The 72,089-nt window shown below is 40.2% G+C and overlaps 3 protein-coding genes across 3 annotated transcripts; 1 reads left to right on the top strand and 2 right to left on the bottom strand.

Moving 5' to 3' along the window:
* Positions 1–333: 333 nt before the first annotated feature.
* Positions 334–1,266, bottom strand: LOC119807641 (olfactory receptor 1082-like). Its single transcript, XM_038319725.1, has one exon. The coding sequence runs from the start codon at positions 1,264–1,266 to the stop codon at positions 334–336; it is 933 nt and encodes a 310-aa protein (XP_038175653.1).
* A 31,927-nt stretch (positions 1,267–33,193) lies between these two features.
* On the top strand, positions 33,194–34,171 carry LOC119807287 (olfactory receptor 7C2). Its single transcript, XM_038319343.1, has one exon. The coding sequence runs from the start codon at positions 33,194–33,196 to the stop codon at positions 34,169–34,171; it is 978 nt and encodes a 325-aa protein (XP_038175271.1).
* A 10,482-nt stretch (positions 34,172–44,653) lies between these two features.
* Positions 44,654–65,543, bottom strand: Slc1a6 (solute carrier family 1 member 6). The gene is made up of 9 exons (XM_038319864.1): positions 65,339–65,543; positions 63,549–63,686; positions 60,905–61,109; positions 59,509–59,551; positions 56,604–56,947; positions 51,599–51,832; positions 49,863–50,057; positions 46,413–46,547; positions 44,654–44,849 (listed from the first exon to the last, which is right to left on the bottom strand). The coding sequence occupies exons 1-9, from the start codon at positions 65,541–65,543 to the stop codon at positions 44,654–44,656; spliced, it is 1,695 nt and encodes a 564-aa protein (XP_038175792.1).
* Positions 65,544–72,089: the final 6,546 nt, after the last annotated feature.

Genomic DNA, 72,089 nt, shown 5'->3' with positions numbered 1-72,089 from the left:
ATATTTATAATATCTATTTTAGTTTTCGTATGCATTGTGTAGGGGTATTGTGACTATTAGTGTTACTATGTAGAAGGAAGAGGATGTTGCATCCCTTGGGGCTGGAGTTACAGGCAATCACGAACTTACAACAGTGGTTTTGAGAAATAAATTCTGATCCTCTCAAAGAGCAGCAAGGGCTCTTCACCTTTGAACAATCTCTCCAGACCATCCAGGAAATGTTCAGATGCACCTTCTCAATTCATGAACTGAAGACAGAGACCCAGTCTCTGGCTCTGCAACTCCACTCTCTTGCAACCCGGAGAATCCTTCATCTCAGTGCAATGGGACAATTTATTTTCCTCCTAAGAGTCTTGCCAGAGCTCTCTTCACATCTTTATTCCTTAGACTATAAATGAAGGGGTTCAGCATGGGGGTGACCACAGTATACATCACTGAGGCTCTTGCAGCAGAGTGTGAGCTATGGGTCACAGCAGAACTAAGGTACACTCCTAGGCCTGTGCTATAAAATAAGGAGACAATGGAGAGGTGAGATGCACAGGTGGAAAAAGCCTTGTACTTCTTCTGAACTGAGGAGAAAGCACATATGCAGGAGACTATCCTGAAGTAAGAGTAAAGGATTGCACCGAGGGAAGTGGCTGCCAATAGGACAGGTGCAAGATGAATCATCAGGTGGCTTGGAAAGTTGTTTGAGCAGGTGAGTTGGGCCAGCTGGTTAAGCTCACAGAAGAAATGGGGGATTTCTACATCTGTGCAGAAGGACAACTGTAGCACCATTAAACTCTGTAGCAAGGCATGCAGGACGCTAACAACCCAGGACAGCAGAACCAGCAGCATGCAGACCTGGGGGTTCATTATGACTGTGTAATGTAGGGGGAGACAGATGGCCACATATCGGTCATAGGCCATCACAGCCAGCAGCAAGTTGTCCAGTTCTCCAAAAATCAAATAGAAACACATCTGAGTGATGCAGTTTTCATAGGTGATGGCCTTGCTCTGTGTCTGGATGTTCAGCAGCATCTTTGGGACTGTGGTGGAGGTGAAGCAGATGTCCACAAAGGACAGGTTAGAGAGGAGGAAGTACATGGGTGTGTGCAGGTGAGACTGTGAGATGACGGCCATGATGATGAGCAGGTTCCCAAGCACTGTGACCAGGTACATGGACAAGAACAGTGCAAAAATGAGGAATTGAAGGTCTGGGTTTTCTGAAAATCCAAGAAGAAGAAATTTTGAAATTCTTCTTGTGCCGTTGTTCCCTGATTCCATGAGTCACATGTATCTGTGAGAAAAGATAAGGGAGCACATTACTGACATATATAATATGCTGCAATTTATATTTTGAACATAACATCTGAATTGAGTCTTTCTAATGGGTCCTCGTATGGAGTCCCTGATGCTAATTTTAAGTGATATTCCTTTTGCTATCAGGGAATTCCATCAAAGTTCATATATTCTTATAATTTTAGTGATGAATTATTATTATAAGCACATAGTATCTCCTGATTATGTTCAGGCAATGATCATGGATATTTTATAGAGACTGGTAACAATAAATCTTCATGTATATAAATCAAAAGACTATAAGAAAACAAAGAAATAATATCCACTGCCTTTTGGAGTGATGGTTTGATGTATTTTCCTATGTACAGAATTCACCAAATTTTACACTTTTAATAGATGTGACCATGTGCATAGATAATAATAAATAAAACTGTTTTAAAGCAATTATAACATGACAAAGAGTGGAGATGCAATAAAGAAAATTAAAGCAGGTGTAACTGAAAAGGAAGATAAGAAAGAACTGCCATTTTATGTCCCTGTTTGTTCATATGCATGTGTGTGTCTGCAGGAAGGTTTATGAATTTTTGGAGAACTGCACTCAGGACTTCTTGCATATGAAGAAGGTGACCTTTTGACCAGATCATTCTGTGCAGAGGGATGTATTGTGCCTTATAGGATGCATAGCAGCAACCCAGCTTCTAGTGAGGCTCCCCTGTATGACAGCTAACTGTTCCAGACACTGATCAAGGGTCACAGGAAATGAAATTGCTTTATAATGTGAACCACAGTTTGAACTAATAGCAAAAAAAATGTTATTTCAGCATTGGTATAATTATAAATTCTTGAAAAAGAATATAAAACTCCATCACAGTTGTTCCACAGAGCTCATTATACAATAAGATGTGAAACAGCAATCTACACTATGAACACTCACTTCCAGATGGCTATGGCTGTCATTTAGTGAGAAGATAGGCAGAGAAGGGGGAAAAGAACATTGGCATTTATATGTATACATATATTTGTACATTGTGACAGGCTTAGCATCCTACTGGGGAATTTTATAAGCAATGTTTGAGAAACTATTTACACATAACATGAAGAGACACACATTTTAAGAAGTACATAGCCATGAAGCTGAAAGGGACAGTGTATATTATTTTTGCCTTAATAGAGTCAGATTATGGAGGATGTTTTCATTTTAATTTTATCCAGTTTTATTTAGTATCATCAGTACTCTTTTCTTATCCAAAATGTTGTGGCTCAGTGTGACATTTCTACACATTCAGGTAGAGGATATCACCACAAACCCTCCTCTGCTGTATTTTCTCACACGCCCTCTCTCTGCCTGTTTTGAACCCCATGTCCACAGTCACAAATGCAAGTATTGCCTGCTTTCTTTAGTGTGGTAGGGCAGGGAAGCATAAAAAGTCAGAGGAAGGGTGGTGGGGGGTGCCAGGCAGTGTTTCTATTGCGTTGTCATTGATTTGGGATTTTAATTTATCCCTAGTAACTACTCATGAGCATGGGATACAGAGGGTAATTCCACACAGGTGCACCGCGTGCAATCATCACAACCAAGAACTTGGTGTTGCCCTTCCATCCAACACTCATCACCCCTTGTGCTGAACGGGATCCCATTCCTGTCTTCTAGTTTTCTGTTTAAGAGCTTTGGGATGAAACACAGATACAGCGTGTTTGAAGTGATGTTTTCTTTGTTTCCTACGAAATAAAAATTAGATATGAACGTGTATGTAACAAGTTGCAAACTGGGATCATCTGGCATACTTCAGACCATGCGGCCTCCTGCACCCATGAAGCATTATTTGGTAGCTGCTTGAATCTCAATTACTCCTCTCCTCCTTTCATTCCTGGACCCCGAAGAATTCTTCTACCTTATGGAACATTCAGTTTTAATTGTTGATTAGTGTGTTTCAATTTGAACCAAATATATAAAATTGATAATATCACAAGGGTAAATAATCTAAGATAAATCTTCTCTAAACTTAAGAGTACCAAATAAGATTTTAAAAAAGAAATACTTCAAAATGCATGATTTAAGACTCATCACAACTTAATGAGTCCCATAGAGCTGTGTGTTCGAGGATGCTCAATTCAAATACATGAATGTTACTTAAATGAGGAGGAGAATGAGTGCCCTGTAAGTAAGGCATGGGTGATGCTGCCCACCTTTGGGAATGCATCTCATTGCAGAAATGCCAGTGGCAAAATAGAGAATAATAAAAATGAAGAAACACACTGAAAGCATGTACAGAAATTATCTGATGGCAAGACAGGACATATAAATAAATGGCTTATTGCAGAATTTTTTCTGAAGAAACAGAGGCAAGCTAGATATGGGTATGAGTGATTAAAGGTTTATGCACACAAAACAAATTTCACACATTACTACAATCACATGCCTGCAACTAAGAGAGGAAAAAAGAGGAAAGCATGCAATTTGAGAGAAAAGAAAGTGAGAGAACTCTAATACAGTGAAAGAGAATATTTGACATCAGAAAAATAAATGTCACCACATTAATATACAAGAGAAGGGCATTTTCAGTAGAGAAAGAAAACAACCAACAACCTCATAGAGACATTCAGTTTCTAGAAGATTGGAATAACTGCAGTCTCTTTCTCTCTCTCTGTCTCTCTGTCTCTGTCTCTCTGTCTCTCTGTCTCTCTGTCTCTCTGTCTCTCTCTCTCTCTCTCTCTCTCTCTCTCTCTCTCTCTGTGTGTGTGTGTGTGTGTGTGTGTGTGTGTGTGTGTGTGTGTGTGTGAATACAGAATGAGAGGTGATATTTGGAAAAGCATTTCCCAACAACTTGTCTTGAAAGATTTTTTAAGAAGACCTTTCTCTAATCTTCCTCATCATCATAAAAACAGTACAGTAAGTCCCATCTAATAACAAAATGCCTTTATTTCTCTGTATCACAGTCCTGTATTCACCGCCTACCTTCTTGTTCTTGCTGCTGCTGTTGACATCGTCGTCATCATTGTTGTTTTGACTTTTTGAACAGAGTTGTAGCCCTGGCTGTCCTGGAAATCTTTCTGTAGACCAGGCTGGCCTTGAACTCATAGAGATCCACCAGCCTCTGCCTCCTGAGTTCCTGGATTAAAGACATGCACAACTACCAGCCAACCTTCTACTATTACCTTTAAGTGTGTAGATTCCTGGCTAGTTCTTACACTGGAATAAATTTCTTCCTCTGACACAGTTTCCTATTTACTTTGAGAAGTTGTTTCTGCTATTTCTTATAAGCAGGGAAATCAAATTTAATTAATTTAATATTCATGTCTCAATATGACATTCTGAACAAAAAGTGATACTAACCTGAACACTCTGAGAAAGGTCCCTGTATAGCACTTCAGGTTTCTTTCTGAATGGAGGATACTGAAGATAAAAAACAGACCACACAGCACAAAGAACTGAACACATGTAAGATCTCAGAAACAATGATCACACCCTCTCCACACCTGCCCAAGACTGCACACTCTGAGGGCCATCAAGGAAGGAGGTTAAAGCTTTCTACATCTGCACATTGGGCACATTTCCCTCTTCTTACATCACCCGACTTTAACCACCTGATGGCCCTCTGGGACACAGGCCAGGAAAGACAAGAATTTTATTCTGCTGATTCACAGTAGACCAGTGATATTGTTTATCACTTCTCCATGATCTTAATTGCTCTCCAGAGGTCTGACCTCCTGATATCCTGAAATCTAACACAGATGACCTCTCTTCAGTCAAGCTCAGTAATCTTTAAATTATTGGTCAATGGATGGCATAGAAAACTTAAACTTCAGAGAACTGCCAACACTACTGGTGTCAAATTTTGTGTTTCTGGTTGTTGCTTCTGCATATACATAAGTGCATTTTGTGTATACAGGGCCTTTAGGGGCCGGAGGAGGTGACTGGATTCTGTGGAACTGGAGATTGAGATGGTTGCAAGCTACCATGTGTATTCCAGGAACAAACTCTGGGTTGTCTGCACGGCAGCACATGCTGCTAACCACTGCTCCATCTCTCCAGCCCCTCCTTTAGCTTGTATTGGGTTCATTCTGACAATTTACATCAAGTATCACACACATTCTGACATGCATAAATCAATCCTAACTCCCTTGTATTCTCATTACTCCTGCTCTCCATCCTCCCTAGAAGTTGCCGCCCTTCATCTTGTATTGATATTTTTTTCAGACCCACTTATACTAAACTGTATCATATTTTGGATCATGAGTTTGGATCTAGCTTTTGAAGGCTGGGAGCATCCTCAGTGTTTACAAAACTAAAGGGAATGACTGTCCCTCAACAGGACTCTAGTAGTAGTCAATAGTTCATCTGGGAGGAGCAGGGCACCATGATTTCCCTAATTCAGACACTGTAATGTCATGGCTGTAGTGACTTTGTCATGCTCAGAAATTAACACCATAGCACTCGGGAGGCAGAGGCAGGCGGATCTCTGTGAGTTCGAGGCCAGCCTGGTCTACAAGAGCTAGTTCCAGGACAGGCTCTAAAAAAGCTGCAGAGAAACCCTGTCTCGAAAAACAAAAAGAAAAAAGAAATTAACACCATGCACATGTGCTATTTGTGTGGCCCATATAAGACCTCTCATAAATACACTTAATCATGAATGGGGGGGGGCACATCAAGGTACAGTTTAGGACAAAGCTCTCAACTGTCTCTGACTTTGGGAATTTGAGTGACCAGCAATGCATATGTAATTAGGTAAAATATCTACTTTTCTAATTAAAGTTAAGTATTATCATTTTTCTATGGGAAAAAAACATACATATTTAGAAGGAAGTGTGTGTCCGTGGTAATTTATCTAAAATATAGTACTAATATTACTTCCTAAGATCTAAGGACTTGTCAGACTTGCTCTTTTGACAGTTTCCTGTATTAGGTATGAATTCCCTCCTGTGGAATAGGCCTAAAATCCAATCAGAAAGCTCTTGATTAAAACAGTGAGAATTGTGACTTGATTGCAATAATCCTGCAATCATATTCTTGTTCAATTTAAAGTCAGATCCACAAGAGGAAAAACATCACTGACAATGGTAAAGTGCCCAGGGGTCGAGGACCTCTAAGTAGATAAATCATGGAGCCTAGTGGGGGCTTCAGGGGCCAGAAGAGGTGATCTACTACTATTATTCTCTTAAATGGATATTTTCTTAAACCAGCTCCTTGTGACTTATCCTAACACCCATAGAGTAGTGCATCTCTAAATTCCTATCTTCTTTATAAATCTTAAATCACAATAGATGATGATTAACACAGAAAACCACAACTCGTAACGTCCAAAGATACAAGAGGAAATTCTCAGCCATAACTGGGATATTTATATCACAGTCCACCCTCTCAAGATTCAGGTCTTACTGAAGAAAGATCCTAAGAGCAAAGGCAATGGACGAGTAGAAGAGAACAAGATTTCTGGATACAGCTCTGCAGCTGTTCGTATGAACTCCTAGTATTCCTCACAGCATTCATAGTCAAGGCAGATACAATCTTAGTGTAGGGGAAAAGGGACAAGGAAAGAAGGATAACCAGCCAATCCCTGAGTCATAGTCAAGGCAGATACAATCTTAGCGTAAGGGAAAAGGGACAAGGAAAGAAGGATAACCAGCCAATCCCTGAGAACCCCGACTCTGAAAGCAGAGCCAGTGAAAGAAACACACCCTGGATCTGATAGCTGATTCTTGGGAAGAAGCACCTTTAGTGCTGAACACAGAACCAAAGAAATACACCCTGACTCTGATGTCAGTGCCAAAAACATTCTCTTTCTAGAGGGTGCCTGAACTGCCCTTGCCCCACTATCACACTGATGATTATCTCGAATATCACCATAGAGTCTTCGGCCGACAAGGGATGGAGATAGAGACAAAGTCCATCATCAGAGCAAGGGACTGAGCCCCCAAGGTCCAGTTGAAGAGCAGAAGGAGGGAGAAGATGAGCAAGGAAGTCTGGACCACGAGGGGTTGGTCCACCCACTGAGACAGTGTGCCTGTTCTAATGGAAGCTCACCAAATCCAGCTGGACCAGGACTGAATGAGCATGCAATTAAACTGGACTCTCTGAATGTGGCTGACAATGAGGGCTGACTAAGAAGCCATTGATAAAGGCACTGAGACTTGTTTCTACTGCCAAGTACTGGGTTTTTGGGACCCTAGTCAATTTGGATGCAAAGCTTCCTAGGCCTGGATTGGCGGGGGTGGGGGGGGTGGGCGGGGTTGGACTTCCCACAGGGCAGGATTCCCTGCCCTCTCTTAAGGAGGGAAGGGGAGGAAGGAGGGTGAGTGGGGGAGCAGAAGGGGAATGGGAGGAGAGGAGGAAGTATAAATTTTTGAATGGAAAAAGAAATAAAAAAAACTGGGAAAAATAAATAAAAAATAAACTATTGGAAACTATATATATATATATATATATATATATATTACTTTTTATTTTACATACCAACCCCAGTTCCCACTCTCTCTCTCATTCTCCTGTTCCCTACCTTCCCCCTTCACACCCCCATCCACTCCTCAGAGGGGATAAGGCCTTTTTTGGGGAGTCAACAAAGTCTGGAATACCAACCTGAGGTAGGAACAAGCCCTTCCCCCTGTATCAAGGCTGAGTGATGTATCCCACGACAGGGAATGTGCTCAAAAAAGCCACTTCTTGCACCTGGGATAGGTCCTGGTGCCCCTGCTAATGCCTCCAACAGATCATCAGCTTTAATTTCTTAATAATTTAATATCCTCACAAACTTCCTTGACTGTGTAATAAAATATAATTATTTCTAAATTTAAAAAAAAAAAAAAAAAAAAACATTCTCTTTCTCTAGAATCAAAGTCAGTGAAAGAAATAGGCCCTGGCCTTAGTAGAACAAAAGGGCTCAAAAGGACCAGTGAAAGAAAGACAGTTTGGCCCTGATTCAGAGCCCTCTCTGCTCCTGACCAACTGAACTAACCAGTCCCTGAGCAGGAAAAACTAACCACTTCCTCTTCTCCCTAGGAAAGCTTCACTCCTAAGAAGCCCTATGTAAGTGCCTCTACCTGTTAATTGCAGGGTCTCCCTCACCAAGCTGGCAGAGTGAGTCACTCTCCTGGACTCCTCCTTCCCAAATAAATTTCTGTCTCCAAAGAATCTTAGGTGGAAATCTTCATTAACTGACCCCAAAATAGAAGAACCTTTCTGGGACATTCTTTTTGTTTTTGTTTTTGTTTCTGTTTTTCAAGAGAGGGTTTCTCTGTAGCTTTGAAGCCTGTCCTGGTACTAGCTCTTTAGCAGATTGAGCTGAGACACTCGCTGAGGGGGGGCTGAGCAAGCTGAGCAGAAAAAGGAACAACTTTTCTCTGTGACCATAATTTATCCCAGGTGTATGAACTGGCTTTTTAGAGCCCATTCCCTATGGTTGGATACCATGCTCAGCCTTAACACAGGGGAAAAGGACTTGATCCGGCCTTAACTTGACATGCCAAGATTTGATGACTCCCCTTACCCTCTATAAGGAGTGGATGGGGAGTGCAGAGAGGAGGTGGGGGCAGGGAAAGAACAGGAAAGGAAGAAATGTGGTTGGTAAATAAAAATGAATAAAAAATATTTTTTAAAAAGCAGGTCACCTGGTCCTGGTTTAACTTTGGTATATGGTACTTATCTAAAAAAGTGTCCATTTCTTTTACATTTTCCAATTTTGTGGCATACAGGCTTTTGTAGTAAGATCTAATGATTCTCTGAATTTCCTCTGTGTCTGTGGTTATGTCCCCCTTTTCATTTCTGATCTTATTAATTTGCTTGTTCTCTCCCTGCCGTTTGAGTAGTTTGGATAGGGGTTTGTCAATCTGTTGATTTTCTCCAAGAACCAGCTTTTTGTTTCATTGATTCTTTGGATTGTTTTCTGTGTTTCTATTTTGTTGATTTCAGCCCTCGGTTTGATTATTTCCAGTCTTCTACTCCTCCTAGGTGAATCTGCTTCTTTTTTTTTCTAGAGCTTTCAGGTGTGTTGTTAAGTCTACAATGTGTGCTGTCTCCATTTTCTTTAAGTGGGCACTTAGTGCTATGAACTTTCCTCTTAGCACTGCTTTCATAGTGTCCCAAAGGTTTGAGTATGTTGTGTCTTTATTTTCATTAAACTCAAGGAAGACTTTAATTTCTTTCTTTATTTCTTTCTTGACCCAGGTGTGGTTGAGTACTTTACTGTTCAGTTTCCATGAGTTTGTAGGCTTTTTGGGGGTAGCACTATTTTTGAATTCTAACTTTGATCCATGGTGATCCGATAAGACACAGGTGGTTACGAATATTTTTTTTGTATCTGTGGACGTTTGCTTTGTTACTGAGTATGTGGTCAAATTTCGAGAAGGTTCCATGAGCCACAGAGAAGAAGGTATATTCTTTCCTATTTGGGTGGAATGTTCTGTAGATGTCTGTTAAGTCCATTTGGTTCATTACCTCCATTAAGTCTTTTAATTCTCTGTTAAGTTTCTGTCTGATTGACCTGTCCATTGGTGAGAGAGGAGTGTTGAAGTCTCCCACTATCAGTGTGTGTGGTTTGATGGCTGCCTTGAGTTCTAGAAGTGTTTCTTTACATAAGTGGGTGTTTTTATATTAGGGGCATAGATATTCAGGATTGAGACTTCATTCTGATGGATTTTTCCTGTAATGAGTATAAAGTGTCCCTTTCCATCTCTTCTGATTGATTTTAGTTTGAAGTCAACTTTGTTAGAAATTAGTATGGCCACACCGGCTTGTTTCTTAGGACCATTTGCTTGATAAACCTTTTCCCAACCCTTTACTCTGAGTAGGTGTCTGTCTTTGTGGTTGAGGTGTGTTTCTTGTAAACAGCAGAATGTTGGATCCTGTTTTCATATCCAATCTCTTAGCCTGTGCCTTTTTATAGGTGAATTGAGTCCATTGATATTCAGTGATATTAATGACCAGTGGTTGTTAACTCCTGTCATTTTTTTTCTGGTAGTAGAGTTTGTGGGTTTCCCTTCTTTGAGTTGTGCTGGTGAAAGGTCGCTAGATGTCTGAGTTATTGTGGGCATTGTTGGATTCCTTGGGTTGTGATTTTCTTTCTATTACTTTCTGTAAGGCTAGATTTGTGGCTACATATTGTTTAAATTTGTTTTTATACTGGAATATTTTGTTTTCTCCATTGATAGTGAATGAAAGCTTGACATCTTTTGGCCATTTTCAATTCTTTTGTCAAAAATTCTGTTAGATACTGAAACTGTCTTCAACAAAATACAACATCCCTTTATGGTAAAGATCTTGGAGAAACCTGGGATACAAGAAATATAATACCTAAATATAATAAAGGCAATATACAGCAAGCCAACAGCTAACATCAAACTAATTGGAAACTCAAAGCAATCCCACTGAAATCAGGAATAAGACAAGATTGTCCACTCTCTCCATATATATTCAATATAGTTCTTGAGGTTTTAGCTAGAGCAATAAGACAACAAAAGGAAATCAAGGGGATACAAATCAGAAAAGAAAAAGTCAAACACTCACCATTTGCTGATGATGATATGATAGTATACCTAAAATGACCCCAAATCCACCAAGGAACTTCTACAACTCATAAACACCTTCAGTAACGTATCAAAATACAAAATCAACTCAAAAAAATCAGTAGCCCCCTTTTACACAGATGATAAATGGGCTGAGAAAGAAATCAGAGAAACATTGCCCTTCACAAATAGCCACAAACAACATAAAATATCTTGGAGTAACTCTAACCAAATAAGTGGAAGACCTGTATAACAAGAACTTTAAATCTTTGAAGAAAGAAATTGAAGAAGACACCAGAAAATAGATCAGTACCCCATTTTTGATTGGATTATTTGATAATTTAATGTCTATTTTCTTGAGTTCTTTATATATTTTGGAGATCAGTCCTCTCTCCAATGTGTGGTTAGTGAAGATCTTTCCCATTTAGTAGGCTACCATCTTGTCTTAGTGACTGTGTCCTTTGCCTTACAGAAGCTACTCAGTTTCAGGAGGTCCCATTTATTAATTGTTGCACTCAATGTCTATGCTATGTTATATTTAGAAAGTGATCTCCTGTGCCCATTGCCCATGATCCCAGAGAAGATAGGTAACAAGGAGAGCCCTAAGAGAGACATACATGGATCCCCCTGAGAAACAGACAAGACCTCCTGAGAAAATTAGGAGGGAGGGAAAAGGGACGATGGAAGGGAAGGGGAGAAGCAGGGGGAGGAGTAGAACATGAGGGAGTGGGTTGTTCAAGAAGGGGGAAGGATAGTGAAGGAGAGAAAGTACAGAGCTATCTTGATTGAGGGAGCGATTAAAGGGCTAGCAAGAAACATGGCACTAGGGAAATTTGCAGGAATCCACAAGGATGACCCCAGCTAAGACTCTAAGCAACAGTAGAGAAGACACCCAAACTGGCCTTCCCCTATAATCAGATTGATGACTACCTTAATTGTCATTATAGAACCTTCAACCAGCAACTGATGGAAGCAGATACAGAGATCTACAGCAAAGCACTGGGCTGAGCTATTGGAGGCCAGCCCAAGAGAGGAAGGAGCAATAATATGAGCAAAGGGGTCAAGATCATAATGGGGATACCCACAAAAACAGTTGAGCTGAGCTAGTGGGAGCTCACTGACTCTGGACTGATAGTGGGAGAACCTACATAGGACCAGACTAGGTCCACTGAATGTGGAGGACATTTGTAAGGCTTGGGCAGTCTGTGGGGCCACTGGCAGTGAGACCAGGATTTATTCCTAGTGCTTGAACTGGCATCTAGGAACACATTGTTTTTGGAGGGATACCTTACTCAGTCTAGATACAGGGAAGAGGGCCTTGGTTTTGCCTCAAAGTGAAGTGTTCGCCTTTGTTGACACCCCATGGGAAACCTTACCCTTTCTGAGGAGTGGATAGGAGGGTGGAGTGGAGGGAAAGGTGGAGTGGGAGGAGGGGAGGAAGTGGGAATGGGGATAGTTATGTAAAAATGAAAAACTATTGTATTTAAAATTTCTTAATAAAAAAGAAAAAATACCTGCAACAGTGCAGGGCATAAGCATTCCATACCTGGGTGATGAATGTGGTTCCCGGTCACTCACCTCCGATCAGGCTGTGAGCTTTAGATTTGGTTTTACAATCTGAGAAGTGGGCAGAACCAGCCACCAAAGCTATGGCTGGAGGTCCTAGCCTCACTGCTTAGCAGCTATTTTCTCAAGCAGACAAAAAAGACTAAAAGATACACAGTAAAAGAGATCCAGATAGAAAACCCGTAAACAGATTCCAGTGTGTATTACACCATGCGTAGGCTTAAGAAAGAAAGAAAAAGTGTATAGACAGTTGTAGAAAGAAATTGTTTAAAAAATAATAAACTCTTTAAAGAGAGTAAAAGCAATATAAAAGAAATAAGCCACGTAATGATGGGAAATACACGGGGAGTTTGGATTCTATATTGTATTGTGTTGATTTTGAAGTTTTTAATTGTGGATGGGCAACATCTCCCAGACAGCAGCTGGGAGACAGCATTGTGAGCAGGACTGCGGGACTGAGCCAACCTAGACACTTTTGGACTACCTTAACTTTAAAACAAAAGTCAAAAAGTATATTTATTTGTAAAGTGGAGTCTAACAGATGCATTGCATGAAGAAGCAGTTTTACTTTTGTACCCCACAGGAAACAAGAGGCTATGGGTTCCTTACAGTTTAATAAGGATCAGGTTTGATCAAAGGAGACCTCCTGAAACTTAACAGGTGATATCTACCAACAAAGGCTATAGCTGGTCTTCCCAGGACTTTTTTTTTCAATTTTCTCAGAGACCCCTGAAGATACTTTGCCCATTGAAAACAGGAAGCAGTCTGGAAAGCACAATGCCCACATTCCCAATAAATGGTGTGGGTGGCTGTTGGTTATTTGGTAGGTTACAGATGTTTGTTATCATTTAGAGGAATATAGTATATTGACACAAATTTAAAGTTATTTTTGTTATATTGTGTGTGTTTCTACTCTTGTTTAAGGTATTGTACCTATGCAGTTCATTTAAAAATGTAAGGTAACAAGGACCTGTGCTCAACTATGTTCATACCAGCATTGTTTGTCATAGCCAGAACCTGGATACAACCTAGATGCCCCTTTACTGAAGAATGGATAAGGAAAATGTGGTACATTTACACAATAGAGTACTATACTGCAGAAAAAAATAATGACATTTTGAAATTTGCGGTCAAATGGATGGATCTAGAAAACACCATATTGAGTGAGGTAACCCAGACCCAGAAAGACAATTATCATGTGTACTCACTCATAAGTGGTTTTTACACATAAACAAAATAAAACAGTCTACAATTCACAATACCAGAAAACCTAGACAACAAAAAAGACCCTAAGAGAGATATACATGGATCTAATCTATATAGGAAGTAGAAAAAGACAAGATCTCCTGAGTAAGTTGGGAGCATGGGGAGCATGGTAGAGGGTATAAGGGGAGGGGGAGGCAAAGGAAGGAAAGCAGAGAAAATATGTAGCTTAATAAAAACAATTTTTAAAAAATAAAAAATGTGTGAGGTAAAATTCTAGCTTTTGAAAGATATTATTATAAACTATTTAGGATTATTAAGAAACATAGGTTAGTAGTCATTTGTAACAATCAAGTTTGTAGATATGTTAGGTATATTTTCAAGATCACATAGAGACATATTTGGTATGCCCAGACTCTCACCCCCCAGAGAGAACACCAGGGATCTGGGACTTAGATGCAAAAAGCAAGGTTTTTTCCAAAGCACAGTACAAGCCTAGGCGAGGAACTCGTCCAGCACACTCAATGCAGTGAGGGTGGGAGGAGCTCCCTTCCAGAGATTACAGAACTTTTTATAGACAGTCTCACAGAACCACCAGTTCTCACCTAATTTGCATACCCGGATCTAATTGAGGACAGCAAACGATTACAAAAGGGCGCGAAATTCAATCATTATGCAAATTAAGTATGGGCATAAGTATGTCCTCAGTTGGCCCATTCCTATCTGTCCTTGGGGTATGTAGATGAAGCATATTATGCACATATTTTTAATTGGCCAGTTCTTGGCTATCTTTGAGGTAATGCTCTCCCAGTTGTTATCAGCTCCTGCCAGATGGCCCTGGTCACATATGAAATGTTTTAGCCTAGCCTAAACAGCATGATTCAGGCAGAAAGCAATTAGATCACTCTGATCAGTTTTTCCCTTCTCTCGTTCCCCCTTTTCTATGTAACTAATTAGAACCCAATCCTGGGTTTCTGTATCGCTTGGGGTCTGTGATGCTGGCATGAGTGTATCCCCTTTGTACCATGAGCTGAATGGTCCCTAGTCTCTGTTTTATAAATTGCAGAAGCTTATTTAAAAGGCAAGGGCCAAAAGTTAGCAATAAAAGTAACATAAGCAAAGGTCCAGTAATTGACATTATTAAAGTATTTAACCAGGGGGAATAGTTAAACCAGGATTTCCTAATAGCAGAATGGAGGTCACAGTCACAATTCTAAAGGTGAGGGCTGGAGAGATAGCTCAGAGGTTAAGAGCATTGCCTGCTCTTCCAAAGGTCCTGAGTTCAATTCCCAGTCAACAACATGGTGGCTCACAACCATCTGTAATGAGGTCTGGTGCCCTCTTCTGGCCTGCAGACATACACACAGACAGAATATTGTATACATAACAATTCTAAAGGTGAGGTAAAGCTCAGCTGCTAGTTCCTGATAGGCTATTGGTATCTAAGGGAGATAGCAACAGCTCTCCTGGTTGTCCTCCAGATCTGCTGACCCTGTGGTAACCTTAGGGCAAAACAGTGGTTAATCAGGTACCTACAAGGATGTTTGAAGCAAGCAAATGTAAACAGATGTTGTTTGAGTACCCTGGTGGGTCACTTTGACCAGTGCAGACACAGTTTCTTGGGAATGTTTATAACTTTGCTGGACTACATTCAGTTAGGTCCTGTCTAAAATGGAATTCTTTTTCAAAATGGAGTTTATTTTGTTCCTTCAATATTTAGTTAGATAAACAATCTTCAAACACATCAAAGACCTATAAAATATCGTATTCAAAATGTTTTGTTAACATAAGGTTTTTCATAACAATGAGACAAGAAACATCTGCTACTGGAAGCATCAATTACTTCAGAGAAAATGATGAGAATTGAAGAAACTCCATAGGAGTTTGCTTTTAAGGAGGCAAGATTAGACATTTCTGCAAGAAACTGCTTTTTCCTTGACTTCTTGACAGTACGCTGAATAAACTGGACATGCAGAACCCACAGGAAAAATGACTGCTGAACTTTTCCAAAATGAGGCAGGATGGTCCTTCAAGATTTATGCATCAATAATAGTCTGCCAGACATTCTGCAGGACACGTAGGAAAGCAACTAAAAAACTTTGCCAGTACAAGGTAGGACAGTCCTCAAATTTCCTGCTTCTTTGAAAAGTCTGTCAGCTATTCTAGGCCTGTAGGCCAAAGATAGATGCTCTAGTGCTACAGGGGAACCTTGGGTGATGGTCCAGGCAGCCAGCTGTTTCTGCCATTTCTTAGTTTGAAAGTTGTTTGGTCTGCACTTCCTGTTTACTCGGGTAATATTATATCCTCAGATCTCTAATGGAGTTGAAGACTAGATAGTAATAATTATAGTTTTCCTTGTTAACTCACAAAAAGAAACTCACAAAAGAGGTGCAAATGTATGAGGTTGAGGACATAAATAATTTTGGGTTGGTGTTACAAGTTAAAATAGAAAATGATTTAGGTACAATATTTTGAACTCATCAAGATAGGATAGATAATGGAGTATTTTCTCTGAATTTATCAAATGCAAAGGACTGGACAATGTTAATGTAATTCTTGCCTGTATATATTTGTATATAGTTAATGTATTTCTCATATATAGGTTTTCTATGTTAGTTAAAACCTTCTCTTTTTATTTAGACAAAAAAATGTATTCTAACAAGTAAAGCTTGCTTGGAGTCATCGGGCTGAGTCAGCTGCTAGTTAACCATAGAGGTCTAGAGGACCTGTACAGAGAGACAGGAAATGATAAGGCAGGATTAAGAGAGGATCTGGGCCCTTTTGGTTGGAGGAACGGAAGAGGTAGGAGGTCACTGGTGGCTGCTCTGCTGCTGCTCTGATTCTTCATATTTTTATCCCAATATTTGACTCCCAGTTTTTATTGATAAAGATTAATTAGACTAATACTTCAAAACAACCAACTACAGTCCAGGAAGCACTACTCCTCCGTTGCATCTGCTTTAGTTTCTGCCTCCAAGTCCCTACTTTGATTTCCTACCCTGACTTCCCTTCATGATAAACTGTGATCAACAAATGTAAGTTGAAATAAAACTCTTTCCTCCACAAGTTGATTTAGTCCTACTGCTTTATCAGAGTAACAGAAACCCTAAGACCAAAACTTTAGCAATCAGGAAAATACACATCAAAACTATACAAATGGAGCTGGAGAGACAGCACAGACATAAACAGTACTTGCTGCTCTTGAAGAGAACTGAGATTTAATCATCAGCTCCACATCACGCATCTCACAACCACCTATATCTCTAGTCCTAAGGGATCTAATGCCCTCTTCTTTGGACTACTTGGGCATTTGGTGCACATACAGATGAACAGGCACACATATGCACATAAATAAAACTTTTTATTACCTTAGCCAACTTAGAATGTCTAACATGAAGAAAACAATGAGAAATGCTCTCAAGAATATGGAGAAAATACAACCCATGAATAACAACTGTAGGATTGCAAATTAATGAGGCCACTACCGAAATCAACATGGAGTTTTCTCAAACTACTAAAAGAGGTTGAATAGAATAATATTATCCAGCTCTACCATACCTGGGCATATATCCAGTGGAATTAAAATTGTGATCCAGTAGATACCAGCATATCAATCTGCAGTCTGGCATTATTCCCAATAGCCAAGTTACAGACTCAGGCTTGGTGTCCATCAAAAAATGACCTAGATAAAGAAAAATTCACAATATAAATAATGACATATTATTCCACTATGAAGAAAAATTAAATCAATCAAATCCCCCAGTCTCATCCCTAGATCTGCAACAGAACACCAGTTGCAGCCTTTTTCCAACCACCTATCAGCTTCTCACATGGATCCCACAGGCCATTGCCTCTTATCCCTCCTCCCCTAACTCTTCATTTCATTCAAGACCTCAACACTAGCAGCAACCCCTGCTAACACACAGGCCATACCCACCAGAAAACCAGGTAGGCTGTCTATAGATCTTCTCTTTTCCCTCTGTTTCCTCGGTCCTATCCCTAACTGTACAGCAAAACACCTGAGCAGGATTCCCTAACATCCTATTCCCATCTCCTATGGATCCCACATACCTTTCCTTACTAACCTACTTGGCCCCAATTGTTTTTTCCTACCTGCCAACTCCAAGAGGCACTCCTTGCTAAACCACATACCACTCCTGAAAGGGAAGCAGTTAGGCTGTCTGTAGATCTTCCGCTTTCCTCTGTTTCTCTAGATCCAACCACACAGCCTCATCTCCAGGGCTATAGCAGTCCTTCTGTGGTGACCTCTTTTCACTGTCTCCCCAATTTCCGAAAGACAAAATGAGCATATTCTGGTTGAACACCTTATCCTTCCCCTAATGAACACCTTCAGAACCCTAAGCCATTCCCATTGCAAAGTATCAGCTCTCAACATGCAAAAACACATTTTACCTAGACCCCAAGGAGACCACAACTACTGGATCCAAAAAAGTACTATTGGGCAACATGCAGGCATCATATTCTCCAAAAATCCAGAGAAGAAATAGAAAACAAAAACAAAACACCCTCCCAACAAGGAAAAATCCAGAAATCAGAACCTAGACCTATAATCGTCCAATGCCAACAAACAAGCATAAAAACACAATTGATAATAGCCAGAGAAATATATCTCCACTAGAGTCAGCTATCATAGTACAACAGGTCCTAAATATTCCAACACAGCTAGCTGAAACACAAGAACAAAAGATCTTAAAGCCAACTATATAAAGATGATAGAGGTCCTTAAAGTTAATAAATCCCTTTTTAAAAATCCAGGAAAGCACAAATAATGTGAGGAATTAAATAAACCCTTTAAAGAAATCCAGAAATACACAAAGAAATAGCATCATGAAGTGAACAAGTCCCTTAAAGAAATCTAAGAAAACACAAACAGTGGAAAATAATGAATAAAACTGTTCAAGACCTGAGACTGGAAGTAAAATCAATAAAGAACATCAAAACTGAGGTAATTCTGGAAATTAAAATTTTAGGATTTCAGAAAGGAACTATGGAAGCAAAATTCACCAACAAAATAGAAAAGATGGAAGAGAGACTCTCAGGCATTGAAGATACAATAGAAAAAATAGGTGCATTTGTCAAAGAAACTATCTAACCAAAAAAAAAAAACTTGAAACAATACATCTAGAATATCTGGGACACTATGAAAAGACGGAATCTAAGAATAATTGAAATAGAGTAAGAAGAATAATTCTAGTTTAAATGTTCAGGAAATATTTCCGACAAAATCATAGAAGAAAAAATTCCTAACCTAAAGAAGGAAATGCCTATAAAGATACAAGAAGCATTCAGAATACCAAATTAGATTGGACCAGGCAAGAAAGTATACTCAACTAATAATCAAAACATTAACCATACAGAACAAAAATAAAGAATATTTAAAAGCTACACAGAAAAGGTAAGAAGGACCTAGCAGTTGTGCTGCAGACTCTGAGACCACAGATGCCAGTCCAGGATATTATACCCAGCAAAATTATCATCACCATAAATGAAGTAAAGAAACTATTCCATAAAACCAAATTTTAAAAATACCTATCAACAAATTCTACCCTACAAAAGGTGCTAGATGGAAAACTCAAACTTAAGATAGTTGACTACACCTGTGGAAACAAAGGGAATAAATAATCTCAGGACACCAAAATTGAAAGAAGGAAAGTACACACAGAAAAACAACAACAAAAAACAAGAAGAAAAAAACAACATTTTTTGCTCATTAATATTTCTTAATATGGATAGTGTCAAATTCCCTATAAAAAAGATACAGACATAAAATAGATGCAAAAATAGGATCCTGGCCTCTGAAGATACCAGGCACATATGTAGTACACATACATGCAGGTAAAACATTGATGCATATAAAATAAAAATAAGTAAATAATTTTTAATGTGATCTTCCACATCCCCTAGCCTAGAATGTGAGGATCATCCAAAGGACATATTTTTTCCAGTTTATTTATTTTTTATTAAAAATTGCCATCTTCTCCCCTCCTTCTCCCCCTTCCCTCTCCTCCCCTCCTTCTCCCCCTTCCCTCCCCTCCCCTCCACCCTCCCTCTCCAGGCCAAAGAGCCATCAGGGTTCTCTACACTATGTTGAGTCCAAGGTCCTCCCAACTCCCTCCAGGTCCAGGAAGGTGAGCAACCAAACTGACAAGGCTCACACAGAGCCCGCAAAGGACATATTTAAACAAACAAATATGATGATCACTGCAGAGTTTGACCACAAAGAAGTCAACCCATCCATTGCTGTAGGAACTTCTTCAGCCAATAGCCTTAAAGATACCAGCCCACTTGGGCGTGGTCTCTTGTATTATGAATGTAGATGTAAAGCTTGCACAGCCTCTCTCTGTTGGCTGCTGGATTCAATTCCTGCTCCCCACTTGTGCAGAGGACTGTGATCTGTGTGTCCACCCCTAAATAAAGAACCCTTTATTACACTCATTCTGAGCTACTGTGGGACTACTTTATAGCGTCCATCTACATCTAGTATCCCAAATGAATTCCAACTCCATGCCTACCAGGACCTGCCCATAGGCCAGAAAACCTCCCACTCCCATCTGCCTGGCTTGATTTCACCTACTAAGCTGTATTTGGCCAAAATCACACCACAGCAGAGCTACCACGTGGTCAACTTAACAATTTCCCGGGCCAGTGCACCCTCCCCTATACTTTCCCTGATATGTAGCAACTTGCTCAGCTTCTGGTTTGTGTTCCCTGCTTGTGAGCTCTGGGCAAAGGCTGACATTGGACCAATGACTGTAGATAAACAAAAGACAAACAAAGAAACTAGATACCATTGGGAAACTCCTTGGGGAGGCCTTTTGCAAGCTCCCAGGTCAAACATGGTCTACATTCCCAGTCACTGTAGAGGACATGTCTCACCAGGAAAATTTAAAAATCCAGTGCCTGGTGTAAAAATTCAAACTGTTCTGGATGATGGAATAAACATGGAGGATGAATCAAAAAATCCAATAGGAAATAAAAACCATGTGTTTAGGCATATTTTTATAAATTATCAAAGACAAAGCTAAGAGTGCATATAAATAACATTGTAATTGAGGGATCGGTTACTAGGCAAGGGTATGAATGTGGCTATCATTACTTCAGAATCTTTGCATCTGAATTGGCCTCTTCAAGGGGCAGATGTTCAATTCCTAGGAATTGGAACCCTATCTCAAGTGAAACAAAGCATGAGATGGGTTGAATGCATAGGGACAGAAGGACAGAGAGGAAGGCAGAGGCCATATGTGGCTAATATCATAGTGAATTTATGGGTTCATGACCTGCTGCAGCAATGAAATATCCAGATTAATATTCCTGTAGTCCCAGAAACTCATCTATCTGGGAAGGATATTATAAGGGTACTATTTAAAAATGTCACTAGCCATTCAGACAGAACTGGCTTAGAGTTTATGCTCCTGGGACAGATGAGATGAAGTTGGAAAATGGTTGCTTGACAAACCAAGCATAGATGAAAGCAAACTTTCTCTGCCCATTTCTCAAATGTTCTGTCAGAATCTGTACCCTGGATAAGGAAGTGGCCTTTGAAATCAGTTCTTCGTGCTCTACCAGATATAAAGGAGTGCTTTGCTTCTGTATACTTTTTGCCTTGTTTCTATGTACTTCTTTTCATTTCTATTACTATTATTAATTGAAGTATTGTTTCTTGCAAGGTGAAGTAAGAGTTTCTCATGATCATGTATATGAGTAAAGGGGGGTTTCAGAACTGAGGTAATGCTTTTTAGTCTGTATAAAAAGCCATACAAAACAAAGCTTGTTATTCAGTTGTTCATACTCTGCATCCCCTGTGTCCTGATTTGCATGAGACCCTTATCCAGGGACCCCAAAGCACTAGATATTGACAACTGGCACCCGAACAGGGACCCTGAAGAGGAAAAGTCAGGAAGGGTCTGAAAACATTAACCAGATAAGTAATCTTTATTACTGGGTAATGGGACAAGGTAAGTCTTCTCCATATCTTGCTATGCTAAGACATTTACTAAAAACTCATGATGTTTCTGTTTCTTTTTCTGATTTAGAAATGTAATTAAGAAATTAAGAAGTAATTAAGAAATATAATTCTTGGCTTCCAGAAGAAGGCACTTTATATACAGATACTTGGCAAAGAATTAAAACTAATGTTGAAAAAGCTGTGAGACAGGGTAAGAAAATACCTGTCCGTTTCTGGTCTATATGGTCCATGATTTTTGCTGTTTTTAAAGTCATGATGGAAGAGCAGTTAGTAACAGATCTGAGAAAGAAGGTTACTCCATCCATAAAAAATTTGGACCTGGATCAAAAAACCAAAAGAGCAAATTGTGAAGGACCAAGAAAGCTTAATCAAGAAAACTAGTTTGGATTTGCAATACATTTTGGAGAAACTTAATGGGCTAAGAAAGCAAATGAAAAAACCAGCTGCTGAGTTGAACCAGAACGTAGTGCCAGTTGCATCAGTTATGGCCATGTCTAAAAAATCTAAAAAACTATCAGATTTGGATTCTTTATCAAGGGGATCTGGAGTTACATAGCCCCCCATCAGAATTAAAAATAGTTAAAGAGTGTATTTAAAAATGCCTTTTTTGATAGAATACAACCTAACATTCCTATTAAATTATTATTATTGGATTTTTTCAATATCCTACAGGTATTTTAGCTCAAGATATTTTCCCCTTGAGTGGGTTTACACAAAACATACATATTCTAAAACAATAACAACTTATGAAGAAATGTTAGCCTATGTAATTCAACAAGGGAGACAATGATGTCTTATCTTGACAGTCCTAGATTGTTCTGCTATAATTTTCCCATTACCAAAAGAAAAAATTGAATACATGTTTCAGCTTTCAGAAGCTTTGCAAATTTTTTCGTGTCCGTTACTGGAAACTTTGAATATCATCTTTCCAAAAGCAAATTGTAGAACTATTTATGAAAACAAGAATTTGTAATTAATGATGTTATAGTTGTTAATCCTTTACCTGATGCATTAAATATCTTTACTAATGGTTCCAAAGCTAAAAGTTCTTATTGGACAGAATCTAAGTACTGAGTAGAATTTACAAATTATTCTTCTGTACAACAAAATGAACTGTATGCTGTTGTTAAAGCTCTTCAAGATCTTCCTCAAGAACTAAATGTTGTAGCTGATTCAGCTTACATTGTAGGAGTTGTACAAACTATTTTTAATGCTGTTCTTCATTTCACTAAGCGTTCTTTGTTAACTTTGTTTAAATTATTACAAGCTCTTATTTAGAATAAAAATTCTCGCATTTTTATTACCCATGTGTGATCACATACAAATTTACCTGGATATCTAACATTTGGAAATGTTCAAGTGGATAAATTAGTAGCTTTGCTCAAGAAGAACATGAACATTTGCATATTAATGTTAATCATATACATGTCCAATATAAAATTCCATTTCAACAAACTAAACAAATTATTTTAAATTGTCCAATTTGTCATCCATTACATATATGTTCTATTCCTCAGGGGGTTAATCCTCGAGGATCTCAATCAAATGAAATTTGGCAAAAGGATATTACTCATATTCTAGAATTTGAATGTTTATCTTTCCTCCATGTGACCATAGATACTTTTTCATCATTTATATGATCTACCCCTTTGGCTGGAGAATGCACTAGACATTGACAAACTAGCAAACTTTTAGAGGTACCAACAGCCCTACCTTTAAAATGGTTAACTGAGAAACCAATATGGGTTAAACAATGGCCTTTAACAGAAGAGAAACTGCAGACTTTAGAACAGCTGGTATAGGAGCAATTAGATGTTCACCATATTGAAGAATCAACAAGCCCTTGGAATTCTCCTATATTTGTTGTCTAAAAAGAATCTGTAAATTGGACAATAGTGACAGATCTAAGAGCTGTCAACAAGGTAATTCAACCTATGAACCCTCTACAATCTAGAATTTCTTTGTATTCCCTATTTCCTAAGGAATGGCCTCTTATAGTTTTTTTTTTATTTAAAAGGTTTTTATTTCCCTATACATTTACAAGAAAATGACAGAAAAATTTGCTTTCACAGTGACTACTTACAATAATTCTCAGCCTACTAGGAGATATTAATGGACAATCCTCCAACAGGGAATGCTCAATAGCCCCAGCCTGAGCCAATATTTTGTAAGACAGCCATTGGAAATAATATGTAAACAGTTTCCTAAATCTATAATTTACTATTACATGGATGACATTTGCTATCTGATTCAAATGCAGATACTTTAGAAAGAATGTCTGAAGAAGTAAAGAAAGTTTTGCCTAAATAGGAATTACAAATTGCTCCTGAAAAAAATACAAAGAGAAAATTCTATCAATTACCCAGGTTATAAATATAAAATAGGTTTATATTTTAAATTAAAAAATTAGAATACAAAAACCTCAAATTGGGAGAGACTGATTGCAGACTCTTAATGACTTTTAAAGATTGAAAAGAGACATTTCCAATCTATGATCCAATGTTGAAATAACACCTGATCTAATAATTTATTTAAACAAAACCTTAGATGGTAACAAAGACTTAAATAGTCCCAGGGAATTAACAGCTGAAGCTGAGAAAAAATTAACTATGGTTGAAGAGAAATTACAGAAGACACATGTGGATTGGATCGATCCAAATCTTATTTGCACTCTAGTCATATTGCCTTCCAGAATTTCCCCTAGAAGAATTTTAAACAGAAAAAAAATATATAATCATAGAATGGATCTCTTTACCATATAAATGGAGTAAAAAATTAAAAACTTATGTGGGAAAGATCTCTGAATTAATTATAAAAGGAAAACTGAGAATTTGTCAACTAGTAGGAATAGACCCAGCAGAGATTACAATGCCTTTTACTACTGATGAAATTAAAAATTATGGGAAGACAATGAACCCTGACAAACAGCTTGTACTAATTATTTAGGAGATATTACTAGCAATTATCCCAAAAGTGATAGAATTAACCTTATAAAGATAATACTTGCAGTCTTTCCTGCTTTGTACAAGACACACCAATAATTCAAGCCCATACATTTTATACTGATGCAAATAAATCAGGAAAAGCAGGTTACAAATCAGAAGAATTAAGTAAGGTGGAACAAAGCCCTTATAATTCTGTCCATCTTTTGGACAGAATTATATGCTATTCTCGTGGTACTAAGGGAATTTAAAGAAGCTTTGAATGTAGTTACTGATTTGCAATATGCAAAAAGAGTTGTTTTACATATTGAAACCACTTAATTTATATCACATGATAAAGAATTGACTTCATTATTCATTCAGGTTCAAGATATAATCAGGAATAGGCTTTGTCCCATATACATAACATCTAATCCCATATGGCTCTGCCAGGTCTTCCAGCACAATGTAATGCAGAAATTGACCAATTCTTGATTGGAAGTATGCTGAAGGCCTCGGAATTTCATTTAAAAAAGTCATGTCAATAGCAAAGGTTTAAAGAAGAGTTTCCTATTACATAGCAACAATCTAAGGAGATTATAAAGAGATGTCCTACTTACTATTTCTAATTTCTATAACCTAACATCAATACCTGCAGGGACTAACCCAAAGGGTACTCAAAGGAATGAAATCTTGCAGGCAAATGTATTACACTTTGCAGATTTTGGAAAATTAAATATGTACACAACACCATTGGTACTTATTCAGGTTTTCAATGGGCAACTGCTTTGAGCTCAGAAAAAGCTAATTCAATAATCACGTATTTATTAAAGGTTATGGCCATCATGGGTATACCTGTACAAATAAAGACAAACAATGGTCCAGTATATGTTTCTAAGAAAATGAAACAATTTTTCTTATTATAATATAAAGCATATTACAGGTATACCAAACAATCCTACAGGTCAGGCAGATATAGAAAGATCATATTGAACTATAAAGGATATGTTAAACAAACAGAAAGGGATGAGAAAGACACTCAGAAATAGATTGCATAATGCTTTATTAACCTTAAATTTTCTTAACACGAATGAGACAGGAACAACAGCAACAGAGAGACACTGGATAATACAAAAAAACATCTGAATAAGTTAGCTGGTGTATTTCAAGGATGTCTTGACCTCACAATGGAAACCAGGAGAAGTGCTACGTTGGTGAAGGAGTTTCACTCTTGTTTCCACAAGAGAAGAAAAGTTATGGATGCCATTAAAAATTAATAAAGATTTGGTTTGAAAAAGAGAACCCTCTTGAGAAAAAGAAATGGCAGCTCATCCACAGAGGTGACAACCATACAGGTGGTAAGGAAACCTCATAAGGGTTGGTACAGGGTTCTGTTCTTATCTTTGCAGGAAAATACCTGTCTTCAAAAAATAGAGAGACCTTGGACATCTAGATGCCTAAGGAAGAAAAGATAGCTCTCCAGAAAGAATCAGCAAACAAAGAGAAATCTGACTTATGATGCCATATCATCTACAGGTTAAAATTTCATTATCTGAACATGTATATACCGCTACTTAAAAATTAAGTTTGGTTTTGGAGTTGGACAATGTCTATCCTTCTCTAAATCCAAGCATATTGTTAAAAGAAAAATTCAGTTTCTATCTCATATTAGGAGCCATCTGATATGGGACAGAAAGAAGAATAAATTTAGGAAACATTTTACTTTTCCTCATAAATATTTTTGTCTCTATTGTACTTTTAATTGAATTTATGTTTGTATGAATAATGTTTAACTTTTCCACAATGAACAATAAATTTTACTGCAATAATCTATGAAGTTTCCAGAAAGAAGATGGGATACCACAATAACAATTCTACATGTTTGATATGATGTCATAATGCTGATAGCACTACTTTAAGACCGGTTTTGGGCACCAGCTGCTCAAAATGATTCCAACTTAGTTAGCTGAAATGGTATACCTTCTTACAGTGTTCTGGCAAGGATTTCAAATAAGAACTTCAGAAAAAAATCTGCAATTATACCAGATAGTGATCTTGAAACTTAACCATCATTTTAGTTTTACAGGATCCCATAGAAAGAATATCACCCCCATGACAGCTGGAAGTAATTCTAGAAGACGACATCCTCTCTTCTAACAAAGTTTGTCTTCAGGGTTAGGGACATCAATTAGGGGTTGATTATAACTGGTATAGGGTTGAGGGTTGGGGTAGAAATTATGTAGGCTCAGGTATCTCTTTGAAAAAAGGGAAATTGGATAGGATAATGAGTAGATTAGTGTGAGCTTACACTAATAATAATAGTGAGTAATAGAGTGAATACTTGTGAGCTATTATTTATAGACAATTTATATTGGTATAGATTCTTGTATATTGATATAAATTAAAATTATAATTGTTATATTGAATATGCTCCTATTTATGTTTATAATATTTGTATACCTATGCAAAGCTATTTTGTCATATTGTATGCATGCCTGCTTCTACCTCTGCTTAAAACATTTTGTATATTGATACAATTTCAGGATATATTTATCATATTGTACTATACATTTCTACCTCTGATGAAGATATTCATACATTATTTACATTTTGAGGTCATTGCCCTCATTTTCTGCACAGTTGTATAAAGATTGTTTAATATTTTAAAGAGGCCTTACTCTTTAAGCTATTAAGAATTATAGGTCATGCTAGGCGGTGGTGGCACATGTCTTTAATCCAAGCATTCAGGAGGCAGAGGCAGGCAGATCTCTGTGAGTTCGAGGCCAGCCTGGTCTATAAAAGGTAGATCCAGGACAGGTTCCAAAACTACAGAGAAACCCTGTCTCAAAAAAAACCATTTAGCATATGTTTCTTGCTTGATATTGTTTATGCTGGTTGTAATTCTAATTTTTGTACTTGATATTTGTTATTATTGTATATAGTTTTGTATTAGGCTTAGAACTCTCTTATTTAGACAAAATGGGGAGGTGCTGTGAGAACTCCTTTAGCCAATAGCCTTTAAGATACCAGCCCACTTGGGTGTGGTCTAATCTCTCTCTCTCTCTCTCTCTCTCTCTCTCTCTCTCTCTCTGATGCTGGATTCAGTTTCTGTTCCCCACTCATGGAGAGGACTGTGATCTGTGAGTCTACCCCAAAATAAAGAACCCTTTATTATACTCAATTCTTTATAGCATCCATCTACAATCCCTCATCTTACTTCTATTACCATACATCTGGACTTATATATACATAGTCCCTTTATCCTTGAGGATAAAAATTATGACTGTGCTGGCTAGTATTATGTTGACTTGCCACAAGCTATACTCATCTGAGAATAGGGAATCTCAGCTGAGACAATGCCTCTAAGAGCAGGCTACAGGCAAGGCTGTTGGGCATTTTCTTAATTAGTGGTTGATAGGGAAGGGCACAGTTCATTGTTGGTGGGCCCATCCCTGGACTGATGGTCCTGGGTTCTATGAAAGAAAGAAAGAAAGAAAGAAAGAAAGAAAGAAAGAAAGAAAGAAAGAAAGAAAGAAAGAAAGAAAGAAAGAAAGGAAGGAAGGAAGGAAGGAAGGAAGGAAGGAAGGAAGGAAGGAAGGAAGGAAGGAAGGAAGGAAGAAAGCTGAGCAAGCTATGAGGAGCAAGTCAGTAAGCAGCACCCCTCTATGGCATCTGCATTGGTTCCTGACTCCAGGTTCCTGCCCTGTTTGAGTTCCTGACCTGACTTCCCTAATAAAGAACAATGATGTAAAATTGTAAGTCAAACAAACCCATTTCTGCCCACATTGCTTTGGTCACTGTATTTCATCACAGCAATGATAACTCTAAGACAGTGTTAAAGTCACTGCAGCTCTTTTAAGTTAAGCCAATCTGATTTTTCTCCCTAGTTACTCCACACATGTGGCAGTAAGGGTTCACATGGCCTTGAAACGATGCCTGCTGCCATTATTGGCAAACAAATTCCGTCTCACTATGGGTTGACATGAACAGAGAAAGATAATGAAAAATGAGGACAAGTCCAGGGAGAAAGGACATCATGATCAAAGAGTTCAGGAAAAAAAAAAACAGGTATACCTGGCAAACAAGATCCTCTTTAGTATACAAAAATATCTTTCTACTTACTTTCCTCTCTCATGTGAAATAAATTCTTCAGAGAATACAGTGATAATGGAGCAATTAATTTAATGATATTCTATGGGAATTCAACACAGAGGTACTGGAAACAATACCCACTTGACACTTCCAGTAACAGTGCAGCAGTTCTAGGGATCAGTGAGTTCAACTGTTCTTTTAAATGGGACTTGATATCACCTCCTTGTCTTGCCTTAGAGCTTAGTTGAACCCCTTCCACTCAGGGAAAAAAGGGAATGCAGACAGCACACCACCACTGGAGCTCCTGATGGGAAGCAGGTATAAAAAGAGCTAGTGTTCTCAATGGGTGACGTTTGGGGCTCAAAACAGTGCAGTGCGGTGAGGAGCATCTGTTCACTTAAAGTGTTCCAAACAATCAGCTCCTGTGTTTTTCTCAATCACTCTTCCTCTCAGCTTCATCTCACTCCCTCCCCTTGTAGAATCTAATTCAGATATCTCTCACCTCACTAATGCAAATTAATCTTCCCTTAGCTTTCTGCATCTCTTAGAGTTCTTTCCCAAGCATCTGTGTCATTTTTCTGACGGCATTAAGTTGTTTCATTCTCTATCAAAAATGTCAATGTCTGGGGAGATGGCTTGGTTGACAAGTACTTGCCACATAATCCTAAGAACCTGAGTTCAGAATCTCAGAACACATGTCAATACCTGACAATAGAGTGGTCTAGAATTGAATCTTCTACTCTAAGATGGGAGGTAGAGTCAGGAGAATTCCAAGGAGCTTGCAGTCCTGCTAGCCTGGTATATGAAGCAGCAAGTAACACATCCTGACTCGACCAAATGTAAGGCCAAGACTGACAACCACATATGCAACATGGCACACAGGGACCTACGCATTCACACACAAAGACAAGATTCAAATATTTATCACTTATTTTACATTTTGTTTTATGAATACTTAATCTTCTCTATCCTTTTCCCAATGAGATGCAGATGATTCTATGACTTACAATTAAGGTTTTATATGCAAAACAAATTAGCTTTGTAATATTAATCAAATATCAACCAGCTAGGTGATTTTGAGATGGGAAATATCTGTACCACATTTCTTCAATTATAATTCTTCAGTTTATCATTCTGACTACTTAAATTTACTTATCTTTCATCTATCAAGGATTTCTATTCTCAAAGATTATGCACGTTCATGTTTATGTTTATAGTATTTATATATTCATGTTTTCCTAAAAGACCTTGTCATCAGCCTGTTCTACATCTAACGTTTGGAGACTATTTGAGAATATGGAATCAGATTTAGCATCATATCATCTAAATAGCCATCTGTGAACACTTAGTCATACTTTTACTAGTACTTTCTAAAATATTTGTGAAAATGTGAATACATGTGATAAAAATTACAAATGATATAGTTTAACCTGAAAGTGAACATCATGTGATATTGTACAACTTCTGAAAGAAATAGAGAAGGAAACTAGCAACTCTATCTCTCATAACAAATTTTGACAAGGTTCTCGGAATTTCAAGTGAATAGAACAGTACCTGAAGGAAATATTATGGTGCAATGCAGAGAATGTGATACATTTTGCCTAGAACATTTGTGGGGAGTGTATCGTGTGTGTGTGTGTGTGTGTGTGTGTGTGTGTGTGTGTGTGTGTGTGTTGCCTGTGAAAGTCAAAAAAAAATATTGGATTCCCATAGTTGTAGGCCTATATACATAAAAGCAGGAGACCAAGTCCCATCCTCTAAAAGAGCAGAGTGTGCTCTTGAATGTGATAAATTTCAACAAAAACTAATAAATTAATAAGAAAGTCCAGAAACAAATACACCTCATCAAAAAAGGTAGATTTTATTTTTACTATCATTATTATTGTTATTAAATTTTGTTTTGTTGCACAAGTAGAGATACATCATAGAAGAATATCATTCATAATATCAACCTTGAACTACACTAAAACACTATTAATGAGTAATAAGTATAATTTTACATGTTAAAAACTGTCAGAAAATTTAGCTAAGAAAGAGAATGATTTCAAAAGAGAGCTATCTGTTACTTCAACAAGAAGTTTTGACACAATAAAAATACTTTTCCAGAATTAACTGTAAATTTGATGAAATCCAATAAATAGACTGTTTTTCAGAGGACAACTTGCAGGAACTTGCTCTCTCCTTTGACCACTCAGGTCTCAGTGTTTGACCTAGGACATCAGGCGTGATGACAGGTGCCTTTACTTATTGAGACACTTTCTGCCCTCCCCCCCAATTCTTTTTTTTTCTTTTATTTTCTGGCACCATCCAGCCTGTGCCTCAGGAGCTCTTGGTTACAGGCATAACCTCCTCCTGACTCTCCAAAGATACAGACATCAGATGACTGTGGGACTGTAGAGTATGGTGTTCCAGACACCAGTTCTACATGGGAACTGCCTTCCATCCCGTGACATGTTCTGTTTTCCCTGCCACTAGACTGGGCTGGAACCCACTCCTGACTTGGGACATGGGGAAAATCCCCAGGTAAGTCTTGCCATTTCTGGTCTATGATCTTCCCTGCCACAGCCTCCTCTCCCTCCGAGGTGGGAAAAGCTAACGCTGAGGCAGGCTCAGGCTCTAGGTGAGTGAGCAGCAGATCTGCCTGGCCCCAAATACTTATTTATACAAAGATATTTGACAATCAACTCACTGTTAAGACATGTGTGTGTGTGTGATTATTTAGAGTAATTTATTGATAAGAAGGTGAAAAACAGTATGTGCACTTTTTAAATTTATTTTATTTTTATTAGACTTTTTTGATTTATGAACTTTTAAGAACTCACAGGATGCTCCCACAAATTGTCATAAGAGAAGAAAATTAAAAATCAAGTGAGTCTAAACTGTATTTGTAATATATAAAAATTGAGAACTGATGTAAATGATCAAATGGACAGTATTTACTGAACAGCTTACATGTAGAACACATTCATGTAATGCTAATCAGGGGCTGAGGAAGTAACTCAGTGATGCCACAACAATGCCTAGAACACTGACGGCAGAAAAAGTCAGATAATGAAAATTAATTTAAGACTTAGAAACTCTGAATTCTTCATGTTTAGAAACTACATTTCAGATGGGTGGTGGTGGCTCACACTTTTAAGCCCAGCACTCAGGAGGCAGAGGCAGACAGACCTCTGTGAGTTCGAGGTCAGCCTGGTCTACAAGAGCTAGTTCCAGGACTGGCTCCAAAGCAACACAGAGAAACCCTGTCTCAAAAATAAATAAAAAAAGAAAGAAAGAAAGAAAGAAAGAAAGAAAGAAAGAAAGAAAGAAAGAAAGAAAAGTTACATGTCATAGAATTTGTATAAATTTATTTATTTGTATAAATAAAGGAAATCTAAACAATGATTACATGAAAAGTGGGTATTAACAATTGTGCTCAGGCTCATATAAAGACCAGAGAAAGTACTATAATAAAACAAAGATTTCCAATGATTTACAAGTCAGTATATACTCAGAAAATTTCCATTCACACTTTCATTAGCCAGAACACACCAAAGTTGCCATCAGGGATGCTGATGAGGTCTGGTTGCTTAGGCACACCATAACTTTGGTCTTCATACGCATGTGGACATCAGAGCTCCCCAGAGGGCTTGGTAAAACACGGATGAGATCACTGGTTCCACAAAATGCATGGCACTCAGTTGGTATGAATGGCTTCCAAATGCTCATTTCTAATAGCCGTCAAAGTGATGCTGAAGTTGCTGTTCCAGAGAACAACACTGAGAACCACTCATCTGCAACCAACTATTTTAGGTGACAATGGTAACAACAAATTTCCAGTCAGAGATTAAATGATTACCCACAAAAAAAAATGACTGAGTACCCCTGTGAATTTTATTTTCTTGTTTTTCTTGTATTTTCTTTTAAATTTTCATTGCATTTATTTTAAAGATTTTTTATAGTTATTTTAATTATACATATGTGTGCGTGTGTGTGTTTGTACATGAGTGCAAGTACTGGCTGAAACCAGAACAGGCCATCAGATCTCCTAGAACTAGTGGTTTTGAGCTGCTTCCCTGGATACTGGGAACTAAATCCAGGTCCTCTGCAAGAGCAGTATGAGCCCTTAACTGCTGAGCCATCTCTCCAGCCCTTGCATTTATTTATTTATTCTGTGTGTGTGAGTGCACGTGTGTGCCATGGCACATGTGTAAAGGTTGGATGAAAAAATGAAGGATTTGGGTCTCTCCTTACACCATGCATACCCAGAAATCAGAAGCAGGTCATCAGCCTTGATGGAAAGCAACTTTACACACTGAGTCAGCTCACCAGCATAGTACCTTAGGGAATTTTGGGTTTGTTTTTTGTTTGTTTGTTTGTTTTGGAGAGGTGAGTTGTTTGTTTTGTTTCCTTTGTTTTGTTTTAGTGTTTGGTGTTTTGAGACAGGGTCTCTTTACATAACGCTGGCTATTCTAGACTAGGCTGGCCTTGAACTCACAAAAATCCTTCTCCCTATGCCTTCCAAGTGCTGGGGTTAAAGGCATGTGACACAATGCTCAGCTAATACCTTGGGTTTTAATAAAATATATTGACATTATTTGACAGAATCCACTTGAGATGAATTTATATTGTGTTTTTCCCTCCTTTTAGATAATCCAGCAGTCCTATGGAAAGAGAAAACCAAACAGGAGGTAGATACTTTCTCCTCATGGGATTCACCGAAGACTCTGACCTGCAGTCCTTCTTCTTTGGGTTGCTTCTCTCCATGTACCTCGTCACCATCATAGGCAACATACTCATCATCTTGGCCATCATATTAGACCCCCACCTGCACATGCCCATGTACTTCTTCCTCTCCAACCTGTCCTTAGCTGACATCGGCTTCACCTCTACCACCATCCCAAAGACTCTACTGAATATCCACACCAAACACAAACTTATCCCCTTCACAGGCTGTATCACGCAGATATTTTTTTTCATTGTGTTTGGATGTCTGGATAATTTACTCCTAACAGTGATGGCCTATGACCGCTTCGTGGCCATCTGCCATCCCCTGCACTATGTTGTCATCATGAATTCTTGCTTCTGTGTGATGCTGGCTCTTGGGTCCTGGTTAATCAGTGTCATGAGTTCCCTGCCTGAAACCTTGACTGTGTTAAGGCTGTCTTTCTGTACAAACATAGAAATCCCACACTTTTTCTGTGATCTTCCTGAAATCCTGAAGCTGGCATGCTCTGACACCCTTGTCAATAACATTGTGGTATATTCTATGACTATAGTCATAGCTGGTTTCCCTTTCTTTGGGATTCTATTGTCTTATTCTCAGATTGTCTCTTCCATTCTAAGAATTCCCTCAGCTGGAGGCAAGTACAAAGCCTTTTCCACCTGTGTGTCTCACCTCTTGGTGGTCTTCTTGTTCTACAGCAATGGTCTTGGAGTCTACCTCAGCTCTGCAGCCACATCATCTTCTAGAATGAATCTGGTTGCCTCATTAATGTACACTGTGGTCACTCCCATGTTGAATCCCTTCATCTACAGCCTGAGGAACAATGATATGCAGAAGGCTTTGGGGAAACTCCTCAGGAAGATGGTGTTTCTTGGCAAAGGGACCATATCAGGACCCCCAAAAATAGCAATTCAGTGAACTATCAGAAAACATATCTAAGGTAGTGACTAAACATCATCTAAGGTAGTGACTACATTTTTTCAGAAACAAGATTTATATTGTTTTTATTTATTCTTGAGAATGTCATGTATGCATATAAATATGATCATATATCAAAGGTCTCATATGTGGATTTTAAGAGAAACACTGAGACAAATCTGGGGGTCAAGTAGTTGATTAGAAGAGTTATTGACATCATGGACAGAGCAGCAGGAAGAAAAACATGGGCTCTGAGAGGAGTTCAAGCCCTAGCATCAGAGACAGACAGCATGTCAGTATCTCTAATGAGGATATTAGGGCCCATGTTGTAGATTCTAGGTCCCTTATTACAACTCTCTGAGAAAGAGGTAGTTCTCTCTGACAAAAGAGATGGCACTCACAGCACAAGTCTGAATCTGAACTCTCTAATTCCCAGGCAGGAGGCTGCAGGAAAGGTAAGGGGCAGGATATGTGGTCACCAGTACCTCCTCTGATGTGAGGTCATTTCTACTAGAAATCTGTTAGCTATATATTCAGAGATAGTGCCCTTAGTGAGGTACCTTCCAGCATCTGTAAGAGAAAGGGGGCTGCTTCGGGTATTGGGGGCCTTAAACAAGAATTTGGTCTGGATTCAAACACTATATTCATTTAATATTCACACACACACACACACACACACACACACACACACACACGTTTTACTCTTCAAACTCTCCTCCAACCCCCCCCCCACCAATGTGGCCTGCTCCCAGTATGAACTCCTTTTCTTTCTTTTTTATTAAACCACTAAGTCCAATTAATGCTGCCAGTATGTGCATTGGTATGGGACCATTTGTAGGAGCATGGGCAACCTACCAGTGGCCACATGCCTGAAAAGGAATAATCTGTCTCCCCCAGAAGTCAACAATTTCCAAAACTTCTCAGTTAGGGGCAGGTCCTCATGATTCCTCTTCTTTTCCATCATGGAACACAAATGTAGTACCATAAGAAATCAGGGGAGGGAGCAACAGGGTTCTTCCAAAATTTCCAGTTCTACAATGACTTTCATAATGCATTTTATTAAGTCCCAGACAAAGAATTCAAAAGAACAATTCATACACAGAGTATGAATTGTTTGTATTATTGTGTTTTTTTTTATTTTTTGACTGTGAAGGAGCTAAGTACAGCGAGACATTTCCTTGTGTGGGCTGCTAAGCTAAACCAGCATATATATTTTAAAGCTATCTTGAATTCAAAATATGTGTCTAAGTTTAGGGAAAAAATTTTCAAGAAAATGTTTAGAAAATCAAAGAGGATATTTATAAACCCCTGAATTAATTTGAAGAGACTATAAATAAAGAGCTAAACAACATAAGGAAGCCAATACAGGATATAAAAATGGAAGTAAAGAGAAATTTAGATTTAAGTTAAAATTTTGGTAATGAAAAGCTTCAATAAATTAATTTTTAATTAACAAAATCTCACTATTGAGTAAGGTGGAAGAGAGACTGAGAAGTTGAAGATAAGGAATAGGAAATGGAGCCTTCAAACTATAAAATTCAGAATGTATAAACAAAACCTAAAGAATCTAAGAGACACCACTGAAGGACCAAATTTATGGAAGGGTGAGGTGCATGCACTTATGTGTGCAAGCAAGAGGTTGATATCAAGTATCTCCCTCAGTCTCTCTTCACATATTTTGAGACATAGTCTCTCATTGAACCTGGACATTACTAATTCATCTAGACTGGCTGGCTAGCACTGGGATTATAAGTATGTATTTATGCACCCAGCTTTTTCATGAGTCCTGGGAGACTGATCTCACTTGGTGTGGGACCATGGTCTGTATTTTGTCAATTATATTTTAAATAAATGCTAATTGGCCAGTAGCCAAGCAGGAAGTATATGGAGGACAACCAGACAGGAAGTAGAGGTGGGTCAAGGAGAACAGGAGAATTCTGGGATGAAGGAAACCCATTCTTCTGCAGTCCTGTCCAGACACAGAAGAAACAAGATGTGACTACACCACTGAAAAAGGTACTGAGCCATATGGCTAACACAGATAAGAATAATGGGCTAAGGTAAGTTATAAGAGTTAATAAGAAGCCTGAGCTAATGGGCCAATCAGTTTATGATTAATGTAGGCCTCTGTGTGATTTCTTTGGGACTTAACGACTGTGGGAACCAGGCAGAACAGAAACCTCAGAGAACAAATGGTGCCCAACGTGTGAACGACTACGTCCACACAAAGCCAGACAGAGCTTGGGAAGTAATTCTAGATGAAAAAATAGAGTTAAGCATGGCTTATTGATAGCAGCATTTTCTAAGATGGGCTCTGCCCGCTAGAGGCAAGTGCTCTCATTTAATAGAGGCTTCCTGATTCAGTTTTAGCTGCAAAACCTTGCAACTCTTTTAAGAGGTCCTGCCAAGACACACTTAAATGGTGTTGATGAAAAGCTGACCGCATGCTTTTTGGTTTCAGTCCCTGTCAGAAAATAATTATAAATACACAATAAAGACAAATCCAAATGAAAAAAATCTCTAAATGGGTCATAGTGTTGGATAAATGTACATAGGCTTGGGAGAGAAAAGGAAAAAAGTATAGACAGTTAAATAAAACAAAGTCTTTAAAGAGATAGATTACAGACAGTCATAGATTAAAGGAGTAATGATAATAAAATAAATATTAAAAAGTAATAGAGGAAAAAATAAACCACATAAAGGTAGAATGTACACAGAGTATGAATTGTTTATATTATTGTGTTTTTTTTTTAATTTTTTGACTGTGAAGGAGCTAAGTACAGCGAGACATTTCCTTGTATGGGCTGCTAAGCTAAACCAGCATATATATTTTAAAGCTATCTTGAATTCAAAATATGTGTCTAAGGCTACGTTCTTTGGAAAAGAGGTTCTTCTTTTGTTTCCACAGAGGATGAGAGCCAGTAGATTAATTCCAGACTAATGTGGTTTGATGGACAAAGAACCCCCAAAAGGTTCCTGTGAACACCCCCAAAAATTACTTTGCCCAACAAACAGCGGGAAACACTTTGGAGAGAACTCTGCCCATATTCCCAAATGTTGTTTGTAAATGTTTCTTTACATTTAAGGGGGGATATGCTATAGGGATTTGAATTGGTATGGATCTTGGTTTATTGAGACAAATTTAAGGTCAATTTTGTTATAGTGTAGATAGATAGATAGATAGATAGATAGATAGATAGATAGATAGATGATAGATATAGATGATAGATGATAGAGATAGAGATAGAGATAGATGATATAGATATAGATGTAGATATATATATAGATTTCTGCTCTTGATTAAGGTATTCTGTTTGGCAGATCATTTAAAAGTATAATATATAGTTAAGAAATATAGATTGATAGAGTCATATATAATAGTCAAGCTTGTAGTCATGTTCGTTAGGTTTTCTAGATATAGAGAGATATAATTCAGTTAGATATTCTTCAAATCTTTCAGAGACCTACAGAATATGGCACTTAAAATGTTTTAAGAATTTAGGACTTTTCATGACAATGAGACACAGCTGCTCCTGGCAGCACCAATCTACTTCAAGAGGAAGATGGACATCTAAGAGGCTCCTTATGGAGTTTGTTAGCCATTTGGGTAAGAAACTGCTCTTGCCTGGACTGCTTGATGTTATGCTGTACGAACTGTACATGCAGGACCCACAGAGAAATGACTCCTGAACTTGCCTAAAGGTGAGACAATCCATCAGGGTTCCAGCTTCATGAAAGAGTGTACTAGACATTCTGCGGAATACAGAAGAAAGTGACTTACAAACTGTCAATATAGGCAGAACTGTCTTTGAAATTTCCTGCTTCATGGAAAAGTCTACTGGATACTAATGGGCCTGTAGGCTGAAGATGGATGCTCCAACATTACAGAAGAACTTTGGGTGAATGTCCAGACAGCAAGATATCTCTGTAATTTCTAGAGTTTTGGAAGTTGATTACAATGCACTTCCTATTTGCTTAGGTAATATTATATCCTTCTGGAGTCTTTGATAAAGTTGAAGAATAGATAGAAAATAGATATTAATATTGTAACTGTAATTCTTGCTTGATAATTGTTTTGTTACATGTAATCTTACTATTTAAAGTTAAAACTTTCCTTTTTATTTAAATAGAAAAGGGGAGGTATTGTGGGATTCCCCTCTGTATGATGTGACTACCATTAGTGAATAAAGAAACTGCTTTGAGCCTATAGCACATCATGGCAGAACTTAGGTAGATGAAGAAAACTAAACTGGATGCTGGGAGGAAGAAAGCAGAATCAGAGAGAAGCCATGTAGCCCCACCAGAGACAGATGCCAGAACTTTAACCAATAAGCCACAGCCACATGGCAATATACAGATTAATAGAAATGGGTTAAATTAATATGTAAGAGTTAACCAATAAGAATCTAGAGCTAATGAGCAGTGATTTAATTAATACAGTTTCTGTACGGTTATCTCAGTTCTGGGTGGCTGGGACAAACAGCCTCCTTACAACACACAGAGACTGAAGCAGCAAACATAGGGCCTGCATGAATCTGCCCAGGTCCTCTAAGTATATATTATAGCTTTTAGTTTGGTAAATTTATGGGACTGCTAAATGTGTAAATGAATGAATCTCTGATTCTTGTGCCTGCTTGTTTCTCTTTTTCTTACATTGGTGTCTGGTCCAGCCTTGATATGATGGTGTTGTTTTCTATTACTATATTTCATTTTATCAAAAAAAGAAATGAAAAGGGCCATATTATATTTGAATTTATCTTTAAATATGTAAGACTAAGGTAATATTAAGATAGGATTAAAATAAGATTAAGAATATATTGAGAAATTGCTTATGGTGTTGCTATAAACAAAATGCTTTTTATTTAATCCTTGGCCTTTTATCTGTAAGACGGATAATAAATATGAAGCATGATTTCTTCCCTAAAGATTAATTAAATTTATTGCATACATTTTGGGGGGGAAGAAAATCTAATCCAATCCCTCCCATAAACAAAATTGTGTACCATTATGTACCTTTTATCTAGGAGAATAAAATCATTTTTTAAACTCATTCTACTGTAATTTGGATCTAGCATAGCCCCAAAAGACACATGTATTTAAGGTGTGGTTCCTATTTTGGAACATTGGAAGGTTACTTAACTTTTATGAGGTGAGTCCTAATGTAGAGGAATCCTTTCAGTCATCAGGGATGTGTCTCAGAAGAAACTGATGGGCTCAAATCTACTTCACCATTGTCCCAACCCAAAGAATTTGACCAACCATGGTTTGAAGCCTTTAAATCTTTGAGTAAAAACAAACTCTGAGTGTCACAACAATGAGAATCTAACACAGAAACTTACTAAAGAAACTAGAGCAGGAGGGAAGGAGCAAGAAGGCTCCAAGAACTGGGGGAAGGATGCTTCTACCTCTTCATTTGTCATGCCTTTTCACACAAAGCCCTCTCTGAGGATGGAGACCTTCTAATACAAGGCAGGATGAAGGTATAAAGGCTGAAATTGAGCTGAATACTGGAGTCTCTGGGAAAGTTTCTAAGGGTCCAATGTGGAGTCCATTTGTTTGTTTGGATGGTTGGTTGATTTGTTTGGTTGTTTGGTTTTGCATGTTTGTTTGGTTGGTTAGTTAGTTGGTTTTGCTTCATTCTGTTTTGTTTTTAGAGGCCAGGTTTCTCTTTGTAGACCTGGCTGTCTTGGAACTTGCTCTATAGACTAGGCTAGCTTTGGACTCAGATTCACCTGCCTCCACCTCCAAAATGCTGTAATTAAAGGTGTTCACCACCTGGCTTGGAGTTGGCTTTATTAAACAGAACTGTCTCTTGCTTTTGCAAGGACTACTTTTAATCTCTGGTTAAATACCTCAGTTGCAAATAGATTGCATTAGATCTGAAGCTTCCCCCACCCCCATATTTCCCAGCTGTTTCTGCTCCAGGATTATCTTAGGTGCTTAAAGAATAATGTGAAGGTGTCTCAAAACACACCTTCTGAGGATTATTGAGACATAAGTAAGACAGCTATATCATGCCCCCTCTTCACATGGCTCAGAGAACTTCATGGAAGAGGGAGTAGAAAAACATTAACAGCTAGCAGTTGTGAAGAATGGCTGCGAAAGTGTTGCTGGAGTAGGAAGAGTTAGTTATCTCCAGAGCAGTGGCCCTTGTTAGGATATCATATGACCCTATGTGTTCTCTGGGCATGACAGGACTGATATACTCATGAATTCATAATGGCTCTGACTGTTTGCACAATACCTGTATAAGATCAATCCAGTCAAATTCCCATTATATATAAGAGAGGCTCATGGCTTTTCCCCTTGCTGAAAAGCCTTAGCATTTGAAGGCTGCTGGCATGGAAAGTCAGTGTTTTTTAGGAAAATAGCACCTGGTAGGTTGCCTATGATCCAGTGAAAGGCTCTACATCAGTGTACCCACTGATAGCATTGATTGGACTGAGTGGGCTATGAAAAGAGTGTAGTGTGAAGCGACGGGGCTGCGTCCCGCCGCCCAGTTCCCAGCAACCGGCTAACTTTATCCGAAATAATTACACGGAAACTGTATTCTTTTAAAACACTGCCTGGCCCATAGTTTCAGCCTCTTATTGGCTAATTCTCATATCTTCCTTTAACCCATATTTAGTAATCTGGGTAGCACCACGAGTTGTGGCTTACCAGGAGAGATCTTAACCTGTGTCCATCTCGGAGAGCAGCATGGAGACTCACTATGGCGAATGCCTGAAGCGTCTCCCCAACTCTACTTCCTTGTTCCCACAATTCTGTTCTGTCTACTCCACCTCTCTTAAAGGGCCAAGGCAGTTTTCTTTATTAATTAACCAATGAAAGAAACATAGACAGATAACTCTCCTCCATCATTGAGAAAGGAGTTTGTAGAAGTGGTTCTGAGAAGGGTTTGGAAGGGGAGAAGAGAGTGGTTATGTTCAAAATATATTGGATATATATGCAAAATTCCTAAAGAATGAACTTTTTCTAATCTTAAAAAATTAGTAGCCTGAGAGATGGCTCAAAAGTTAAGAGTACTGCCTGCTCTTCCAGAGAACTCGGATTTATGTCCTAGCACCCACATGGTTGCTACCATCTATAACTCCAGTCCCAGAGTATCTGGTACCCTCTTCTGGCTTCCATGGGCACTGCACACATATGGTGCACAGGAAAAACATTATCACACATAAAATAAAAGTAAATCTTTTTTAAAAATTAAATTTAGCTGAACTTAGATTTCTCTCCCCTATTGGAAAAAAAATGTGTTCAAGTTATGTTTCATCTAACTTAGGAAACTGTTAATTTTGTCTTTCTTGATCAAAAGGGAAGCAAACTTTAACTTAGAGTCATGTTTTTTTTCCCCTGTGGATGGCTTGATAGTATCTCCCAAAATGTACTTGTTGAACCCTGACCTCTCAGTGAAGCAGTACTGGAGAATGGAGCCTGGTGAAAACTGTATCAGTTACAGAAATTCACAAGCGGAATCGTGTCTTACTCGTGGGTTAGTTTTCACACTTGATCCCACTTTCCTTGTGCATGCCCTTCCTTCCCCTCTGGCTTATCCCATGTTATGGACCAGCCCAAAACTCTCATCTGATTAGTTGGAGCTGCCTGGCATTAGATTCCTGCTTCTAGAACTAGTAGTTTATATAAACTTGCTTACTTTATAAATTATCTAGTCTTAATTATTGTTATAGAAATATGAAATAAACTATTTCACTATTTGTGTTTTCACCGAGTCTTTGATATCCATCCAGGTTCAACTAGGTGCAATAAATAATTCTTAATTCAATGTCCTTCTTCAATTTGTAAAGAAATACAGAATCCACTGAGGCAGCATGGAGTTATAAGTACAGTCTTAGGAGTCAGTGGTTGGTGATATTAGATCCAGAAACCTATTCTGGGAGAAATTGCTTCATTTCCAACCTTAGTGTGCAGTCAAGAGGTTAATTCATGGGACAAAGAGTACTCAAAGCCTGAAAACCAAATAAAGGACTGGCCTTTGCTAACCTCTTGAGCTATGACCTCTATTCTCCTCCGATTTAACTATTAACTTGACAGTCTAGACTCACCTACAGGAGTCTCAATTGAGGGATTGCCCAGATCAGATTGGTCTGTTGGAATTTGGGAGGAAGGAGTCATCGTAGTTTGAATGATAATGGCTCCCACAAACTCACAGATTTAAACACTTGGTCACCAGGGAGTGGCACTATTTGAAAGGATTAAGAAGTGTGGCCTCCAGGGAGGAAGTGTGTCACTAGAGGTTTCAAGGACCCAAGCCAGGCCTAGTGTCACTCTCCTTGTTGCTTGCAGATCTGGATATAGAACTCTCAACTCCTCTAATAGTGTAACTGCCCACGTGCCACCATGATCCCTGATGTAATGAAAATGAACTAAACCTCTGAGACGGTAAACAAACCCCACTTTGTTGCCATGTCTCTTCACAGAATTAGAACAATAAAACCTATGTCTTATTAATTGATGTATAAGGGCCCAGTTCACTGTGAGCAATACCATCTCTAGACAGCTGACCTGAACTGTGTAAGAAATCAGTTGAGCACATGTTTGCCTGCCAAACAACTAGCAAGCAGAATCTTCCATGGTTACTAATGTACTCACTCCTCTTGCTGCAAACTGAGCTCCTTGGTTGAAGATAATGCTGTGTGGAATAGAAGCAGACCAGCCTTCAAGTTCCTGCATTGACTTTACTCCATGATGGAGTACGACCTAGAATTTCACATCAAATAACCCCTCAAGTTAATTTTGGTCAAAGTGTCTTACCACAGCAACAGAAACAAAACTAGAACACCTCCGATCTTTGGAATAATCTTCCAAAAATTTTGCCTGATAAAAGTGTCAGGCAAAACAGGGGGCTCTGGCCATACCCAAGAGTGTATGCTGACCATGATGTTAATGACTTCTGGTATGCAGTTGGTGCCCTGGACCATAGTACACTGGTTTGTCCATTTCAGAGACTAAAAAAATGTAAGTCCGTGAGTGTTCCATGCCTGTGTGACATAGTCAGAGTTTAGGTGAGCTTCTTAATAGTTCTAGCTTAACTGACAGTTTAGATTGATAGTTTAGAATCACCTGGAAGGAAATCTCAATGAGAAATTGTTGAGATAGGGTTTTCCTGTGGACTTGTGAGTGATTTTCATTGAGTTATTTGAGATAAGAAGATCCTTCCTGAATGCGGACCATACAACTCTATGGGCTGGACCTTGAACTTAATGAAATGCAAGGAGCAAGTTGAGCACTAGTGAGCGTGCATTAATGGATTTGAATACTTCTCTCTGCTCTTGTCTGTGGATGTGACAGGTGCTTCAGCTTCCTGCCACCTGGACTTCCCTGCAATGATAGACTGTAATCAGGAACTAAGAGACAAATTAACCCTTTACCCTCAAGTGGCTTTTGTCTGCATGTTTTGTCACAACAGAAAATGGAACTAAGATGTTAGTGCACCATGCACGTTGCCATAATGTTGCTGTAGAAAGAAGTTATTGGTTTCAGAGACTTCACTAGAAAGGAACTGGAAACACAAATCTGGTCTAGGCCAGCCCAGGCCCAACAAGTTGTGTCTTTGTTGGTTTTAATCAGTGCTCTTCACCATAATAAACCATACCTGAGAGGAGAATGACTTTTCTGAGTTTGTTGAGTCTGATTAATAAATCATTAAATCTAAAGGTGGTCTTTAGGACCTCAACAAAAATGCCACAGATCACTTTATCACAAGAAATAATAGGTATTTTTCTTTACCTTTGTCAGCTCCACCGCTCTTCGAGAACATAAAGAGTATGAGTTGATCTATCTGAAGATTTCCTTCTTCCCAATTCCAAATGTTTCCCTCCCCTTTTTCTCACACCATCCTTCAAGTTCTCATAATACACTCAGAAATGAACAGGGACCTTTGTGATAACGGACTGTCTTTGTCAACTGGGCTGGACTGAAACCAGTGCTTAGAAAATTCGTAAAGCACACACCTCTGTGTATCTGTGAGGACATCTCCAGAGAGGAATGAATTGTGAGGGCTCTGGCTTAATGGCCTAGTGAGTGGATCAGACTCTTGATGGTTCCATGATATGATGGCTGTACTGGAGTCGTGAGAAGTAGGAGGCAGGGTATTGTTGAAGAAGGGTGTGTCTGGAAGAGCTTTGTTCTTCCCTGGTTACTTCCCATTTCTCTCATTTCTGCTTGCTGACCACCGTGAAGTGAGATGCTCTTCTCTACCATGCCTTCCCACTATGGTGAACTAAGCCCTTTATAACGATAGCCAAAATAAATCTTTCCTCCCTTAGGTTGTTCTTGTATTTGGAGCACACAACAGTGATGGATGTACCTTAGAAACCTTTCATTCCTTCTCTTTTATCTCAGCAGTTCCCAGAGAATCCATACAGACTATGTATGTTCAGCCCACAGTCAGTTGGGCAACAAATTGTCCCCAGGACTCCCCTCCCAGTCCCTTCCCTCCTCCCTAGGCAGAGAGCTGGAAGCTTCTCACATGACACTCTCATTACCTCCCCGACCCCTTGATGCCCCCTTTTCTTGTGCCATGAGTGACTTATAGGGCTTCCCCAAGCTGGGAAGGGTCAGCTCAGCCTCCTGCAGCTCCAGCTCCCGTTGGGACAAATGTTCAATGACAGCAGCTCCAATTGAGTCTCCCAGGACATTGGTCATCGTACGAAGCCGGTCACTGGTGGAGAATAGATAGATTAATGGGTGGGGCTGAAAAACTCCTTTGAAAACCAAGGATAGACTAGAAGGGTTTCCAGGCTAAATTACAACCACATGACCTTAAACAGGCCCCACTCTTCCTAACAACATCATCCCTTAAATCCTCAGATATATTCTTTGATTTGTGACTCCTGTTTCTAAATAAACTAACTTAGAAATTATAGATATGAGAATCTGTGCAGATGGTCAGACATTAGGATCTGACATAGACTTACTAGACATGGGGTCTGATACAGATTGTTAGACATAAGCATCTGATGAAGATCATTAGACATGAGCACCTGATGCAGACTATTGAACATGAATGTTTGATATAGACTCTTCAACATGAGTCTATGTAGGCATAGGACAAGCTGGGGACTGTTCAAACGGAACTTTAGTTTTTTTATTCAAATGGGACTTAGTCTTGCTCACAGCTCCCAAATGGGGGATGAAAATCAACATTTTATATAAATTCCATTTTATAAGAAAAGAAATGGGAGAGTGAAGGAATGGTAAAAGAAGGGAATGATACAAAAAGGATAAAAGGAAGAAGGAAAGAATGAAAGAAAGTAAGAGAAAAAGAGAAAGAAAGAATGAATAGAAGAAAGAAGGGAAGAGAGAAAGGGAGGGGGAGAAAGGAGGAAGGAGATAAAGAAATGAGACAGGAAGATAAAAAGGAAAAAATGGAAGACAAGAAAAGACAGAGGGAGGAGGAAGAAAGGCAAGAAAGGGAGGGAGGGAAAGAGAGCAATAAAGGGGGAGGAATGTTGATTAGGGAGTGGCTCATTCCTGCCCAAAAACTGGTGCTGATGGATTAGGAGTCCTTGTCTCCAGGTGTGCACCCACTCATGAGCCTATTAAGCTCCATGGCATAGTCTTACACCAAGACACACAAATGTCTCTGTTGTAACTCAGTGGGTCACAAACAAAAGACATGAATATGGGGAACGGAGTTGTAGGGATGAAGGCTGGCAGAGATGAGGAGTTAAGAGTAGGTGGGAGTAACCAGAAAGCATTGCATACATGTATGAAATTGTCAAGGAACAAATTTAGTTAGTGAAAAAGAATAGGGAGAAGAAGGGAAGGAGAGAAGAGAAAGAGAGAAAATGTGACTAGTTGTAGCATTCAGATCATAAATCCACCAAAATTCTTTTGTCTGTCATCACAAGTGATTTTATAAGCCAAAATTCTTCACTCTTTAACACAACAGGTAACTTGTGTTTTCTTCTCACTTCTAAAATTCTTTATATTTAGCATTTTTACTAAGGAAAAAAAACTTTTAAAAATTTGAGTTTAAAAAAATATATGTTTGAACACCTTTGTATGATTTCTATATGAAATGGGCTGAAGAGGAGTGGGCTGACTGACAGACAGAGACCTCCTTTTCAGAATCCTCCTCGTTCTCTATGGGATTGGAGTCTATGGCCATCATTAGCAGACCATCCCAATGCCTCCTTAGCCCTCTAATGTTCTACAACCCTCGCCTTACAGAATCCTGCAGCAAAAGGTTATGAGATAGGTCAAAGCCAAGCACACTCACAGGAACCAATCCACAGCTATGATCAGCGTAATGTCCTCTGTGGGCAGGCCAACAGATGTGAGCACGATCACCATGGTGACCAGTCCTGCCTGGGGGATGCCAGCTGCTCCGACACTGGCAGCTGTGGCTGTGATGCTGCAAATGAGAAGAGTCGGGGATACAGGAGGAAAGAGAGGACAGGAGATTAGAGGACCAGGCAGGGAAGGGCATTTTAAGTTAAATGCCCAAACCAACACAGAAAGCAAAGTGATACATGAGCTTACTTTGGATGTGAAGCTAAAGTTAAAATGCTAAAGCCACCGAAGCAAAAAATCAGAAACTGTGATGCTGGGCAGATGGACTGGGAAATGGAAAATGTCTGTCAACACCTATGAGATGTCTAGATACCAGGTGACTGAGTGCTGGGGATCTAATGTACAGTGTGGAGGGTGTGGCTAAGGATAATGTGTTCATATCTGAGTTTTCAAAGAGAACAAAGCTAAAGTCTATTCTCACCATCAACAAAGAGAAAGAGAAGGGAAGGGCGGAGAGAACAGAAGGACAGACAGGGAGAGGAGGGGAGGGAGGAGGCAATAAGACTCTGGACGGGAGAGAGGAAAGAGGAAGGAAGGGAAGAAAGGAGATAGAAGAAAGCGAGGAATGAAGGAGGGGTAAAGAAGGAAGGAAATGAGAAAAGGAGGGGACATAAGGGTTAGAAGAGGAGGTGGGAAATGACAGGAAGACAGGAGTGAGAAAGAGTGGGAAAGAAGAGAAGATGAGAGAGGAGAGGAGACACAGGCAACAGAAGGGGATGTGGGAAAGTAAGGAAACTATGGGAGATAAGTATAATAAGCAGCCTGGCTACAGTGATCACTTTGCAGAGTGCACATATTGTAAACAATTACAAAATACACCTTAAAATATAGGCAACTTTTGTCAGCTATCATTCAAGAAAGATGTGGCTGGAAAAAAAACAGAGCTTTTTTTAAGAAGGCAAATACAGCTTACCACATTGGGGTGAGAACATTCTGGCCCATCTTAGTTTAATAATCTATTTATTTCTTGATTTAAGTTGTTTGTTTTCTTAATTTTATATTAATGGTTATTTGCCTTCATGTATGTTGTATACTGCATGTGTGCCTAATAGCCACGGAGGCCATAAAAGAGCATTGGGACCCCAGAAACTGGGGTGATAAACAGTTGTAAGCCACCACGTTACTGGTGGGAATCAAGTCCAAGTCCTCCACAAGAGCAGTAAATGCTCCAAAAAAAATGATTGATTTATTTATTATGTATACAAGATCTATCTCCATGTATGACTACAGACCAGAAGAGGACACCAGATCTCATTACAGACAGCTGTGAGTCACCATGTGGTTCCTGGGAAATGAACTCAGGACCTCTGAAAGAGCAGTGCGCTTAACCTCTGAGCCATCTTTCCAGAACCCCAGCAAATGCTCTTAACCACTGAGTCATGTCTTCAGCCCACTAGAGACCATTTCTTGATCAGATAATCTTTCTTCAAAAAAAAAAATTAAAGAGCCAAGTGTCTGTCTCAGTGGTGGCCACCTGTCCAGCATGTACAAAGCCTTGTTTCCACTTCAAGTCTCACAATATAATATGAAATTGAAAGTAGGATCTACTGGGTCACAGGTGACCTCTGTTAAAATTCCAACATCAACTCCAATTGCTCAGCATGATGTAATATACATTGTAAAGGCCACCAAGCTTTGCAGAAAAGGCAGTAGCGCCTCCCAGAAGCCAGCTTTCTCCTCAGTAGTTAAGGAAATCACTTTCTAGATTTTATAGCAATACACATAGAACAGGGGAGATGATTAGCCCAGAGAACTTCTCTATCAGAACGGTGGTTGAGCAAATACTCAGACTGGCAATAAAGAATGAGCTTTCGAATGAGAAGACTCCTTTCATGAGCTTCGTACCTTGCACATGAACTCAGAGCCTCTCCTGCCTCACAGGAGAATGGCAGACACATTCCTATCTTCTCATTGTGAGCAGGAAAGAGCCAAGGACAGTGCCTGTCCAGTCTTCTTATCTGTTACTGAGATATATATACATATATATATATATATATATGTATATATACATACACACACACACACACACATGTGCATGAGTGCATGTACGCGTGCGCACACATGCGCCAAAAAGAAACTTCAGGAGAAAAGGTTATGTGTTTTAACTCACAATTCCAGGTTATAATCCATCATTGTAGAGAAGTCGAGACAGGAACTTGGAGCACTTAGCAACAACACATCCAGTCAAAAGCACATGGAAAATGTGTACATGCTTGCAGGTGAGGTCTCTCTCTACTTTTAAACAACTCAGGATTCAAACTGAGGGAACAAGCATTGCCCATTTTTAGACTGAACCTCCCCGCATTTATTAAAATAATCAAGCTGATCCCCCACAGACTTTCTCAGAGACCAACCTGATCTCTCACTGAGATTCTCTTATCAGGTGATTCCAGATCCTGTCAAGAGGACAATTAAAACAAGCCACCACAAAAGATTCCAATCAAAAATAAAGTGTAGAGACCTGAGAGATGGCTCAGTGGGTAAAGATACTGTGCTGCCAAGTCTGAAAGCCTAAATTCAATCCCCAGGACCCACACAGCAGAAGAGGAAAACTGAATCCTGTGAGTGATCCTCTGACCTTCACATGTGCACTGTGACACACACACACACACACACACACACACACACACACACACACGTGCGCGTGCAATTCTTAAACTCTTTAAAACCACATGCCTGGAGAGATGGTTCAGTAGTTGAGAGCACTTAACAGCTCTTGCAGAAGGCCCAAGTTCTATTCCTAGAACCTGTATCAGACAGCCGCCCGTAACTCCCGTTCTAGGGAATTTGAATCCCTCTTCTCACCTTCACATACATGGCGAATATGGACTCAGACAGATACACATACATACATACAAAATAGAAAAATGCAAAGTGTAGTTTCTATTAAATATGTATCACATTCACACCCTTATAAAGTCAGAATATTATTCCATTGCCAGGCCTGACAGCACATGGCTACAATCCCAGCTACCCAGTCAGGCCAGCCAGCTCAGAAGGGGCAGGGGATGGAGATAGAAGGAAAGAAATATCATAAGTCAAACATCTTAAGTCAGGATGTGTCTACAATAGAAATTTCCAATGAAGAAAACACTTTCCTTCACAGAGTTTATGTTTTCATTCTTGTATGATGGACAGACAATAAGCAACATAGGTGATAAAAATTATCTATGGGAACAAATGCTGTTGAGCATCCAAATACTGGAAACCAGAAATGTTTCACAGGTTGGTTTTTTGTTTTTCAGATTTAAGGATATTTGCATATACATAGTTATAAATCTTAGGTAGGAATGAGATGCAACTATAAACAGGAAATTTGTCTGTAGACCTTGTACACACAGCCTGTGCTATCCAGCTGATGACATCATCGTCTCACCTGATTGTGGTGATCTGGCCCAGATTTAGCTCATAGTTGTTGACTTGAGCAATAAAGATGGCTGCCAAGGCCTCATAGAGTGCGGTGCCATCCATGTTGACGGTGGCCCCCACAGGCAGCACGAACCTGGTGATGCGGCGATCCACGCCCAGGCCCTCCTCCAGGCAGCGGAAAGTGATAGGCAGGGTTGCAGAGCTGGAGAAAAAGAGCTCTGGAGGCTGAGAATAGGGAGTAGAAGGATGGGACAGGGGCAGGAGCAGGGGCAGCAGTGGATCAAAGGAGGGCTTCCCTCTAGCACGTGGAAACCAAGCTGGAATCTGAGCAGGGAGTAGAAAGTGGGAGGAACAGCTGTGCGTGGGGAAATGGGACTCCTGATGCAGAAAGAACTCAGTGGTAGGGATCTCCTAAGAGGAATGTCTCTTGACCTATTCACACCAAGAGTTTATGATGCCAGTCGAGCCCTGATGGCTGACCTCCCACACCAAAGCCTAAATATGATGAGTAACTTTGTCAGTTTCGCAACCAGGAATTACCTGGGAAGACAGTTTCAATGATAGGTTACTACATTTGGTCATCCTATGGGAATTACCTTTGGGGGATTGTCATAACTAATTGAAATGAGAAGACTCGGGCCACTAAGGGTGGTACTATTCCATAGGCAAAAGGTCCTGAACTACGTCAAAGTGGAGAAATCAAGCTGAGCCAAGCAAGCAAGCAGCAAGCATGCATTTACCCTCTGTGCCTGAGTGTGATGTGACTAGCTGCCTCAAGTTCCTGTTTTGATTTCCCCACAGAGATGGACTTGTAACCTGGAATTGTAAGCCAAATAAATCCTTTCCCCCACCCCTACACTATCCTTTATTGGTATATTTTATCACAGCAACAGAAATGAATCTAGAACTGTAAAAGGCAGAGTGTCAGTCTGCACAGGGAACAACCCCATCTACAGGAGCCCTAGGCCTCTCCCCAACCACGTCAGACTGTACTTCCATTTGACTGTCAACTTAAGTAGAAAGAGTAGGCATCTCATTTGGGGTCAGTTTGTCTGCAAGAACTGACCCCTGTGTGGTCAGCTTTATACCATGAAACTTAGAGCTTGGACTCACAATCTTTGGCCTTGGAACTAGACACCACCTACTGAAAAACACCCAATGCTATTTCAACCTTTTCCGAGCATCAGAAACAGCACTGGAAGGGTGGGGTGACTAGCTCCATAGTGATTAGATTGGTTTAATTCTGGGTACAATAGTATCAATCCTATTTAGCCACAGATCAAAGATCAAAAGGCACATTCTCCAACCACCATGAGGACAGTAAAAAAATATTTTCTCCTATCTGTTTGGCTCTTGGGATACTTGCTCAAACAGTTTTGAATTTGAATGATGTGAGATAATGGAACTCACTTTATTAACCCCTAAAAGCACAAACAGGAGAAGAAAGCCTCAAAAGCCAAGACTCTCTGAGCTTGTGGTACTCACACAGTACCATCTCAAACCCAGCATTGGCATCTGGTTCTCCTCATAAACTGGAGAAACAAAAGAGACAGGAGGTTAGGAGAGTCATCACAGGACAAAGACTAAAACCCCAAGTATAGGCCACATGTAGAGAGCTTCAAGAGTCCCCCAATACCATTGTACAACCAGAAGAGGTGTTTGGGGAGGTGGAGAGGAGGACACCTAAAGGAACCCATGAAAGATGAACAATAGACCCAGGGAGAGTTCTGGGGAAGGTCATACCTGGAAGAGGTACCCATGGCTGTGATGAGGGCCTGTAGCATGCCCCCAATGAATGGGAAAGGGTTCCGATGGGTGACGAGGAAGTAGATGAGGGGCAGTATACCACCAGCATGGAGGGACAAGCCAACGATGACAGTCAGAGTATACATTCCGAGCTGGCCTCCAAGGACAGCCATGTCTTCCATTTCTAGAATCTTCCCAGCAATCAGAAACAGGATGCCCACTGGTGCATACCTGCACAAGACACATATTTATTAGGGTGATCTTCCTCACAGATCTGGAGCTGGCATTCCCAAAGCTTTGCTCATATAGTGTCCTGAACCTAGACAGCTCCTACCATACAATCCCAACTCCATCCCAGCCTATCCCAAGCATCAAAGCCAGCACTGGGACACTGGGGAAATGACCCTGTGGTTAGAAGTACTTGATGTTCAATAATGAAAACCCGATTTTGGATACCACCATGCACATTAGACAGCTCAAAAATACCTCCAACTGCAGCTCCAATGGATCTGGCACCACTTTGGGGGCTCTTTGGGCACCCATAGGCACATCTGCACATCTACTAACACATCCACACTCATAAATAAAGTAAGTTTTTAAATATCACTGGTGCTAGGGTTTGCTTCCAAAACATTGCCCCCAAAGGCTCACTTGCTGAACACTGGTCCTTAGTGCTCCAGTGTTCTCAGGTGAAGACTGTGAAAGCTAAACTGTTATGAGCATCCCAACCTCTGCTATGGGTTATGCATTGATGCATAACTGAATGAGCTATTGGGAGCAAATTATATGAAGGGCTTAGTTAAAGGAAGTAGGTCACCAGGGGGTGTACCTCCTCTCCCCAGCCCCTCACTCTCTTGCTCTCTTCTTCCTAGATGTGGTGAAGTTGGCAGCTTTATTGGCTATATCCATTCATCCTCATGGTCCAAATGCAATGGAACCAGCCAACTATGCACTGAAATCTGCAATACTGTGAGACAAAAATAAACCTTTCCTCCTTTAAATTGTTTTTTCTTTCTGGGCATTTTGTCATAGCAACAGGAGACTAACTACTACAGTCGAATTCTATAAATACATTCACCTCCCACCAGTCACCCAACTGCTCATCTAATCAGCAAGAAAGTTCCTACCACCCACAGCAGGCAGCCTTCTGGTGTCTTTATCTCATTCCCTTGTTCAAGTCCCTTCCAACTCAATTCCAGATGATAATTCCCTTCAGAATCCCATCCTTAGGCATTGCTAAGTGTGGTAGTTTGAATAAACATAATCCCCCTAGGCTCATAGGGGGATCATGTTTATTCAAACACTATCATGTTTATTCAAAGCACTATTAGGGGATGTGGCTTTGATGGAGTAAGTGTGATCTTGTTGGAGGAAGTGTGTCACTGGGGACAGGCTTTGAGGTTTCAGATGCTCAAGCCAGACCCGGTTTGTTTCTCTCTTCCTGTTGCCTGCTGACCCAGATGTAGAACTCTTGTCTCTTTCTCAGCATCACATCTGCTTGCATGCCACCACACTTCCTGCCATGGTGATAATGAACTAAACCACTAAACTGTAAACCAGCCCTAATTAAATGTTTTCCTTTATAAGAGTTGCCATGGTCATGGTGTCTCTTCACAGCAATAGAAACCCTAACAAAGACAGTAAGACATCCCCTATCTCTGGCCTTCTAAACTTTCATAAATTTTCTTCTGTTCTAGTTAGTTTGAACTATCAACTTGACACAAGCTAAAATCACCTGAGAAGAAAGTTTCAGTGAGGGATTATCTAGATCAGGTTGGCCTGTGGGCATGTCCATGGGGGTTTGTCTTAATTGCTCGTTGTTGTAAGAAGGCACAGCCCACTACAGGCAGCAGCATTTGGTGGGCCCTGGACTGTGGGAGGATAGAGGAAGCAGGCAAACAAGCAAGCAATCAGGGGCTCACATGTTGATCTCTCTACTCTTGATTGTGATGTGATGTTTTAAGTTCCTTCCTTGTCTTTTGTAGAGTAATGGAATGAAACCTGGACCTGTGAGGCTGTAAATCCCCTGAGTGCTGCTCTTTATGTCAGAATTTTATCACAGCAACCAAAATAAACCCAGAATAGTCATTGTACAACCACTCAGGGCTTCTCAGGCTTTGCCTGTTCTCTTCCTTGTTTGCGATATCTCTCTCCTCCTCATACCCACTTAGGTTCTTCCAAACCTTTCAGGTCCAGTTGTAAGTCTCACTCCTCATCTTCCCAGTCAGCATCCACTGCATTTTACTACAGCACCTACTGCTTTGGGTTACATACACATGGTCTGCATCTGTCTCCTCCTAGATTTTACAAACGTCTTCAAGATAAAGTGTAACATGAGGGCCTGCTTGTTGGGGATTCTGTCCTGCCCAGTTCCCACAGCTGTTTATCCCCCAAAGAAATCACACAGAGGTCTATATTAATGATAAACGGATTGGCCCATTAGCTCAAGCTTCTTATTGACTCTTATAACTTATATTAACCCATTATTCTTATCTATGTTAGTCACATACCTTGGTACCTTTTTCAGTGGGGCAGGTCAAATCTTCCTTCTCCTGTGTCTGGGCAGGACTGCAGAAAGAGCTTCCTTCTTCCTAGAATACTCCTGTCTCATTGCCCCACCTCTACTTCCTGTCTGGTTGTCCCGCCTATACTTCCTGCCTAGCTACTGGCCAATCAGCCTTTATTTAAAACAAAATTGACAGAATACAGAATTGTCCCACACCAATAAAGTATGACTTCAGTGTATCAATGTTTCAAGCCTTGGGAGATGTCTTCTAGATGAATGATCTAGTGGTGAAGCGAAAGAATTTTGAAAAAAAATTAGTGTGAAAAGGGGCATGGGTCTGGGGAGATGGCTCAGTGGTCACTTACATTACACTTGTCATGTAAGCATGAGGAGCAGAGTTTGAATCCCATGTAATACTAGATAGGCACTGCAGCAAACCTGTATTTCCAACCTCAAAAGGTGAAGTCAGGGGATTCCCTCAGAGCAGCTTGGCTAGCAAGATGAGCCATTTTCTTGAACCTGGGGTTTAACTGAAAGATCCTTCCTTAATGAATAATGTGAAAGAGCTATGGAAAATGATTCCCAACATCCCCCTTGGGCCACCACACACATACTCACCCCCACTCACGCAAAAATAACATGCATACACATACACATGTATATCACACCATCCCCAAATGTAGAAAGGAAAATGAGGAAACAGGATAAGTGTAAGTATATAAGTGAATAGACATGTGGAATGTCTGAGGGAGTGAATGAGAGAACAGCAAGTGCCTATGTAAGTAAACAGGTCTAGGAATGAATCCAAGTAGATTAGTGTAAGTGGGTAAATGAACAAATGCAGTCAATAGCTTAACAAATAGGGTTAACACTACAGTATTAACCTAGCTTTTTCAAGGCCCTAGGTTCCATCATGAGCACCATGCAAAAAAGGAGTTATTTAAGTAACTGAGGGTACATATCAGTGATTGTAAGGCCTCAGTTCAACCCTAGCACTTAAAATAATTATAGGGGCCAGAAAGATTGCTCCATGGGTGAGGATGTGTTCTGCAAAATATGATGGTCTCAGATGGATCCTGAAATCCACATGGTAGGAGGAGAAAACTAACTCCCACAAGTTTATCCTCTATCTCCATGTGCATGCTATGGCATGCATATCCATACACATATACTCAGACACAGTAGATAGATAGATAGATAGATAGATAGATAGATAGATAGATAGATAGATAGATGATAGATAGATGATAGATACATAGATACATAAATAGATAAATGATAGATAGATAGATAGATAGATAGATAGATAGATAGATAGATAGATGATACATAGATAGATAGATGATGGATAGATAGAGATAGATAGATAGATAGATAGATAGATAGATAGATAGATAGATAGATTATTGATATATGATAGATGCAATAAAGTAATAATTGTGAAATAATTTAATTAACAGATTTATCACCGAAGAGATATACAAATAAGTGATCAAACTGATAAATAGAAGAATAGATTAAAAGAAGTTAAGCAAGTGGGTCAACGCTAGAAAAATGAGAATAAATGAGTGAATGAAAGAAATAGATGTATGAATGATGAAAGAAATAAATGAGGGAATAAGTCACTGGTTAAAATCATTGCAGTAAAGAAAGAGGAAGTTAATTAATGAGTTGATGAGTGAATTAGCCAAGGCAGAAATATAGTAGCACATACCTATAATCCCACTAATCAGGAAGCTGACACAAAAGACTGGCAGGTTCCAGACAATCCTGGGCTACATAGGAAGAACTTTCTCAAAAACAATGAGAATGAACTCACAGCAACTGTAGCTTTTTGCACAAGATTGATATGAGATCAAGCCAGTCAACATTCCAACACAAAGTGGGGAAAGATTCACAAGCCCCAACCATAGCTGAGAAACTATTTTGATTTTGACAGTTAACGGCTGTTGGGGAAGGGAAAGTCAACTTTCTTCACGGATGTGGCATCTTGTAGGTTGTCCAAGCTCAGTGAATATGCCCTCATCCACGTTCCTACAGACAGCTCTAATTGGAATCAATGGAAGATATATACAAACATACGCATATGAGGATATAAAGTTGGAAGGGGGACATGAGAGTCTGAGAGAAGCTGAGAAGTTGGAGGGAGAATGGGAATGTGAATATTATCAAAATGCTTTGTATTCATGTATGAAATCCTCTAAGAATACATTTTTATTACATAAAAATGGAGGGGGTAGATGACCCAACATGTGGAAGAATGAGCATAAATTCACTGAGTCAATGCGCAAGTGAGGGAGTAAGTAGATTAATGGGGTCATGAACAGCTGAATAAATCACTACAGAAAGATATGAATGAACAAATGAGTTAATGATTAACTAATACACAGATGAATGACTAGCCAAATGTCTCCAACAGTCCCATCAGCCTTGTTGCCATCACCTCCAGGAACCATCACCACCCACCCAGTCCCAGGCACTCATCCTACTACTCACCAGATGATGATGCCCACCAGCCTCATAATAGCCTCATTGAGGCTGTCGAAGAAGTCCCTCAGGACACGGCCTTTGTGCTTCATGCCACCAATGACCAGCCCAAAGGCCACAGAGAAGACCACAAGGCCCAAGGCATTGATGCCATTGGCCGAGCCAGGCACAGGCACAGTCTCCTCAAAGCTTATCACCTCCTGCAGGGTGCCCAAGGCCCGGGTGACATTCTCCAGGATGCTGGTTTCGTTCTCTACTGAGGATGGGGGAGACATGGAGGCCCCCAGCTCTGACCCATTCTCTGTCCTTACAATCGTCCTGGTTACCACTCGTGTGCTGTACTGCGTCTTAAACTGAAATGAAGAGAAATTGGGACTAGATTCAGTATGGTGGTTAACTCCCTTGTAAATGTCCATTCTTAGACATGCTGCAAAAAATAAAAACCGGGAACTAGGCATGTGAAGTTCTATGTTCCATCCTTGGTGTTTGCATGAGCATGTACATGCACATGCACATGTATACACATGTGAGAGCACAACACACACACACACACACACACACACACACACAAATTACTCTTATAGCCCAGAAAGACGACAGTTGGATATGTAACCATGGAAATGGATAAAACAACTCAAAGAACTACAAGTTGAGCTACCAAAAACTCCAACTCTGTGGCAGACAAGACAGCTTAGGGTGTACAGGAGCTTTCAACCAATGCCAATAATCTGAGTTTTATCCCAGGCCCCACATGGTAGACGTGGAGAGCTGACTCTGCACCTTATCCTCTAATCTCCACATGTGCACCATGGCATGTACCCACATCTATACATAACCACACACACAAAGTAAATAAATAAAATTTTTCCAATAACCAAAATTGGAAAAATTTTTAAGATTGTGTGTGTGTGTGTGTGTGTGTGTGTGTGTGTGTGTGTGTGTGAGTATGTGTATGTTTATCTAATTGGCATGATTTGGCCATTTCACCATATATGCATATTTCATATATTTATATATTTTGTCTATAAATGAAATATATTTCATATATAACAAATTATATGTATGAGTATATAAATATGTAGGCTTAATATATATTTATATATCATATGAAATATGCATGTCTGTGTATACATATATATTTCAGAGTTCTATTAAAAACATATAGTGTATTCTACTGTTTATAGCAGCTTCCTCTAAATTGAAAGATTCACTCCAGTAGGTTCATGAAATTCAGGAAGTAAACAAACTTCACGTGTTTGGGAAATCTGAAGCTTACAAGATTCGCAAAGGCCCTTCCTTGCCTTTATAAAAGCATTAAACAGTCGCTAGTGGAGGAGACTCTGACCTGCCAAGCTCCCAAGAGGAGTCCAGGACCTGGTGAGCTGCTTGTAAATTGCACAGAAAGCTCCTCTGGGAATACAGCTTTCAGTAGCTGTCACCCATGCTGGGCTGGGCTTTTCTGGGGATGCAGATGTCTTTGAGTCATCCCTGCTCCTGTGAGTAACCTCTCACCCATACCCCAATTAGAAAGCCTGCCAAAAACTCATTGGTTCAACAAATTGTGCAATCATGACTTAGGTCTGTCATGGGCTGACAGTCCTGTATGCTTTATCTCCCTAGAAAAAGCTTCACACACAACTCCTCAGCATGTGTGAATTCCAAGTCCATAGACACAAGCAACCATGGATTGGAAATACTAAGAGAAAACCATTTATGTAGTGAACACATACAGACCTTTGTCTTGTCATCATTCTCTAAACCAGTGGTTCTTAACCTTTCTTAATCAGAAAACACATATTTCCAAGTTTCTTAGAAACTAAGACACCTCTCAGTCGCAAAATTACAATTATGATGTAGCAACGAAAATAACTTTATGGTTGCAGGTCACCACAACATGAGGAACTGTATTAAAGGGTCACAGCATTAGCTAGGTTGAGAACCACTACTCTAAATGGTTCTAATGCAGAACATCTGTCTGCATATCATTTACATGTATTAGCTGTACTGTGTCACCTAGAAGATGATCTAGAGGTCATTGGCAAATTCTACCTGTTGTTGTAAGAGACTTGAGCAGCAAAGATTTTGTATACAATCTTTGTTAATGCCAAGGGATAGTACAATTTTGTATCTCAATTTTAAAGTTCTTAATAAAACATATGACTAAAGAAATGAGTAACTGGGTCAGCAAGATAGTTCACAGCAGGTAAAAGTGTTCACTGTGCATAGGCCTGATGATCTGAGTTAGATCCTCAGAACCCATGGTGGGAGGAGAGTACCAACCCCCAAAAGTTGTCATGTGAGATCCATGTCTACACCTGATATGCATTCATGCACAAACATACACACATATTGATGATGATTAATAATGATAATAATAAAATAACTGACGTTTGCCTAATATAAACAAGACCTGGATTTCATCTTCTTCACCAAGGAGAAGAAATGAGTAACTGAATAGCAAGGATGTTAAAAACCAAAGCATGGAAAAATGGCTGTATAGTCTGCATCTTTATGTCTAGTCTTCAATAAAGGGGTTGTTAAACATCCTCTGATGGTCAAATCCAGTCCACTATTTGCTTCTGTAAATAAGATTTTACAGAAAAGTCCTCTTCACACATTGCCTGTGACCACTTTTCTATTATCAGCTCCAAGGTGATGCTCAGACACTTTTTAGGATATCTGTGATCAGAAGTCCCAGAACGCCTACCCCAGCTTCTCCGTATGAGTTCCATACCCTGGAAACCCTTTGCATCACCATCATAGCCATGGGAAGTACACTTGTTCTCCCAGAATCCTCCCCAAGGCCTCCCACCCACCCACTCTTTTAGGCCCTTCTTCCATCCCTTCTCCTTGGGAAGCAAGCTCCCTCCCCCGCTCCATCCCTCCTTGATTAAACCATGTGCTTCCTCCTAACCTGTTTAAAGCAGGCCTCCACAAGGTTAGGTGGAAACATATTTCTGCACAAAAACATCAGAGAAGGGAAAGTGGTTAGACTTTGGGAGTGAGCCAAAGGTGACTACTGCAGAAAGAGCAATGACAATAGTTGCAGCAGGAAACATAGAAATGCACAGTGTGGGCCAAGTGCTGTGCCTAGTGCCTTCCCTGCATCATCTGACATAAGCCCTACAATGACCCTAGAAGTAAATACTATTTATATCCCTAGCTTCCACACAAGGTAACCAAAGGCCAGAGGACGTCACCCAGACCCACAGAGCTGCTCGAAGGTGCAGGTGTAACTTACCATGGAATGGATACAGTTAGGCCCCTCCAAAAGTCGCATTGGAATCTGACTGCCATAAAGGAGATGTTGAGAGGTGGAGCCTTGTACTAAAAGGTTTATAGATTAATAGGAAGTGGCTTTGTTTTTGATATGCTTGCTCTGGCTAACTATACATATGTTTTCTGGCACATTAGCATGCAACTAGAAGGTCTTCATTAGATGCTGGTATCAAGTTCTTGGACATCCTAAATTCCTAAATAATGAGCTAAATAAACCTTTGTTTTTGTTTTGTTTTTGATATTGTTGTTGTTGTTGTTTTATTTACAGATAACTTTGTTTCAAGTATACTTTCCACTTTCATTTGATTTTTAATATATTTATTGGGGAGCTGCAGTGCCATGGTGTACATATGAAAGGTAGACAACTTGTAGGAGTTGGTTCTCACATTCCACCATCTGGATCTCATCAGGTTGTCAGGCCTAGTGGCAAGTGCCTTTACCCACTCACTGACCCTAAATCTTATTACATTTATTTAGGGATGCATGTGTACTTGTGTGTATGTGTGTATGTGTATGTACATATATGCCACAGGATGTATGTAGATGCAGGATTCTCCTCTTCCACCAGGTGGATCCAAAAGATTTGCAGCAAGTGCCTTTACCCACTGATCCCTCTCATTGACTCTCAGCTATTGTATAATAGCAGTAGAAAACACCATAACAGTTTCTAAACTCTTCCAACTTCAAGTCAATACTATAAAAGCAACATGACTAACTTGGATGTCAATTCTGAGAGCAAAGTGTTGGATTAAGAAAATCATTTGCTCATGAAAGGAAGTTGGGAACACCTAGTGAACAGCAGCTCCTTTCTCAGTCCTGAGATACTCAGACTGTGTCCTCCCTAGTCTCAGAGTGCAAAGTCATACCTAGATGTAGCTTTCTTGAGGATATGCAGAGCAAAAGTTGGGTACCACAATAGCAACCAATAGTTGCTTCCTTTTCCAAACTAGATCCACCTTTTCCTGTGGTCTCTCAGGGAATAAGAATTGTTGCATGTACATCCAGAAGTCCCAACAAAATGAAAATGTCACCTGACCAGGTCCATGAAAGCATCAGCTGTTGGGACAGTCTCAATTCGGCCCTCACGGTGCAGCCCCTCCTTGGAGCCCTTGCCAGGATGGATGATGGTGACCATTAGAATCCCGATGAAAACCGCAATGACTGTGGTCACCATGTAGTACACAGCTGCCCGCATTCCCATCCGCCCTGTTGCCTTGTTGTCCAGGGATGCCATACCTAGAAGAGAGATAGTGCAGTCCGTGCCACAGCACCCAACTCCTTTTCCCTCCATCTGCTCCACCTACTCCATACCATCAGCTCAAAAATTATTGCATATTCCTTAACTGAAGATATCCACAGAAACCATAGGTTCACCTTCAACTGCTGATAGTTATCTATACAACTGCTTTTATGCTATCATGAATAAATATATTATCAGATAAAATATAAATTTACTATAGTTTTGTAAAGTAAATAAAGGGGCTGGTGAGGTAACTCAGTAGTTAAAAAGACATGTTGTTCTTACACAGAATCCAAATTCCATCAGCAGCACAAATATTCTGTGGCTCACAACTACTTGTAACTCCAGCTCCGGGTATCTTTTGGCCTTTATGGTGACCTGCACTCATGTGCACATACCCACATAGGCACATGATTAAATAATAATACTAAAGTAAATGCATAAAAATAAATAAGAAGTTTTGTTTTGCTTTGAAATAAAGTTGTACGGTTTATATGGTATACCCATCATCTAGAGATGATCTGAAATACACAAGAGAAGAGGCATAGGTCATCTGTAAACACTACATCATTTTGCAAAAAAGGGCCTCAGCATCTTCATGTATTGGTTTCTATAGGGATGTCTGAACCAGTCCCCTGGGGGTTAAACCAAGGGATGATTCAGATTTTGATTCTCAAGCTAAAAACAATTTTTTAAATAAAAATATTGCTCAAGAAATGAGTAACTGGGAAAACCTGAATCAAAACCAGTTCACTCACCACCATACATATGTTGGAAGCTGCATACATACATACACACACACACACACACACACACACACACACACACACACACGAGCACATACCAATCCATTTTTTAACTTCAAATAACTCTACCAATTACAGTACCTTCCCTTTACTCCAAGTCAACCTCTTAACTCCCACCTAACCCTCCCCCTTATCTCTGCACCATGAACATCACAAACATCGAAGCCTTCATCTCATGGTCCTCCCCAATTCTCACCTCCCTCAAACCCACCTCTTTCTGCACTCTGCCTGGATACTGTTAGTGCTGTACCCACATGTTCCCTACCAGGCCAATGCAACCATTCAGCTGCTATGAGTTTGGGATGCTAACAGCCTTCACTTTCCCCTTCCACTAAGAATGATCCCCAGCAGAAAGGCCCCAGAGTGAGCTACAGTCAATAATTGGCTGGGGCAGGGATTCAGATGAGGACAGAGTTAGGGGTGAGGAACAACACCATGATGTTGCTCACACTTCAGGGATCCCGTCCAATAAGAGCATACTAAGAGACCAGCCTTCTTCTGAACACACATTTTTGCTTAGCTTCTTTCCCCACCCTGCTTCCCTTGCTTCCTCATGGGTTTCTCCCTCCGTGAGTCTCTTGTGACCAGATTCATATGTCAGGCTTGACTTCGAAGAAGCCCAGCCTAAGAAAGCAGTGTTTTAAGCCTTGATCATTATTTCTGTCCTTAAACCCAAGGGTTGCTAAACACCACCTATGGGCTAAATCTGGTGCAGTAAATAAAGTTTTATTGAAACACAACTCTGATGAGTAGTTTCAATTGTTAACTCAACACAATCTAAAATTACTAGGAAGAGATAATGGGGGATTATCTAGATCAGGTGGACCTATGGGTGTGTCTGTGGCTGTTGAATAGATTATACTGACTGAAGGAGGAAGGCCCACCCATGTGTGCAGCACCATTCCCTAAGCAAGGGATTCTGGACCGCATACATGTAGAGTTGAGCATGACACAAATAAGCATGTGTCCATTTATTTTCTCTCTGCTCTTGGTTGTGGGTGAGTTATGATTAGCTGCTTCAAGTTCCTATGCTGACTTCTCTAAATGGTGAACTACAACCTGGAAGTGAGAGCTAAAATAAACCCTTTCTCCCCTAAGTTCTTTTGTAAAGTGTTTTATTACAACAACATCAATGAAACTAGGGCAACAGCCCTGCCCATTTGTTGACATATTGCCTATAGGTGCTCTTCCACTCCAGCATCAGAATCAAACCATTGCAATGAAGATCGGATGACCCTTGAAGCCAAAACATTTACCATCTATAAGAAAAGTGCTACATACTCCATTCATAGCTCCTTCCCTTCCTCCACCCTGACACCTCCATCCCACTCACCTCCTACATGTTCACACACATCCCACCTCCTACTCATCTACCCCACATCCCATCCACCTTCTCTGCCCCTCCATGGTCTCTTTCTCCCCTCTGGATAACTCTGAACTCACACAGGATGGTATTTTACCTTCAAGCAAAAGCAAAAGAAAGTTATCAGGCTACATGGACCATGTGGAAGCAGTACTTAAAAAAGACCTGGGCATAGCTTGAGTTGGTGAGTTGGGGAAGGGCTCCCATAGTTAGGGTAGCCCTGGCTCCTTTCTCAAGTTTGGACTCCGAGTGGCTTGGGCTCTCACCTGTGACAAGGCTGGAGACGATGAGGGGGAGTACCAGCATCTGCAGCATCCTCATGAGCAGCTCACCAGGAAAAGAGAAGTACTTGATCTGGCGGTAGGAGAGCTGATATGGGCGCAAAGCAAAGGCCAGGCTGACCCCTAGAGCCGGAAAAGAAGGGTTCATCGAATGGACTATGGATCTCAACCCCAGGCAGTAACCATCTATCCCAAAGAGAGTGCACTCAGGTGAGCAGTGAATATTTTATAACAGTGTGTATTTCTATGCCTGGTTATTCTGTGGATTTGTGTGTACATGGGTACATTTGTGCATGAGTATGTGTGTGTGCTTGTGTGGGTATAGATGTGGGTATTTGTGTGTACTTTACACATGTGTGGGCATGTGTAAAAAAGTATATGCATGGCTAGGTATATGTATGGGTATGTTCTTGGGTACATGTGTGTTAGCTATAAGTGTGCATTTGTGTATGCATGGATCTGTGTGTATATGAGTATGTTTATGGGTCAGTGTGTATGTGAGTATGTGTGTACATTTGTGTGAGCATGAGTATATGTGTACATGATGTGCATTTGTATGAATGGGTATGTATGTGTGTACCATTGTGTGCACACAGATATATGTGTGCACTATATGCATTTGTGTGCTTTTAGGTATGTGTGTACATTCATGTGCACATATATGGACAGTGTACGTTCAGTTGTGAGCATAAACATGTGACTGCATATGTGGGCTCATATACAAAGATATAGACATGCATTTTGAGTGTGTCTATAAGTGTGACTCTTGTGTCTACATTCTCACTTTCAAATATGGAAGTGCATATCTAATTAGGCTTCTAAGCATGTAGATGTAAATGCATATATGAGTGTGAGAAAGTGTTCACAAAGTCTAACACAGCTGGCCCTGGTACCCTTGGATGCCACACTGTCAAGTTAATCACGCACACATGGAAATTTTTAGGGGAAAAAATATATCCAATGAAAGCAGTAGGGAAACTACTAGGCGAGAGGAAAGGGACCAGCAGGGACTGACTAGGTAAGATGGGGTAAAGAAAAAGAATATGACCAAAGTGCATTGAATATATAGATGTCATGATGAAATCCATTATTTTATACAACATACACATAATTCAACAGTTGTATCTGTTGAACATGTGAAGATTTTTTTTCTCTTATTAATATTTCCTAGATACTATAGTATAACAACTATTTACCTAGTGGTTACATTGCTTTAGGTGTTAAAAGTAACCAAAAGAGCAAGACAGCCACCGATCCTATACAAACACTAGCACCATTTTATTTAAGAAATTTAAGCATCCACAGATAACAAAAGCTTGTGAATAATCAAATCCCAGCATACTTAAATCAATAGACACTCAAGTTTCTAAAACAAAACGGGGTAGTATTTGACGGAACCAATGTCCCAACAGTATGATGGATAGCTGCATATTTATGAACGTTTGCACAGTTTATGTGATTGCACCTCTAAATTCCGTGCATATGTAAAATATATGCATCATTCTCTGTGTGTAGTTGTAAAGTGCATGTCTGCGCAGTGTACTTGTGTGTGTACATATTCATACATGTGACATCACATCGTGTTTATACAGCTGTGTTTACCTGTGTGTGTGTGTGTGTGTGTGTGTGTGTGTGTGTGTGTGTGTGAGTGTGTGTGTGTGTGTATACCTTCTCTACCTGTGTCCTCTGAGGGGCTGAGGACTTGTTAGATAAATGCATGGCGGGGGGGGGGGGTGATGTTAATGGAAGTCCTGCCACCCTGAAGCAGAGCTCACCAATGATCACAGCGCTAACTGTGAGCAGGATGAAGGCATTCCTGCGCAGGAAGCGCCGCACGTGCTCTCGGGTCATGGTCTGCAGACGCAGGCGCGTGCGCAGTGCTCTCTGCTGCAGACTGTCCTGGAAGCTCTGCAGACAGCCCACGCCACCCAGGCGCTGGCCGCTCTCCCTCAGGAACAGACTGTTGCCGTGGCTGCTCATCGTGTCTCTGCCAGGACAGAAGAGACCATGTCTGGTGAGGGAGGAGTCCGAGAAAGGAGTGGGTAAGGTCGAGGGGCGGGCACTGCAGCTCAGAAGTCAGGGGAGGGGCGATTTTCATCTGCCAGTGTGCTACCTTGCAGGGACACCTATGAACAGCCTGGATCGGATTCAGTTTTTAGCCTAGCTGCAAAAGGTTAAGGCCTTTAGACCCAAACACACCAGAGAGGATGGTTAGAGACAGGGTATAAGAAAACACAAAAAAAAAAAAAAAAACTGCACACCTTTAATGTTTTCTACCTCCAGCCTCCTCCTTCACTGAGATTATCTACTGCAGCTGTCAAACCAAAGCACCATGCCTTTGCTGAATGCCGATTGCATGAAGAGCTCGTGAAAGGGCACCTATAGGATAGTCCCCCTAGCCACAATAGTTGAGCCTCCAGTATGAAGACGCCCATAGTCGACTTTTCACAAGGACAAATTCAGCAAGCGCCTGGTAATTGGGGGGAACCAACTAAAGTGGCTTACTTTGTGTGCATGACCAAGAGAGCAATAAAGGAAGGGAGGGATCGCTCAGGAATGAAATGATGACATTCCTAGTCCCAGGTTGATGTTCATGAACCTCTTTTGGAGTGAAATCTCATTCTTTATATCCCTCTTTTACATTTGCCCATATCTATTTATCCTTATTGACTTACTTTTTTTAAGGTATCCAAAATGGGATATTGTATTTTCCATAAATAAAAAATGCACATAAATATAAAACCTACCAATCTGTTTAACCGCCAAACACTTGGAAGTTACAAAACAGCCTAGAAACTGTGACTTTGACCCAGTCTTTGGCAGTCCTGTAATACCAGCAACTTGGGGGTGGGGCGGGGTGGGGTGGGGGACAGACAGTTTACAAGTTCAGCACCTGTCTCAAAAAAAAAAAAAAGTTAAAAAGAGTTAGTGGGCAGGGGATGGAAGATGGCTCATTGATTAAGGGTGCGTATTGCTCCTGCAGAGGACCAGAGTTCATCCCCAGCAGCCACATCAGGTACCTCAGAACTGCTTAAGTGCCTTCCTAGCCTCACTGACACCTGCACTTTTATGTACAGACACACACACACGCACACACACACACGCAATCAACAATGAAAATTCCTTTTTAAAGAGGGCCAGTCTGTATAGTTCAGTGGTAGGGTACTTGCCTGTTATGTTCAAGGCCCTAGGTTCAGTTCTCAGTACTGATCCCCTCAGCCTCCCAAGGAGCTGGGATTGAAGGCACGCACCACCACGTGCGTCCTTGAGCTGGGATTGAAGGCACGCACCACCACGTGCGTCCTTGAGCTGCTTCATCATTGTTTTGCTGCCATCTTAGAAAGACAGCTGCCCTCCCTGTCTGTCTTAGTTCTCCCTCTGCTTCCAAAAGACAGGTCACCTGACTCGGCTTCCCATGCCCTGTACGCTGCAAGTCAAGGCCCTGCTTCTCAGTGTGAAGCCCCACCCAGTCAGAATCTTGCTCCAAATGGACTGGTCCCCTGAAGCCACAGTGTTGCTTCTCACCCTGTTCTGAACACTACAGATGCAGACCTGAAAGCTGCACAGAAAATAAGCAGCCTCTCCCTCTCCTCTGGGACATCCTGTGCCCAGTCACCAAATGATAACTCAAAATCACCATGGATCCCAAAAGCATTCAACTGAGTCCAAAGCAGTCAGGAGCCTAGACACTTTGTCTTTTTCCTCTCGCTGCCCTACCAGCCATGCTGCACAGTCCAGACAGCGGTTTTGCAGATCACAAATCAGCCTCCGCACATAAGACCAACACTGGATGAAAAGCCATCTTGGCACTCAGGAGGCTGAGACGGGAGAAGCAGGAGTTCAAGGCCAGCCCTGGTTGGGTAGAAAGACCCCCCATCTCAAAAAGGCAATCATCAGCTCACTTCTAGCTGCAAGAGCTATTGACAGTTGATAGATTCTGAAAGAAGAAGGGACAAGTTTTCTCAGTGGTGTGGCCCGTGATAGGTTGCCCATGATCCAATGGATGGTGCTTTATTTTCATAGGCATCAGGGCAGCATTAAATGGACTCAATGGATTATTTAGAGGAAGAGGAAGATAAAGAGGAGGAGGCAGCAACATGAAGTTAGGAGAAGAATGGGAGGGGGTTCAGGAAGAGTTGAAGAGGAAAAGGAAGGAGAGGTCGATATTATCTAAATATACATGTATTCATATATGAAAATATCAAAGAATATTTTTAAAAACTCAGCGGTAAGGCTGAGAGATGGTTTAGAGGTCAACAGCTCGTGCTGCTCTTTGAAAGGACTCACATCAGGTGGCCCACAGCCAGAGGATCCGACTCTTTCTTCTGTCTCTGACATCACCTGAACTCATATGCACATACCCACACATGGATACACATAATTAAAATATAAAAATAATTTATATTTTATGTGTATGAGTGTTTGACTCCATGTATATATGTCCACCATCTGTGCAGTGACCGTGGAGTCCAAAAAGGGGCTTTGTATCCCCTGGAACAAGAGCTACAGGGAATTGTGAGCTGTCCTGTGGGTGCTGAGAGCTGAATCTAGGTCCTCTATAAGAGCAAATGGCACTCTTAAAGGTTGAACCATCTCTCCGGCCACAAAATAAATCTTTTTTTAAAAATCAATGGTAGTATGAGCTTAGCATGTGCAAAGACTTGGATTTAATTCCCAGCACCAAAAATCAATCAATCAGTTGATAATGTTGTTCAGTTTGCATCTGTTCTAGGCATGAACAGGCTTTTCCTCTTATTCTCTAATCTAATGTATTCACAATATTGAAGTTGTGCTAGGTGGAGTTATCTCTCTCTCTCTCTCTCTCTGTGTGTGTGTGTGTGTGTGTGTGTGTGTGTGTGTGTGTGTGTGTGTGTGGTCAGAGGACTACTTTTAGGAGTCCATCTCTCCTCTAAAATGTAAGTTTTAGGGACTGAACTCAGGACTTGGGATTGGTGGCAAATACCTTTAGCCACCGTGTTAGGTGTTAAAAGTAATGTAAAGATGAGCTAAATATGAAAGAAGACAGGAGAGAGCTCTGTGCAGATGTGATGCCATTTTATGTAGAAGACTTTTGAATATAAGGGTTTTGGAGTCTATCCAGGATGGAGGGTGTGCCTGGAACAAATTCCCTGACAAAACCTAAGAACAACTAGCTAGTGTGGGAGTTGACATGTGATAGTCTGCGAGCCAAATCTTTTAATATCTGTGTTGTTAGCATTTTTTAATCATGGCATTGGCACACAGCTACATTCCTTCATTGTGCGTTTCTGCAGGTACTTTCATGCTACAGTGGCAAAGTGAGTTGCTGAAATAGAGATCAGAAAACAAACTATTTACCAAAGTGGTTATGACTTTACAAAAGTGGGGGCGGGGAGGACAAGATGGCTTGTTGGGTGAAGAGGATTGTTGCCAAGATGAATGACCTTAATTCAGTCTTGGACCCACATGAAGAAAGGAGAGAACTAACTCCCACAAGTTGTCCTCTGACTGCCTCGTGCATGGTCAAGGGTGCATGTGCGTGCACACACACACACTGAATAAATGTAATAATTTTTAAAGGCTGACTATAGTCTACTAAAAGCATATATGGATGCTGGAGTACTGAGGGCACGGCTCAGAAACGGAGCATTCATCAATTGCACATGAGACCCCAAGTTCCATCCCAGCAGTGGAGGGGGGGTAAGGCCAACAGGTGGTAATTAACCATTAAAAAACAATTCAACAAATAAGCAGATATCCAAAAGATACAGACTTGAGTTCTTCAATACCCTCACCACGCCCGCCTCGATCACTGTAAACGCATACAGCTGTGATTTGCCACTATGTTGATTCTTCCTTTTTATCTAAGTGGACATGTGATAACTGCTCCCACTCACAGCACACAGTGAAACCTTTCAGAACATAAAGGCAACGCATGATGCCAGATCAAGTTCCTTAGCACTTTCATCCCCATTGGCCAGGAGCATTCAAACTCCTGTCTTCTAATCCTTTATAAAAGAATAAACTGTTGAACAATATCATCACCCTCCCCTTCTCTGTCTCCCCTCTCATAATCACTATTCTTCTGCCTGTTTGTTCAAGGTCAAGATTTGTAGCTTGCATGTGAATGAGATCTCACGGCATTTGACTTTGTGTGCTTAGCTTATAAAATTAACATCACCAATCATTTGGGGAAAATGCTATAATGAGAATGAATTCTTTATATGCTTATTAAAATGTAATAAATGTTTTAAAACAACATTTTGTAATACTTGAAAGTATCCTTCACCTGGGACTTCCTGGCTCTCTTGGGCCCCTGGAGCTGTTGGGTACATCTCATCCAGGGAGTTGCTGTTTTCTTTTGGTTCTCTTAAGCTACCTATTCTGGAAAGGGCTTTTCTAGGATCTCCAACACCTTCAAGGTAAAGGGTTAAAGGATGGGTCTCACCCCTTTCCCTCCAACTCTCAAGTGTAATGAGCCATGCCAGCCACCACTTGGAGATAAAGGGAAGAAAAGAAGGTCCTTCTGACCTCCAGACCTCAAGCAAGTGTCAAACTTTCAAGACCTAGAGGTCTTTGAAAGTAGAAGGGCTTGTCTCACTATACAGATGATACCCAAAGCTAAGAGCCACCTGAAGCATGACCAGAAAGTAATGGGGGTAAAGACCTCAAAAGATCTAAAGGGGCCATGGTGTGTTAGAATAAGCCCCAAGGGAGAAGAATTGTACATTTCTTACACTGACCGTACATTAGCTATAGATGTGCAATGCCACCAACTCCACAAAACAGTCATTGTTCTGAAATAGAAGATTCATTCAAAATCAGATTTTTGTGAGCCTGGCATGGTGATGCATGGCTAAAGTCTCAACACTTGAAAACAGCAGAGAATGGAAAGTTTCAGGCTAGCCTGAGCTACACAGGGAGTTCTTATCTTCTAATAGAGAGGGAGGAGAGGAAGGGGGAAGGAGAGAGAGAGAGAGAGAGAGAGAGAGAGAGAGAGAGAGAGAGAGAGAGAGAGAGAGTTGTTGGTACTTCTTAACCAAATCAGAATGTGATATGATGCGGCCTTATGGGGTAACTTCAGTCTTAGCAAAGTAATATGCAGAAAAGATTTGTTTGTTTATATTTTTCATGTTTCTTTTTCTTTGTTGATGTAGCCTGAAGCTGTGCAGAGGTGTGTGTGTGTGTGTGTGTGTGTGTGCGTGCGCGCGCGTGTGTGTGTGTGTGTGTGTGTGTGTGTGTAAAAAGATGAGTTTATTTTTAATCTTATGTATGCGAGTGTTTGACCTGTATCTAACATGCCTGCTGCTTGTGGAGGCCAGAAAAGGATGTTGGAGCCCCTGCAACTGGCAATCAAACCAGGAACCTCTGCAAGAGCAGAAAGTGATCTTTACCAGTGAGCCTGCTTTCCAGCCCTGAAGTTGTGAGTTTTTTCTTTCCTCCCTCCATTCTCAGACTTATAACTAAGCCATCTCCAAGGTCTCCTCTTACACAAACAATGGTGGGCTAAGTCTTATATCAATGCTGTGCTAGGGGAGGAGTGAGTGACAGGAGAGAAAGGCAGGAGAGAAATTAGTTCATCACACTCATACATACTCAAACACAGTCTCACATCTTGTGTTCCATTGACATCTACATAATCCTTTATGGACACACAGTCCCTCAAAGACTCTTCAGACAAACAACCACACACACCCTTCAGAAATGCAAATCCATATTGCAACACCAGACACACAATTCCTTCACAATTCCACACAAACATCTGCTACGTTCATGCACATCAGCAGACACTTAACCACTCACACAGCCTCAGAAATGCAAACCCATGCAGTCAGCATCAGCCATACAAAGTCTACACAGACACACACACACACACACACACACACACACACACACACACACTGGCCAATGTCATGCACATCATGAAATACAAAGCCACACACTTAGAGTCTCCTGCACAAGTACCCCATGCAAATAAAACTACATGGATATTGACATCCACACAATTCTTAGGCACACAAGCACACCACTTGAGAGCACAAAACTCTCAAAAGTCAAACACTTAGCTACACACACCTCTTTAGAAAAGCAGTTCTACCAAAAACTCAATTACATACATACAACCTTCATACTCGGTGTCTGTGGAATGGGGCCAGTTTTAGCCACAGCAGATATGGTTGGGGTTGTGTTATGAACGTGTGGCAGGGAAGAGGGACTTCAACCCAAGAAATAGGAGAGGCGTCATATTCAATATTGAAAACAGGACTGTCTGAGAGTTGAGGTTACTAAATGGGGGGTATGGGAGATGGGAAGGAGACCCAGGGATCTAGTGACAGGAAACTCACCAGGGTGACCGGGCAGAGGCGGGCTCCTCACCTGTAAAGGGACAGGGAAGAGCTAAGGAAAGGTAGTAGTAAGTGGAGACCTGTGCATAGGGGATCGCCACCTGCCTCGGACCCAGAACCAGCCCCAAGCAGAAGCAAATGTCCCACTCACCAGCCTCGGGTCAGCGGGGCCGCCTTGCCCGCGCCTCGTCGCTGCGCCAGG

Source organism: Arvicola amphibius, chromosome 2 (assembly GCF_903992535.2).
Source record: "Arvicola amphibius chromosome 2, mArvAmp1.2, whole genome shotgun sequence".
NCBI classification, from domain to species: Eukaryota; Metazoa; Chordata; class Mammalia; order Rodentia; family Cricetidae; genus Arvicola; species Arvicola amphibius.
The sequence above is the reverse complement of the archived record's forward strand: the minus strand, read 5'-3'. Positions and strand labels throughout refer to the sequence as shown.

Coding starts and splice junctions, on each gene's coding strand:
- Slc1a6 (XM_038319864.1), bottom strand. CDS start 65,543: ATGAGCAGCCACGGCAACAGTCTGTTCCTGAGGGAGAGCGGCCAGCGC. Junction 59,552..60,904: donor GCTTTCATGGACCTGGTCAG/GTGACATTTTCA, acceptor GTTTTTGTGCAG/AAATATGTTTCCACCTAACC. Junction 51,833..56,603: donor CTGGTGGGCATCATCATCTG/GTGAGTAGTAGG, acceptor TGTCTTGTGCAG/GTATGCACCAGTGGGCATCC.
- LOC119807641 (XM_038319725.1), bottom strand. CDS start 1,266: ATGGAATCAGGGAACAACGGCACAAGAAGAATTTCAAAATTTCTTCTT.
- LOC119807287 (XM_038319343.1), top strand. CDS start 33,194: ATGGAAAGAGAAAACCAAACAGGAGGTAGATACTTTCTCCTCATGGGA.